This window comes from Homarus americanus, unplaced genomic scaffold (assembly GCF_018991925.1).
Source record: "Homarus americanus isolate GMGI-L3 unplaced genomic scaffold, GMGI_Hamer_2.0 scaffold21314, whole genome shotgun sequence".
Lineage (NCBI taxonomy): Eukaryota > Metazoa > Arthropoda > Malacostraca > Decapoda > Nephropidae > Homarus > Homarus americanus.
The window spans coordinates 2550663-2611610 of record NW_024720811.1 but is presented as its reverse complement, the minus strand read 5'-3'; the positions used below and the strand labels follow the sequence as shown (position 1 = coordinate 2611610).

General features: G+C 40.3%; 4 protein-coding genes across 4 annotated transcripts; all 4 read left to right on the top strand.

Annotated features, from left to right (window-relative positions):
• The first annotated feature begins 8385 nt into the window (after positions 1 to 8385).
• Positions 8386 to 12758, top strand: LOC121861229 (mitochondrial import inner membrane translocase subunit Tim10B-like). The gene is made up of 3 exons (XM_042358878.1): positions 8386 to 8568; positions 12041 to 12136; positions 12517 to 12758. The coding sequence occupies exons 1-3, from the start codon at positions 8536 to 8538 to the stop codon at positions 12703 to 12705; spliced, it is 318 nt and encodes a 105-aa protein (XP_042214812.1). The 5' UTR covers positions 8386 to 8535; the 3' UTR covers positions 12706 to 12758.
• Positions 12759 to 12791: 33 nt separating this feature from the next.
• On the top strand, positions 12792 to 13443 carry LOC121861228 (DNL-type zinc finger protein-like). Its single transcript, XM_042358876.1, has one exon. It carries the CDS (start codon positions 12792 to 12794, stop codon positions 13428 to 13430), a length of 639 nt encoding a protein of 212 aa, XP_042214810.1. The 3' UTR covers positions 13431 to 13443.
• A 12-nt stretch (positions 13444 to 13455) lies between these two features.
• LOC121861227 (L-seryl-tRNA(Sec) kinase-like) lies at positions 13456 to 15203 on the top strand. Its single transcript, XM_042358875.1, has one exon. It carries the CDS (start codon positions 13456 to 13458, stop codon positions 14476 to 14478), a length of 1023 nt encoding a protein of 340 aa, XP_042214809.1. The 3' UTR covers positions 14479 to 15203.
• A 7827-nt stretch (positions 15204 to 23030) lies between these two features.
• On the top strand, positions 23031 to 33821 carry LOC121861260 (putative defense protein). Its single transcript, XM_042358907.1, has 5 exons — positions 23031 to 23085; positions 26811 to 27019; positions 30045 to 30175; positions 32866 to 32957; positions 33494 to 33821. Exons 2-5 carry the CDS (start codon positions 26821 to 26823, stop codon positions 33561 to 33563), a joined length of 492 nt encoding a protein of 163 aa, XP_042214841.1. The 5' UTR covers positions 23031 to 23085; positions 26811 to 26820; the 3' UTR covers positions 33564 to 33821.
• Positions 33822 to 60948: the final 27127 nt, after the last annotated feature.

Below are 60948 nucleotides of genomic sequence, written 5' to 3'. Positions count from 1 at the left end.
TTTTACTGTATTGACGGTTAAACCACGGCTTGTGAACAACTTTAAAAGTGCAGTACTCTAATACTGTACTGTATTATGGTGAACGGGCTGTACAGTTCCGTTATAATTTCTATTGATAAGGATTTGGGATCATTACTGTTATCAGTCCATAAGCAATCACATTCTGAAAGGTCTCAATGAATTTCTTTCTTATTTGTCTTTGAGTTAAGCAAAGCAAAACATTGAATCTTTATCCCTTAAAGGAAAATTTTATTTTGTTACTTCTCCGGTGATCTATAGGAGAAGTATGAACACAAGTCCCACTGGTGACAAAATGTGACTAAAAGTTGAATTGGATGCAATGGAATTTTCGGGGTTTTTATACTGTAGACCCGGTATATATATAGTTTTTGTAACCAGTACAGAACCCCATTTACATTGTAGAAAAAGGAATTGCAACTTTGGGCTTTCATGTGTATCACATCCATTGCTTTCCAGTCTCATAATGTGACTTTCACTGAGTATTTTTATTTATTTTTTAATGCACATATCTTCATTGATTGTTTAGAATGAAACAGTCTATAAAAGAATATGAATTTACTAAGAATGTAATTATTCATACATAAGCATATAATGAAATGTTCTCTTAATACAAGATCACATTATGGTGCCATTTTTCCCCTAGATTCTCACTATACAGTACAGTACTGTATATTATACAGTAATCTATACTGTGTTTACTCTAAGCTTGCAACTGGACCAAATCAAAGAAAGTTTGTGATTGGTTGTGTTACATCAGGTGAATATGTGCGTGTTGGGATGATATAGTTGGGTAATGTTTTTTTTTAACTTTTTCATTTTCGTTTTATGATGTCTTATGTTATCAGTGTGTTTCATATGCTAATTTTTATTCCCGGCTACAGATATTATTCTAGACCAACACTTAATTGCTTATATTACATGCAGTTGAAGAATATAAAGAAAAGATTTTAAATATAGTACCCAGTACTGTAATTAAGAGATGCACCTCATTCTCCAGCCAATCACCTGCATTGATAAAATCTGTTTTAGGCCCTGTTTGCAAAGCTCCTGTGAACTAAGTATAGTACTGTACTTTAATTACTGTTTTTGTAAGGGCAGTGCTCCACAAAGGAACCTCTTGTGTTTTGTTCTCATGTCTTACAATATCTTGGAATCTAGCTCTTGCATTTAGTTGATTCCAGTCTTTTATATATATACAGGTAGTTCTGCTATAACGCGATAATTGTGTTCTTGTAAAATATCGTGTTATAGAAAATCGCGTAATAGAAATAACAGGGCTTATGGAGAAAATAGGGTTAGGTGCAGATTACTCAAAATCGAGAAAATTTAGTAGTTAGCCTAACACAAAGGATAGCACAGTCTAAATAAATGTTACATTCATATCTAATAATGAAATCATACAGTAAATGTAACACTTTACTTGATGGGGGAGAAGGGTGATTTTGAGGTTGATAAAATCGAGCTTCTCTTCAAGTGTTATATCCTTTCTTTTACGATCATCACCAGGAATTCTATCACCAGAACGCTTCTTGTTGATATTCTTCTTTACTATATTCACAGTTAATACAGTGGGGTATGCTATAACGAACGGATTCTACTACGAATATTCCTATAACGAACGGTTTTACCTATAAAATTGAGAATGCTATAACGAACGAAACTCCTACAACGAACATTATTTAATTTTTTTTTTTTCTAATTTATTGTTTTTTTATTACAAATATTAATGATATTCTTTATTTCAGGGGTTTAGATGCATCTTTATGCACTTTTTTACAATTTTTACAATTTTATATTATATTTTTCAGTGTTAAGTGGTTGTATTTGGGGGCCTGGAACGGATTAATCCTATAACGAACGAATGCTATAACGAACAAGGTTCTAGAACCAATTAGATTCGTTATAGCATACCCCACTGTACCACAAAATTGGAGAAATAGTAAGCAAAAATCGCGTTATAGCAAACAAGCGTTCGCGTTATACAAATATCGTTCCTAATTCATAAATCGCGTTAGAGCAAATTCGCGTTATCAAAACACGCGTTATAGCAGAACTCACTGTATATATATATATATATATATATATATATATATATATATATATATATATATATATATATATATATATATATATATATATATATATATATATATATATATATATATATACATATATACATATATACACAGTCGACCCTCGTTAATTCGGACCCCTTTAATCCGGATTTCGGATAATTCGGACAAAATCTGAACTTCTTTTTGTTAGATTTGTAGGAATATTACCTATGCGGACCTTAAGCTAAAATGCTGGTCCACCCACTGCTGGGATAAAACACCAGCGTCTTTTTGGTTAAATGTAACATCTCCACCACTAGTGTGGGGGGGGGGGGATGCAACTTTTAGCTTAAGACATGAAAAATATTTCCCATTTACTGCCAGTAAACAATGGAAACGTAAAATATGTACCAATTAGTAATGAAAAGTTGTGCAGTTCCTTCAGCAAATAAAGCTCACCAACTTAAAATAGGCTAAATTACCTGTGTTTTTAGTAGTCTATGCTGAAGTTCTTAGCACAGGCTAACTTATCATATCATATACGGTATCACAGTTCTCATTGATCTACAAAAAATACCGGTAATAAAAACCTTTTCGATATTTCACACTTAATATAATACACTGTAATCTACTTCAACCTCCTACTGTTTACAATGACGCATGACGCACCACCAGTTGTTGAGTATCAGTTAGACGGTACATGTGTTTTTCGAATCGTTTTCAGTTAAAAAACTGTTACATCACACGTATATTTTACCTTAACTGTACCTGAATGAATATATTCTTGGAAATAAATAGTAGTTTTGCTGAAACGTGATGTATTTTAATGTAAAATAGGATAAAATACATGACGAAAACAAAAGATTTTACCTAACCTTCCGATGTTCAAGAGAAGTTACTCGTTTTTTTAATAGTTTTTGGTTAAAATACTGTTATATAACAATGGTATTCTATTCATACTGTGGTTGATATAATGCATTCACGGAAATGTAATATTTTTGCTGAAATGACGTACGTATTACAGTGGAAAGTGGGATAAAATCGTGACGAAAACAATGACTTTGAAATATAATGCAATATTAACCCCTAAATCGGTTAATTCGGACAATCGGCTAAAATGGACACCCTTCCCCCCTATTAGTCCGAATTAACGAGTCTATATATATATATATATATATATATATATATATATATATATATATATATATATATATATATATATATATATATATATATATATATATATATATTATTTTATTATAATATATATATATAATTTTTTTTTTTTTTTGCCTATGAACATGTCTATGAGCTATGTGTGATCATTGCTTAGCTCCGAGACTTAGCAGACATGTCCATGTTTAGTTAAAAAATGGGATTTCAGAATCATTCCATCATTTTTAGTGCATTTTTTTAATGTGTAAGTTACAGTGCATGTGAAATAAGAGTATTGTACTGTAAATCAATACTTACCTTTGCATTTTGAATACAGTACTGTACTGTATATAGAAAAGTACTCCTTCAGTAACTAACCTTTATTGTTCTAAGATGTTGAATAATCAGGGGCTTTGTGTCTGGAATAACATGGGCAGACTGCAGGTTTAAAGGGTTCCTATGACTCTAATATCCTTAATTTGTGATATTATTGAACTAAATGTTTAACAGTGAACAAGAAATATGTGTCACAATGTAGTGAGAAGATTTATGCATCTCATGTCTTCAATGTAAGAATTATTTTACTTGCAAATAAAAAAATTAAGATAGATACTCTTATTTCATTATTTTAACCTGACCTAGCTCAAATTTCAGTTTTCTCTTGAACTTTATGTATTCAGAGAATGGAACACTAGTGGTAATGTTCACCCAGTTAATGTTGGTACTGGCAAGAAGTGAATTTGGAAGCTCATACACAATTATCATAGTTATCAGGGGAAAGGGCAGTAGTTCAAAACTCAAACTACAGTACTGTATCTTTGATTGTAAAATTTGTTGCTAATGGTTGATTGGTTGTTTTGTTTTGCTGGCCGTCAATATCATAGGTCATTAGGGCCGTATTCTTGTTGTTCTTAGGTTCTCGTTCCCTTCTATTTGTTCTTTTTCTTCTTCTTCGGGACGGTCCACATTTGATCTTGTTGCTCAAAAAAAATATGTTTTTGATCTTGTTCTATTACTTCCTTGTTTTCTTTGTCTTCAAGTTTTTTCTCTTTTTCTATTTCTTTGTCCTCTTGTTTCTTCTCTTCTTCTATTTCTTTGTCCTCTTGTTTCTTCTCTTCTTCAACTTCTTCTTTCTCTTGTTTCTTTTCTTCAAATTTTTTTCTTGTTTCTTAACTTTGAGGATAGTGTGGGGTATAATATGTTTGGTTCACACTCAGGATGGAATGGAGAAAGGAAACTCACAATGTGCTCTCTATATACATGTTGTATTGGATGTACAATGCAGCTTGGTGCTGGGAAGGCAGCATGGTTATAAGCGTGATGTAGAGAGAGCTGGTTGGTGAGGACGCTCAGAGAAGGACAGCTTGTGGGTCGCCATGCTCGCCAGCGAGAGAGAGGACCGCCAGGCAGGCGGAGGAGGAGCGAGGGAAGGCCACCAGGCAGCGGCGGAGGAGGAGGTGTTGCTGGCTGCGGCTGTAGGTGGAAAGAGGGTGATCACCACGAGGTCAGGTCTTAAATAGCGGGGGTAGGTGTGGCTTAGCAGTTGACCCCTGCTCCGTGGTGTATGGCGGCGCTGGTTGACCCAGACCACGAGGCATACACTGGGGAATTGATGGGGTCGGCTACTCAGCGACAAACAGCGTTTGTAGGGGAGAATTCCACTACAATAGCCTATTTGTAGCTCAGTTTTTTCTCGCATCGCAGCTTGGCTATCCTACACTCTTCCCTCCACCTGGGACACACCTGGTCGGAGGAGGAGTGTGAGCCCCCACAAGCTGTATATGTCTTTGTCTTGCTGGAACATGTGGTGTGCTGGTGCCCAGTGATTCTGCACTGTGTGCATGCCTCCCGAGCCCGGCACTTCTTGGCTGGGTGTCCGTATCATTGACATTTGTAGCACCCTGTAGGCTTAGCAACATACAGTTTAACTGGGATGGTTTCCCTTCCCATTCATACTAATTTGGGTAGGATTTTGGAGTCGCTGGCCAGGGCCACTATACTGGTCAGCTTCTTGATAACGTGGAGCTGGTTACTGAGTAATTCGGCCAGCACGTCTTGTTCTAGATGTTCAATTTCGATGTAGGAGATCACTCCCATCACCAGATTGTCCTCTTCATGGACTTCGATTATAATTTGGATGTCGTTGATGAAGTCGATGTCTGCCACTTGCTCGGCCTGTCCTCATTCAGAGAAGGTGACCATGAGGCCACTGCTCACAGGTCTGCTGACGGCCTTCGTAACGTAACCCCCTTTATCCCTGAGGAGTCAAAAAACTTCCTCAGGACAAAGAGGTTTAGTTTCTTGGGGGGGGGGGGTGCCCTTGGACGGGTTCAGCCGTACCACTATAGTGGAATTCTCCCCTACAAACGCTGTTTATCGCTGCCTAGCCGACCCCACCAATTCCCCAGTGTATGCATCGTGGTCTAGGTCAACCAGCGCCGCCATACATCACGGAGCGGGGGTCAACTGCTAAGCCACGCCTACCCCCCGCTATTTAAGACCTGACCTCGTGGTGATCACTCTTTTTCTACCTACAGCCGCAGCCAGCAACACCACCTCCTCCGCCGCTGCCTGGCGGCCTTCCCTCGCTCCTCCGCCTGCCTGGCGGTCGTCTCTCTCGCTGGCTTTTAGTTTAACAAATTTATTGGCAGAGCTTGTAGTACAGTTTGCCTATTCTGAGTAATTCAGTCAGGTCTTGACACTGAGGGTGGTATCACTTCTCACTGTCACGCAGGACAGAGGTTCACACACAAAGAAATACATCATATTCATTAACAACTATAAATGTATAGAGGTCAGATTCATATGGATAATGTCACTGTTCACTGCCATGCAGGACAGAGGTTCGTACACAAAGAGTTGCATCATATTCATTGACAGTACATATACATATATGTAAACACACACACACACACATATACATACATATACGTATATACATACACATATACATGTACACGTACATATACATGCACACACGCACACATACATACATATACGTCGGTCAGATTCATGTGGGTAATGTCACTTTTCACTGCCATACAGGACAGAGGTTCGTACACAAAGAATGCATCATATTCATTGACACTATATATAGGTCAGATTCATGTGGGTAATGCCACTGTTCACTGCCACGCAGGACAGAGGTTCGTACACAAAGAAGGAAATACATCACATTCACCAGCAGCATATATGGGTCAGTGGATCACATACATTGGAGTCATATTCTAATTGAAGACTAATCAGTGTGGGCTAGCAAATTTGGGATAAACAGCAAGAATGTCCTCAAGCACACCTGATTCAATGAAGTAATTACATAGTTCAAGATACAGTAAGTCAGGTGGCCTGAAGTCTTTGACAGTGTCACATTCAATAATATAGTGTTCAAGTGTATGCTTTAAAGGTTTATCACAAAGTTTACATGCTGAGTGTTCCGGTATGGGTACAGCGTTACTAACTTGCCAGATGTGTCTGTATCCTAGCCTAATTCTGGCCACGACTACATCACATTGTCTGGTTCTGTCCTTATGCTGGCCATACCGGTACCTCTTGTTACAAAATTTGTCATATTTACTAATGCTACAACTGTCAGGTCTCTCTGCATTTCTCACTTCTTCTAGATCAGAGTTCATGATTCTGACTTGAATGTTTTTAATTACGGCATTGGACAGACCAAGGTCGCGGTCAACATTTTCTTTCTTACATGCCTCATTGGCCAGTCTATCAGCACGGTCATGATACCTGATTCCAACATGGGACAGAATCCACACAAATTCGATACGAAAGTTGTTCTCATTGGCAGTTATCACATTCCTTTTAATATCACATGCAACTTTAGACATAGAACCTGACGGGCTGTTCATTGATTTCAAAGCACTTTGAGAGTCACAGAATATCACCCCACCTCCATTTTCTTTGAGGTAGTCTGTGGCTAAGTAGATTCCAGTTAGTTCAGTTTGTGTTGTGCTGGCCCAGTTGTTCAGCCTTTGTTTGTTTGACACTATCATCTCTTTTTCTTTATATATTACAATTGCACAGCCTGTTCTACCTGTGTTTGTCTGCACAGAACCATCAGTAAAAACATAACATTCACTTGATTTAATACTCTCTATGTGTCTGTTAATAGTTTCTAGTGTGACACATCTCACCACATCGGTGTTTAACATTTGCTTACTACCAACAGGAGTGTAATTAATAGGAACTGATATGTCCAGCCAAGGAGGAATGGCATTAATAGGTTCGTCTGGGGTGATAGGGACATTCAGTTTCAGGAGATCTGCAACACTTTTATGAAGCCACGCCCCAAAGAGAGTCTTTTGTGAAAGGTTGGCGAGATGGCGAGCATGGCGACCCACAAGCTGTCCTCCTCTGAGCATCCTCACCAACCAGCTCTCTCTACATCACGCTTGTAACCACGCTGCCTTCCCAGCACCAAGCTGCATTGTACATCCAATACAACATGTATATAGAGAGCACATTGTGAGTTTCCTTTCTCCATTCCATCCTGAGTGTGAACCAAACATCTCATACCCCACACCAACTTGGTTTGTTCCCATGGCAAGGTCATGTCCAAGTGGTACCTTCGGGGGCAGAGATGCAGGTCTCGGCGTGCTTCCAGTTGTTTCTCAAGTGCTGCTGCTGTTGCTAAATGTAATGAATAAATCTCAATGTTTCAGACTGATGGCGGATCTGGGGTCAGAAAGTTGTAATTTTAGTACAGTAAATGTGTTTAAGACCTTGAAATTAATTTTCGCTCATTCAAGCACTACCTACAGTACTGTCTTGCCCTTTCTGTACATTAAGTTTTGGGTGCTGCTTTTTCATTGTTTTTGCTGTTACTATGTTAGTCTGCATCTACTTCACTAGAAGAGAACAATAATTTCCAATTCACAGAAAATAAGTGTTTTTGGTCACTTACCAAACTGGCAATGGATATAAGAAAATCAGAAAAAAAGAATGTAACAAAAATGTTTAAAACAAATATTGAGGTCGCATATATGCAGTAGCTGCTAACAACACTATCAACCACAGTTCTGGCTTTGTGTATTTAGCCAAAGCTACATGAAAATATAAAATAAAAAGGAAGGTAGGTGTTATTTTGTTGAATTTAGTAATTCCTTTCGTTGTATATCTTTAACATGTGCTATGGCTTTATCTAACACCTGGGGGTTAACTCCGGCTTACCGACCTCAGCTGATCCATCGTCTGCCACACTGGGAGGAGTGAGAGACGTGCTACATAACATAATTCTCATCCCAGGTTACCAAATGTGTGAGGAATTATTACCCCTGATTACTCTACTATAATGGATATTGACGTTACCTCCAATGTACGACAGGTGAGAGTGATAAGATGGTGTGGTGTGTTGAATAACTTATTAGGTAGAGGCAGCAGTGTTAGGCTCATCCGGTGGTCATTTTCCAATTAATGCTTGAAAAGTTCTGGTTAAGGGTATTAATGAAATACATTGATATATTATTCTACGTACTCTGCTTTGCTGTACACGTTTCTTTGGTTAATACTGTACTACAACTATTGTGTCTTACCAGTACCTTAAGAATAGGCAGTGGATATTTTGCCGTGACCGGTAAGTTCCTACTAATGCTATTTTACCGTGAGTGCGCTCTGGTCGGCTAATTGTCCATTACCGGAGAACAACGTGAGTATTTTATTTGACCGTGACTCTGGCATTTACTAGAACCTGACCTAACCAACCAAAGAAACCTACCTTACCTTACCTAACTTCCTAGCCGGGTGGCAGCCCCCCCCATCATATTAAACAAAAAGTACTTAGCCAATCAAAGCCCACTAACGGTAAAATAGCGTTAGTAGGAACTTAACGGTCACAGCAAAATATCCACTACGTAAGATATCCCAAACCAAGTGGAGGAATTCAGACTTACTTTAATTTTGTTTTGGCATTTTTTTTTTCATCCTAAACACAAATCCACGTCCAAAAATTAGGTACTAGTGACACCACATTGAGTTGTTTTTATTAAACTATGCTGTATGATTTGTTGTAGATAAGATGAAATGGTCAATTTAGGATAGTAGCCAGGTTTCGGTTAGGTTAAGTTAGGTTAGTACCAGAAATGAAGGTCAGATTTGTTCGAATCACAACAAGAACCATAGGAAAAACTTATTTTTTATGGAAAAATCAAAACCTGGCTACTACCTAGGAATGAAGTATATTATTGTGAGTTTTACCTTATTTACAGTACCTAATGGCCACCCAAACTAGAAGTGTTCGTTGTCGAGGGAAGAAGGCCAGTGGCCTGTGTAGGATTCCTCCATTGTTCTTGATAGTTTTGTCTAGGGCTGTTTTGATGCCCAATACTGTTTTCTATTCTGCACCTGTTTGAAGAAGTATTTCCTCATATTCATCCTGCATGGCATCATGTTGAGCTTGATGAGTAATGGTGGAGCAGACGATTAGCACCACAAGGACTTACGGAATTGTACCAAATTGTCAGGAGATGTCATTTGGATGATATTAAGTAAGAAAATGGAACCTTACCTAGCCTACCTAACTTATTAGAACTTTACCTAACTCACCTAATTTCCTAACATGTGCATTGTCATTTTGATCTTCTTACTATCATTCATACAAAATCTCTAGAAAGAATGAACGAATTCAATCCAATATAAATCGTAATACTGTACACACTCGATGAGATCGCCGTTCCTTTCTTGACATGTAAACAAAGACAGTGGACACTCCTGTATAGCAGATGATGTGAACCAAAACAGACTGTATCAACCAAAGGAATTGTAATTTACCATTTTGGAAAAGCTATAGCTCCCCCTAGCAGGCTCTATGAGAGTTTTCTGGGGGTCCAGATGGCTTGCTTAGTTCATTTAGTTCAGCTTTAAACAATGAAAATTTAAAATAAACATTGCTAATTTTTTTTTGCAGTCCACTCTCTTGTGTCTCTCTTTTTTAATCCACATATTGTGTACTGTGTACAGTCAGGAAGTATGTACTTATGTGTAGTGTGTGAGCACTTGTTAAGAGACCACAGAATGCACATACGCTGAACTATGGCTGGGAAAACATCTGTTACTGAACGTTTACTGTTATTTAATAGTAGTGTTAGTATTGTACAGTATTATGCTCTACTCTACTTTTGTACAATGATATATATTTAGGATATGAGCATATCAGTCAGTGCTTGGACGTGATTGTTTATAATATTCCTATGTATCATTGTATCATTAAATACGAGAAAAGAAGCATGTTAAAATGTCCAGGAAAGATTTAAAAAAATATAGGAAATGTTTGGGCAAAATTTTCTTAACCAATTACAGTAATCTCCCCTTCAGCCAGAACAATTGGTGCAGAGCATTTCCTGGTTTGAGAGATTTGTGGGTACAGGACAGTATTGAAACTAATTTTCTTATCCCCCCAAAAAATCACACTTCTATGGAATTTTTCCAGGCACAGGTGAATGTTTCAGCGTCTAAACTACGCATCTGGCACAGAGCACCGTTGCTACGGAGGCTTAACTGCAGTCGGATATACACAGTGTGGTATTTATTTATGCAAACACTGCTGTACACATACAGTATGTTGTAAATAAACAAAACACATATCACTTACAGTATATACTATACTGTACTCACCAGCAGATGCAGTTGTCTTGAGCTTGTGAAACAGGCAGGCCAAGTGGTGATACCCAGTATGTACCATCTGCTGTAGCAGGTGTTGCTAACTCACTCTTCTCCCTCCATGAAGGAGTGAGTGTACATGCAGTGTATACTGTACATACACCCTCTACACACAAGCCTATAGTAGGCATACACTGTCTGTTCCGCTATGTACAGTACTATACATATGGTACTTTCACGCGTATTGAATGTACAAGTACAGTATACGTAACTGTAATAATTTATTGCATCTTAACACTGCTTTAATGATAATCTTGGCTGATTGTATCCTGGTACAATAATGTAGCGTATTATACAACACAGATCGTATGTGAAAACAGTAGTGAGTGAGTGGACAAGTTTGTATAATGGCAGCAGACAATGAACTAAGAGTGTCATGATGCTAGAATTTGAGGAGATAGGCTACAAGATAGATCAACCAATCATAGGCATCCCATGCAGTCACATGGCAGTAGTAATAAATCGTAGCTCATGGGCACTATGAGCCTACCAACCCATGCGCTCAGTACGTGTTGGCACACGTATGCCTGGAACAGAGAGATTTTTCTCAGAGTGCTCAAATTTTTCTTCTGAGTAATGGAAAATTCTGGCAAATATTCCAGCTAATGGGGAGATTACTATACAGTGCTGGGCATCCTGCTATAAACAGTTCTCAACAAGGCCTTTAATTTTAATTTCATCACTTCACCACTTAACAGCTTACTATACATTCAAGAGGTTGGTTTGTTCTTTGTTACTTTATTATTATGTTCATTGTTTAGTGTTTGTGATGTTTGGAAGGGTCAGAACTTTTTTACATCTGACCTGGGCTGGGACTTTAATATAGGTCATAGTATAGTGAAAGGCACATACAGTACTGTACATTACCAATGTCCTATCAACACCTCCCTTTTGATTTAGAAACTGCAGAAAATTCAGAGGAAGTCCTACCATAATCACTACTGTATCTAGTAGACTGCTGATCCAGTATTTTGATAATTTCAGCAATGTTTTCCAAATTTGTATGGTTATGTGTTGTAATGTAAGTTGATTAAAATTACAGTACTGTACATTGAAAACACATTTTCTGAAAATATCAAAATTAACCCAATACATTTTCTCAGTTACAGTTTGTAAGTGTAATAATGTCTTTCCTTTTTCAGTTCAAAGATTTTCTGGTCCTATACAATCAAATATCAGAACGCTGTTTCAATTTGTGTGTGACCGGATTTAACAACCGTGAATTGTCCGAAATAGAAGTGAGTATGGTAAATTTCTATTACGTAATGGGTTTGACTCCTGAGAAGAGGCAATTTCAGTTGCATTTATAAACGGTATACGGTATGCAGACTTATTATTATTAGTTCATCTACTGTAAATATTCTGAGTAAGCTGCTACTTACAGACCATTTATCTTCCTACCATTTGTGAGTAAGATCTTTATGAAATTATTAACCAACAGAGCTTAAAGAAATTATTTTAATGGCTTGAGAGTAAAACAAGTTTATAAGCAGTGTCATTGACCATTACATATTGTTCAAGAAGTACTTAGACCCCATTATGCCATGTAGAAGTTAACCGTATAACCTATTATTTATACATGTATGTTATGTTTTCATCATTTTATATGCTGTTTCAGACTGCTTGTGTGGATCGGTGTGTTGGGAAGCACATCAGCGTCAATCACAAGATTATGTCTGTTTATACAGAAGTACAACCCATTTACCTTCAGAAACGTATTGATGAGATGAACAAGCAGGTTGAACAGGCTCAACAACAAAACCTTGTTCAGGCTCAAGAACAGCAACAAGCAGGTCAAGAAATTTAACTTCAGGTACAACATATTGCCACTTCCAAAGAAAGTGTAAAGACATTTTGTGACATGTGTTTTTAACTTTTATATTCCTGTTAAATATGGCACACATTGTAAGATTGTCTGCAAGATTGGCAGGACTGAACTTACGTAAGACACCTTTCTCACTAAGACCAAGACCAACTTTGTTGGTAAGAAAGTTTCAGCCCAAATCCATTTCTTACCACATAAATCAGCATTTCCACTGTTGTACAGTCAATAAATTTTGTAGCCAAAGTGCTGGTGAGTGTGGAGAGGGAATTGATCAGCCAATAGGAAAAATTGAACCTAAATTTCAGTTGGTGTATACATGTAAAGTATGTAACACAAGACAATCAAAGACTATCTCACAGCTAGCTTATAAAAAAGGTGTGGTAATAGTCACATGTGATGGCTGTGCAAAGCATCATCTTGTGGCAGATAATCTTGGTTGGTTTTCAGACCTAGATGGTAAAAAGAATATTGAAGACATCTTAGCAGCCAGGGGTGAAGTAGTCAAAAGAGGTATTAATATCTCAAATCTTGATCTTGATAATGTAGGTAATGTTAATAATCCTACTGAGCAGAAGGACTGGGAAAAAGAAGAAGCCACTGCACAAGCAGCTTGGAGTACAGTCCAAGACACACTTAAAATGATGGCTGATGATGAATTAGAACCAAAAGAGTCTCAAGTTTCAAGTGTAAAAACAAAAAAGAATTGAAGTGTTATTATATGCTGTGTGTTTAATGAAACCTGTTATTTTTATGAACACAGAAAATCTTTTTAAAATGGAAACAAGTGTAGTACTTGTTGTGCTAATAGGCTTACCAGGAGTTGGTAAGTCATCAGTGTGTGAAAAACTTCCATTATATTTAAAGAAAAGATGTAAAACACAGACAATTAATATAATTCATGTTTGTTATGATCATCTGATTCCTTTATCAGTTCAAGTGAAATTTGCTCAGCTTAGACAGAATGGTGAGGAAGATGAAAATGAAGGTGAAAACTGGAAAAGTGCAAGACGTGCTGTGTACTCCAGAGTTGACCAGCTCATTGAATGCTTAACAACAAAAAATCTGAATTTATTTGTTTTGAATTTCTTTAGCTTATCAAGTACAGTAATAGAAAATGATGCTCTGTTTGTGATCCTATTAGATGATAACTTTTATTATAGGAGTATGAGATATGAATATTTCCAGTTAGCAAGGAAGTACACAATTGGATTTTGTCAGTTATATATAGAATGCACTACAGAAGTGGCTGTCAGTCAAAATATGCAGAGGGAAATTCGTGTACCTACTATTGTGGTTAAGATGATGGGAACAAAATTACAACCTCCTCTGCCAAGTGAGCACAAGTGGGAGTCTACCACATTTGTTCTTCAGTCAGATAATTTTGAGGGATCAGATGACATATGGAATATGATTCACCAGTGTTATATGTCACCTGTACCTCCATTAGAGGACCGGGAATTAGAAATTGCAGAAGCACGCTTACAATGTTCCCGCAGTGTTGCTCATCAAGCAGACATATATTTGCGATCACTTGTAGGGCAGGTAATCAAGGAAGCACAGCTGAAGGGTAAAGTAGTGTCCGGTGACTTGTCAGCCTTGTCTCGGGGTATAAATGCTGGTCGTCAGTCTGTCTTGGCTGCTGTGAGGGATGGTACACTCTGTTTTCCTTATAATGTAGCAGAGGCTGTAAATGATGATAATAGAGAAGAATTTCAATCCTTTCTAGAGTGTGAACTAAGAAAGAAGTTGCCATAAGAGATGATATTTGTTACTGGTACTGTAATGAAAATATTTATCATGGAAAGGACTTGGTAGATAACATTTGAAGAGATATGTATTATTTTTCCACTAAGTGTTTTAGGACCAAGTGTACTGAACCAATTATATTTGCCCTTTTCTCTTTCTCTCTCACACACACACACACACACACACACACACATCCTTGACCACCGTAGGGTCAAGACCTATTCAGGCGCTGCTCTTGCTGAGCAGCGACTCCCCTTGGCCATGTCGGCTCATTCCTGAAGTCCCTCTCCCTGATCCATCCTTAGCACCGGGATATCAACGTAATAAAAAATGACAATTTCGTTTCGGAATGAAGTGGGATCAGTGTTGAACAGTGTATAAGCCAGTGAATTCAGCACTAGACAGTACCAGTGAGAGCCATGACCCATTAGTGAGATAAGCACCCATGGGAAACATTCTAGAAGGACTCCCAACAATTAAACTTATTTTATGATTTTTTTAATGGTTTTAGGATCTTATAGTTCATGAAGTTTACTTAGTTTTAAAGGTAAAAATTTTCATTTTCCATGGATTCAGCTTCTTGCTTCCAATTTTACAAAATTACTGTACAGGTAATTTGAAAAGAATTGTATTGATTTGTCACTTCATTAAGAAACTTCATAAACAGTTACATTTGTTATTGTACAGTACTTGGGAACAGCATGTAATAAAAAAGTTTAATAGACAAACAAATTTATTGCTTCCTGTATATCAACAGGTATGTACAAAAACTTGTATTCTGGCTTGAGAAAAGTTTTTTTAATACATAATCAACTTTGAGCATAACAGTATCTAATTCTATAATGTATGTTACAGGTAGGACAGTACTTGTGATAATTAACATACTGTAAGTGAAGGTATAATTTTTTGAAAGATGCCAAAGTTCTGAAAAAACATTGGATATACTGTACAATACTAGGTTAGATTAGGTGTGGTTAGGTGACACTATAGGTAGAGCCAGGGGGTGATCGCCCCCTCGTTAAGACTTGGAAAGGATTTTGTTGGGAAAACTTCAACCTCTGATATGTTGATTAAAGGCCTATTGCATGTAATGAACCAGTTTATCAATCCTGTGATGTAGAATGGTATAAAAATTGCCAGGTTGGCATGCCTTTACTACACACAGTGGTTGAGCATGTCACTCATCAAATATGAGATTTGAGGGCTTTGTTATACTGCTAGAGAATGTGTTAACCTTGTCATCTTTTTCTGCTTATGATGAGAGATTCGAAGTCTGTGTGTGGAGTACAATGACTGAAAAGTGACTTGAGTTTTCCTGAAGGAAAAACAGGAGAATTCTTCAATAAAGGATTTTTTAAAAAGTAGTACTGTACGTACTATACAATATTATGAACATTGAACAATGAACAGTAAGTTACCAATTATGTATACTGTATAGTAATATCTCCGTTAGTCGGAATCCCTCAAACCCGGAACTCTCCGATATCCGGAATTTAAATTTTCTCAGAAAATTGATCCCAAAGCTGGAAAATTCCGGCTTTGGGAACGATTTTCCGAAGGGCACATTTTCCGGAAAATTCTGATAAAACTTTCTCAATACCCATTCCTTAGACAACCCTCCCATCATGCCCAGTCCCTGTGGTGTAATAATCAACAGGCACGCTTCGCAAGTGAGTTGACCCGGGTTCGATCCCCAGGCAGGGTGAAACTACAGTATGGGCAAGTTCCTTTACGCCATTTGCCTCTCTCTACCCAGCAGTAATTGGGAACCCGGATGTTAATCGGTTTGCGAATCGTGTTCTGGGGTAATGGTTAGCCAGTGCAGTTGGCGAGTTGTCCAGTCTTCTCGGACTACAGTGGTCCCTCGGTTAAAGAGATTTCGGTTAACGATTTACCTTCCATAAGATTCTTAACTTCGGTTAACGAGCAATCCCTCGATTAACGAGTTTTTTACGAGCCGACTTCAACATGTTTTCGCTTACATTTGGCGGTCCACCAGCTGTAGTATTAGTCCGCCAATACAGTAATCGGTTTTAGGGCTTAAATTCCTTACTATTTTAGTAAATATCAAGAAGTTTATACTATTCAATAATTTTAAAAGTTTAATATTAAAATTTTTAGTCATTTTAACAATTATTGAACATAATTGAAGGTAAAGAAACTAGTTTCTGGCGTGCCATCCAGCCTGTTAACACACCAGACAGGCGTTAGTCTCTCTGTTTTCAGTGGAGGTAACATCTTGCTTGAGACACTCTTCAACTAAACGCTTTTTTTCTGTGTTCCAAGGAAATTATTGGTCATTTTGAAATATATTTTACATATTGACAATATGTAATGCAGTGCAGTGTTGATTTAAAGAAAATAATCTTGAAATACATCAAGAGAACTAAAATTTTTTGGGTGAAATGGCACCATGGGGTGACTTCTCTTCCACCCCAATGCCTTCTCTTCTTCCTTCTCCTCCACCCCCATTCTAATTCCCATCATCATCATCATCATCATCATCATCATCATCATCATCATCCAGGAGCCTTCTACATACACACCTCAAAGTAAGTGTACTTTTCCACCTTTTTTGTTGAATTTAGGCAATTTTCGGTGAGCTGGAACCAATTACCCAAAAACCCATTGAAACAATGGTTTTGTTTAACGAGTTTTCGGTTAACGAGCAACCTGCTGGAACGGATTGTGCTCGTTAACCGAGGGACCACTGTATTCCTTGACACTGGGGCATGCAACTCGTTAACTTAGGGTGCGGTTTTTGTTTTGGCGACAGCTTCTACACCTTAACCAAATTCACGCCTACAGTAGGTGGCCCTTGGGCCGGCCATCCTTGTTACCCGAGGGCCGCGAGGGGCAACCATTATTAGTATTAGTATACAGTATTCCTAATTTTATGAGAACATCATCTAAATCAGTATCAGTTGCCAGGTTTTTATAGACAGAAACTGCCAAAGCCCAGACTTACTGGTGCCAGATGGCTGAAATGCACTTGCCTGCAGTTTTGAGGTGCACACAACACAGTGGAATTGAAATATGAACCCCACTAAACAACAAATATATTGTATTCAGGAGGGGGGCCCCCTAAGTGATAAGGGTCCTGTGCAGCTGCACAGACCTCACATTTAAAAGTCCTTTTATGTTTGCTTGGGGAACACTTCTGCATCTCTTGTGCAGACCTCTATACAGTTCTATTGTGGGGTACGTTATGTTTGGGTTCACACTCAGGATGGTTGGAGAAAGGAAACTCACAATGTGCTCTCTGTATACATGTATTGGATGTACAGTGCGGCTTGGTGCTGGGAAGTGGCAGCGTGGTTACAAGCGTGATGTAGAGCTGGTTGGTGAAGATGCTCAGAGAAGGACAGTTTGTGGGTCACCATGCTCGCCGGCGGGAGCGAGGACCGCCAGGCAGGCGGAGGAGGAGGAGGTGTATACTTGCTGCGGCTGTAGCTAGAAGAAGAGAGTTGGTTGGTGATGATGCTCAGAGGAGGACCAGCCTGTAGGTCGCCATGCTCGCCGGCGGGAGCGAGGACCGCCAGGCAGGCGGAGGAGGAGGAGGTGTTGCTGGCTGGTTGGTGTAGGTAGAAAAGAGAGAGATCACCATGAGGTCAGGTCTTAAATAGCGGGGGGTAGGCGTGGCTTAGTAGTTGACCTCCGTGATGTATGGCGGCGCTGGTTGACCCAGGCCACGAGGCATACACTGGGGAATTCGCGGGGTCGGCTACGCAGCGAGAAACGGCGTTTGTAGGAGAGAAATCCACTACACTATAATGTAGTAGGTAAAGTGTTACTGTATTGTACTGTACTGTACTGTACTTTTTGTGGACTTACACACAGTATATTAAGAAATGAGCACAATCAGGAGTGGTCAAAGTAAAATATGCAGATAAATAGGATAGATATGAAGGGATTATAACACCGGTCAACAAAATTTTTCTGGCACAAGGTTTTTAAACGGATTTTAAGTAAATTTGGGGTACAGAATCCAAATATGACTTTGGTTTTTGTCTATCACATCAGGTTTTTGAGATATACCATATTGCACTTTTGCTGGGAAACGTAAACTTTTGGATCAAAATTGACGGTTTAAACATGTATACATAAATTTTTTCAGCATTATAATTTGTATATTTCTATAACCAAAAATTGTTAATATCAAATTGGAAAGTTAATGCACATATAATATTTAAATGTAACATTGAAGGGTGAAAAAAAACAATTAATATACGGTAGAAATAGTGCAAGTATTAAGATCAAGTTACAGTTACATAAACTTCCTCTTTTTGGCCGATCTCTTATGTACAGCTTCTGGAATGTCTCTCATCAAACTCCAGCAGTAGTCCGCCATCATGTTCGAGTCCCATCGACCTTGGTAACGTTCTTCCATTACTTTAATGTCTTGATGAAAGCGCTCCCCTTGCTCCTCGCTCACTTCTCCCAGATTTTCTGGAAACTCGTCCAAGTGACTGTGTAAGTAGTGAACCTTGATACTCATTCTGCATTCAAGTGCTTGTAAACTCAAGAGCAGCTCTTCCACAATTTCTTGACAGTTGTCCGCTTTCTTGTTCCCTAAGAAGTTCCGCACTACATTAGAGAAAGCATTCCAAGTTCTTGCCTGTGCCTCAGTCATTGTTGCAAGGAAGTGTGGATCTCTGAGTAGTGTTCTTATTTGAGGTCCATCAAAAATCCCTGCCTTTTTCTTTTCGTCGCTAAGACTTGGAAAGGTTGAGCATATATATCTGAAACACACTCCACTATGATCAAGAGCCTTGACGAATTGCTTCATGATACCAAGTTTTATGTGCAGAGAAGGAAGGACAATGTTTTTCCTGTCAACCAGAGGATCGTTAAGGATATTCTTGTCACCAGGCGTCAAACTATGTCTTGGTGGCCAATTCTTTTTCACCCAATGGTCTGCTGTAGCCCTGCTGCCCCAGTAGCACAGAAAACAGGGGTATTTTGTGTACCCTCCTTGCTGGCCCAATAGAAAGTTTACCATTTTCAAGTCCACACAAATTAACCATTCATGAGCATGGTATTGCAACCTCTCTAGAACAGTCTTAATGTTTTCATACTCTTCTTTAATTTGTACAGAATGTCCGATTGGAATTGAACCATACTTGTTTCCGTTATGAAGAAGAACACATTTCAAGCTCCTTTTAGAACTGTCAATAAAAAGTCTCCAATCCTTACTATCATATGCTGGTAGTCCCATGGAGAGAAGAAGTCCTTCTACATCATTACAAAAAACAAGCTGGTCATATGAATGAAAGTACTTCCGCAGTTGCTCTTCTCTGTTGCGATAAAAGGAGACACTCGTGCCAGGTTTTAAGAGTCGTTTCTCTTGAAGCCTGGAAGCTAACAATTCAGCAGACTGTTTTGGCAAATTTAGATCTCGGACCAGATCATTCAATTCTGACTGAGTAAACAACGTTGGCTTTTCACAATCTTCATCAGATGGCTTGAAAAGATCAGTCTCTTCATCTTCATCAGTAGAAACAGGTGAATTCCGGTCTATATCCTCAATCTCTGGTAGCTCAGTAAATTCTGGCACGTTACGTGATGGAGCAAATCTGAGATCAGATTTGGATTCAGCACCTTAAAGTTAGTAAAAAACAGTTAAAAGGTTTCATGCCAGAAAAAAAAAATATGTTTTTGTAGACCAGTGTAATGCAAGGCAAATGATAATGTAGGTTGTACACACAATGAACACTGAAGAACGGCTGTAGTAACTTTTATGAGACTGTTGACAAATGACTGGCAAGTATTGTATACAGTACACGGGATGACCACAGAAAGGGTGGAAGGGCAAAGTAAATGTATTTTTAGAAAAGACAACCTGTGATGACTATATAAAAGTACAGTTCTATTCGAACCTCCCAAGTATGCAATACCTGTATGATACAGTCTCTGCACAGCAATCTGTACTATTGTGTTATACTGAGGGTATTACTTCAGTGCATGGGCAACTTTATAATTATAGTATCGTACTACTGTACTCCTTGGGGGCTTATAATGATTTTTTTTTATGTTTTTCTGTATTGTTGAACTATTCATGTTTGAATAAGTTAAGTTTTCAATTCCAGGAGAATTTATTTTTTTGCAAAACAAAAAACCTAGTTTTTATTTCTTTCAAAATATCAGTAATGTACAGTACAGTGCAGTGCAGTACAGGTATTGTACTCTCCTCAACATGCTAGATATTGGGTAAAAAAAAATCGTGGAAGAGTTGTGCTTATGACCCTTGAAATAATTTCACACATTCCCCTTTACTAGCTACTCGCTCATCTGATGTTATTAAGGTCTATTCAATAATTTTTTTTTTCAATGTCACCTTCCTAAATAGGAATAGATTAGGCTAGTGACTTGGTGTAAATCTGTGCTTCAAATATAGTACTGTACTATATTGTTAAATTTAGTGGGAGCCTGAAAACAATCTCGTAACATAATATCCTACAACCAGAAATAAGTACTGTAGAAATAATGGGACCAGGTTAAGATAATCATTATTATTTCGTTGAGATGATCAGATAAGATTTGTCTGAGTGACAATTTGTATCGCAGTTGACCAGGTTTATTCATTTAGGGAAGAGATGAGGATGGCGACCTCCTGTTAAGGTTAGCGCCGACTTTCACTGTGTGGAACTTGGAAGCTAGTGACTCGCTATTGTGGCTTCTTCACCACTACTAATTATTTCTCCTTGTTTGTGTAGTTTACTTTATCTGTGGGTTAATTGTTGCTCACTTTCTCCCACTGCTTATGTTTTTCCATTTTACGTTCTATTTGTATATACATTACTCTATCAGTCTCGCTTAATTGTTAACTAAATGAATCAGGTAACAAACTCAAGGGGAGATTATAAAGCTCGGTGTCATGCGAATAAAATAACTGGTGTAAAACAAACCAGACCTGAATTAGATAGAGTAAAAATGGAAAGGGAAATGATACATTTATATTTTACTTTAATTTGCAATATAATGATTCTTATCATTCCTTATGTACAAGGCATTATTTTTTTCCTTTTAAGCCTCTAGTATGTACAGTCTACTTCATTTGAAGAAAAATTGGATCGCTTTTTATCTCTATGATTTACTATATCTATTTGTATTTGTTCTTTGCATTTTCATCTAATTTATTTATATTTTTAACATGTTGGGGGGAACTGGGCAACTGTCCTGTTTAGCCTGCCTTTAATTCGGCTGAGCCGGGGACGGCCTAGCTTGCCTAGCTTATACTACAGACGGGCAAGGGGGGACCTAGTTGAGGTTTATAAGCATCTCAGGGGGCACTACTCAGTTGAGTGTCCTTACTTGGAGCTGGCGGACGCTCGCCCCACAAGGGGTCACAGCTCAAGATTGAAGAAGCCAAAGTCCAAAAACCGTGAGGGCAAACTTTTTCGGAGTGAGGGTTGTAAACTCTTGGAACAATCTACCAGAGAGTTGTGACGGCACCGAGTGTGAGCTCTTTCAAGAGAAGACTTGACCAACACTGGAGCGGGTTCAGGTACATTCAGGAGCCGGTGCATGCCCAGTATTTGCCAACAGTGCGTGACAGAGACGTGACCGATCGCCCGGGCGGCTAGCGAGCCGACCTTTTGGTGAAGAATATAAAGGAAAAGAGACGTGACCGATCGCCCAAGCGGCTAACAAGCCGATCAGTGGCGAAGAGGATAAAAGTAAAAAAGTAAAAAAATAAACCTTCACAAGACAATTTTCCGCCACGAAAATAATTCCATAACAATTTCACATATTCAAGTTTATTTTTAGTCTAAATTCTCTTTCAGGCATAGTTCAGTTCGTTAACAGTGTTGGGAGGCTTTGAAAGCAGTTTACTTAAATCTGTCATGATAAAATTTTACACAAGAAGAACATAATACTTCCTTGAGATAAATATACAGTATATATCAGGTGCCTACAAAAGAGCTCGGGCTCTCAACTGGCTCAGCCATGTTATTATTATGATTCTGAATCGACTGTACCTGTGTTCTTTTGGCTAAATAAATTGTTTCAATATCAATATTTTAATATCAGGACTCTTGACTAGGGTACGCTACTGAAGGCTGGATAGTAACAGCCAAGGTATAAGCGGTGATTGAATATTTGCACTAATGATAGGTACTGTGATTTGCGTGTTAGCTGTAGTGCTGGCGGCTGAGTGATGATGATGATGATAGCGTTGTTAAAATTAGAGATGGTTATGTTTATGATGATGGTGATTGCTGATCCTCATGCTGGCGGTTAGTTGACGGTGCTAATAATATATTTTACCGGTGTGTAGATTTTAATTGCGAGATTTTGTTCACCTTTTGATGGTGGTACTTTTTCTAATGGGAAATTACTGAAATTTTGTCCGAGTGGCTTATTTCCGTATACAGCGATGTAGATGTTTACCAGTGTCTTATTTTCCTTAATTCATGGTCTCTCCTCTCACCTTTATCCACCATTTCTCTCTAACCTTTCTCCGTCTTCACTCTTCAGCTCATCGACCAATCAGAAGCCAGCATCAAGGTGAGATGGGCGGAGCACTGGTAAGGTATATAAACAAAGGTCGGCTTTGAACAGCTCGTACCTCCCTTGTGTGGCGAGGCGTCTGAAGGCACTTTATCCGTGCAGGTAATGTTGTGTTGGCCGGTGTTGTGTTTAACAAGCTTTGCATTAAACAAAAAACGTAATTCCTATTACAGTATATGCAGTATATGTACGTAGTGTAGACAATACTTGGGGAAAATGCACAAGTAGATATCTGTAGTTAACAGTTTTCCGATCATATTTCCCTCCAATTTTATTATTCAAGACTGTTTCATTTATTAAACCATTGAATGGTGGGGGTTTATATCAGCTGAATTAGATCGTCTGGCGTTAACCAGAATAAAATACCCAAGGGCGACACTGCTTGAAGGGTTAATGTATGATATTGATGCTGTTAAAGTCACGCTTAAAGTTATGCAAAGTGGCTCTTGTGCAATAAGTGTTTGATGACATTAATGAAAAAAAAACAATGTTATTAATTTTTTATAACCACAAGAGAAGTGGATCACCCCGTCCTCACGGAGATGTGCACATACCACGCTGTCTTTAAAGTACATTATTATGTGTCTGCGGCACTGACCTGTGTGTACATTAATAAGTACGTATACAAAGGAAAACATACGAGCTTTAAGTTATGTCCTCTCGTGTTGGTGATGCACATCACAAAGAAATGTCCCGGGTTCACATTTTCCATCCCTTTCAGGATTTGGAATGTCTCTTTGAAATGTGCCCTATTATATCTTGTTTGAAGAGTTGTTTACCTAAATCCTTCAATCCATATTTAGCTTTGCCAACGCTGAAACAAACTTCATTGGTGACGACACGGATATTACCTCGTTGGGATCTATTTCATTGGTGGGTAAATGGAAATAATCTAAAAACAAATTTTAATTGACGAACACAGAAGTATTTCGGCAAAGCAACAATTTATTGGCGTATTATAATCATATGCGAAAAAAATTTACATTGATGATAACTACAGTATCAACCTAAAACAAATAAACGATATCACGTTAATATATTGTCCAGATAATTCTTAAATGATTAATACATAACACTGATCCCCTAGAATAAATAACACTCTAAATAACCAAATCATTGCTGGAACAGATGTCACGGATGATGATACATACAGCTACGGTAAAGTTTGGTGTGAGGGCGACTGGGTGGATTGGGGTTGACAGTGCTGGTGTTGTAGTGTACCGACGTATAGGGTTCAACCAAGACCTTGACTTTAACGATGTAGAAAAAAGCCGTAGGAGGGCCTAGTCCGTGGCCCACCAGTTGAAGACCACTGCAGGCCTATACTTATTGTACAGGGGCCCTTATGGTTGTGAATATATTATATAATGAAATACTCGGTGTATACACTTGAAACAAGGTTATACGCTGGCACGCTGCGCGACAAATTAGTTTCAGTGGGCCCCCAGATACCGGTGGGCTCTAGGCTAATGGCCTACTTGGCTTATTGGTAAATCCGGCCCTGACCACATGACTATGAGCTACTGGAGGTGAAACAGGTAACATCAGGGTTCAGTTTTTCCTAAATCCGAGGTCAGTTTCGACACACTGAGGGGGCCACCGGACTTAAGCAATTATTGTGGGTAGCTGTCCATATATGCTTCGGTCAAGGGTGAACAAATGTGGACTATTTGTGTACAAAGGACTTGATCAAAGCATAGGAATCGAAGTGGCTGTTTGACCGGCAAGTCCAGAAAGGTTAATATTATCTGGAGTCGGTGTCCGTCTCTTTAAGCCGGCGGGCAGATTTGACTCCACTGAAGCTGGCCGGTACAAGACTGGCGGTGTAAGGTCGGGTGAAATCTGTATTTTGAATTGAAGATGTTTATACAGATTAGTACACTGCGGATTGTTACGTCAGTGTGTTATTTGTTGTAAGATCAGTTTTTTATGTTTACTTGTATTACATCAACAACTTTTCAATTTAAGGATCGTGTTCAAATGAATGCGAACTGTCCTGGGAACTTATTTCACGTTCTGAACTTTCCATTAGCCGTGAGCCATTTGTTTCTTCTGTCTAGACATTTATAGCTGTGAAATAGTCTTCTCTCTGTACTCCGGACAAAGAGAAGACGGTCATGCAATTGCAGTCTTAAAAAAAATTACCTCAGATATCTTGGCTCTTTAGTACATCTCCAGTGTTCTGCTCCTCTGTACTATCTGTATTACAACTTCTTGACTGACTCTTTTTATGAGTTATACCGTAATCCTCGAGGCTCCCAAGATCATGCTGCCTTATTGATCACGCGAAACTCTTGTGAATCTGTTCTTTGTACGATGACTCCCACCATCAACCAGAGTGTCTCATATTTTGATGAATATATTTGTCAAGGTACAAAGTATATTGTTACCATACGTGTCCTTACGATCAACATTATATTACATTGTACTATTTGGTCACCCGTCACTGATCATAACTCCTACATCTTACAACTTCTACAACCAGTGTCTCAATGCCGCGGGTGACAATAAGTTGTAATTTTAACTAGTGACAGCCGGGTGAATGTATAGGAGCGAACGGGAGTATGCCAAGGTTATGTTGAACCGCCAAAGGCCTCATCTCTCCTTGGCTACCACCACGAGAGTTTTTACTCCTTGTAGTCTACACTGGGGAACACCTGTGGTTAGTCTTGATGTGTACCTGGAAGAAATTTAATAACAAGGAAGAATGGAAGCCCATTTTTTTTGGTTTAGTTAAAGTTTAGCTGCACGTGGTTATCACTCTCAATGATATTTATGAACAAAATACCCAACTGGAAATAAAGATATGGTAGCTTTGTTGGCTCTCCCTGGTTGAGTCGAGTCACTGTTTGCTATTGTTTGTATACCCGCACTCTCTGTGGATATTGTGTGTACACCTGGTTTGCTTATATACATGCTGAATCAATGTAAACTTGTATGACGCTTTTACTGAATATATATGTATGTATGTATGTATGTATGTACGTATGTATGTATGTATGTAATGTTTTATGTGTGTATCTAACAACTATTTTTGTGAATCTACCTAACCTAACCTAACCTAACCACCCTAAAATACCTAACTAACCTACCCTTACCAAACTAACTTTACCTAACTACTGTAACCTAACTATCCTACCCTAAAACTACCTTAATGTGGACATATAAGGTATTGATGGTTGGTACTTTCCCTCACATTCACCAAAACCTCAAACGAAATATGTGATACGTAACAACATCGTGATGAAGTAAATAAAATAAAAAATACTGAAAGAAATATATATATATGGTCTCGTTGGTGAAGGAATTAGGTTATGTTGACAGGTAAATAAAAAGTGGTCAATAACAGAGGCTCCGTCACACTACTAACACGACCTAACTGTAGTCGTGTTTGCTGACCTAGTTTGTTGCTTCATGGTAAACGATGACTTTTAAGGGTTGATGACTTTGCTAAATATTATGTTAACTCGTTAAATATTAAGTTAATTCTTCACTCAAACCTCATTAAGTGATGCGGTTAAGGGTGTTTAAAATGGTGTTGTGAGGTGTGGGGGAGTCGAGGTCTAGTAGTGTGTACAGTATTGCATATCTAACTAGACATTATTATGAGAATATAAATAAATAATTGATAGCTCTCAGGGGATTTTATCAGTGTGACCATCCTTCAGTAAATACACGTACAGGTCCCCTTCCGCTTACTTGGCAACTGAACGACTATCATTCTGCCCACGATATTCACACGGCATATAAATCACACACGTGTAAATATAATGTAGTGGAAATTCAGTGTCCAGTGTGAGAGTAAGGTATGTGTGTGTTGTTGGCAGGTTCAGTACCATGGCAGGAGCAACAGCAGAGGGGGTGTTGGTGGCGGTGCTGTGTCTGGTAGCAGGGGTGGCAGGGAGGAGTACCACGGTGCCTGCTGAAGCCTGCCAGTCAATGATGCCGAGCCACGGTCATAATGCCCAGTTATCCCAGCCTCCCTACAACCTGATTGTGAGAGGCAATACCCAGGCTATCAACTCTCCAGTCAATGGTGAGTATAACACATGTTTTAGTGCATGTCTACCTCCTTTCCATCCCAGTCTCTCCCCCTCCCCTCCCCTCCCCTCCCATCCCCTCCCCCTTTCTCCTGTGCATATCTCCCCTCCTCCCTATCTCTCCGCCACCTTCCCACACCACTCTTCTCCCTTTCCCTCCCCTCCCCTCCCTACTACCCCTTTCTCCTGTGCATGTGACTCCCCCCCTTCCCACTCTGGACGTGGGGAGGAGGACCACTACCCATCGGATGTGAGTTTCGTGATCAAATATTTACTCCCTAATAATACTGTTGAAAACTTCCGTCCGTCAACACAACCTCTATCACCCTCTCCCCTTTACCCCTCCCATCACTTCCTCCTCCCTCTCCATACTTCCCTCCCTTACGATGTCAGTCTTCCCTCCCTATACTTCCCCATTTCCTCCCTCCGTCCTTTATTAGTTCCCCCCTCTCCCACCCCCTCCCTCCCTCCCTCCTAACTCCCTTCCCCCCTCCTCTCTCGGCCAGTCCCCCTTCCCTTTCATTGTCAAGTCGTCAAAGGATTCAACACATTCATTCATCTCTTGTTAATTTATTCCTTTGTTTATCTAAGAATTTATTAACTATTATTACCAGTTTATTTCCTATAATTTCTTCCTTTGATTTTATTTTACGTTTGTTTACATAATTTGTCATGGTAGTAATCTTAAACTACCATTATCACCCTACCATTATCAGCCTGTCTGTCTGTCTGTTTGTCTGTCTGCCTGGCGGATTCTCTGAATGTCTGTCTGTCTGTCGGTCTGTCTATCTGAATGTCTGCCATATTCTTATACTTTTTTTTTAATTTACTTCACTTTATTTAGTTTACTTTATTCTATATTATCTTACTTAGCTTTACTTGTTTTTAATTTATTCTTTCTAGTTTACTTTACTCTATTTTATTTTACTTTACTTTACTCTATCTTACTTTACTTAATTTATTTTACTCTATATTACTTTACTTTACTTTACTCTATTTTATTTTGCTTTACTTTACTTTACTTTACTCTATCTTACTTTACTTTACTTTACTTTACCTTACCTTACTTTGCTTTACTTTACTTAACTTTACCTTTACTCTACCCTACTTTACTTTACTTTACTTTACTCTACTTTACTTTACTCTATCTTACTTTGCTTAATTTATTTTTACTCTATATTACTTTACTTTACTTTACTTTACCTTTACTCTACCTTACTTTACTTTACTTTACTTTACTCTACTTTACTTTACTCTATCTTACTTTACTTAATTTAATTTTACTCTATATTACTTTACTTTACTTTACCTTTACTTTACCTTACCTTACTTTGCTTTACTTTACTTTACTTTACCTTTACTCTACCTTACTTTACTTTACTTAATTTTACTTTACCTTTACTCTACCTTACTTTACTTTACTTTACTTTACTTTACCTTTACTCTACTTTACTTTACTTTACTTTACTTTACTTTACTTTACTCTATCTTACTTTACTTAATTTATTTTTACTCTATATTACTTTACTTTACTTTACCTTACCTTACTTTGATTTACTTTACTTTACTTTACCTTTACTCTACCTTACTTTACTTTACTTTACTTTACTTTACTTTACCTTTACTCTACCTTACTTTACTTTACTTTACTTTACCTTTACTCTACCTTACTTTACTTTACTTTACTTTACTCTGTCATACTTTACTTAATTTATTTTTACTCTATATTACTTTACTTTAATTTACTTTACCTTACCTTACTTTGCTTTACTTTACTTTACTTTACTTTACCTTTACTCTACCTTACTTTACTTTACTTTACTTTACTTTACTTTACTTTATCTTACTTTACTTAATTTATATTTACTCTATATTTCTTTACTTTACTTTACTTTACTTTACCTTTACTCTACCTTACTTTACTTTACTTTACTTTACTTTACTTTACTGTACCTTACTTTACTTTACTTTACTTTACCTTTACTCTACCTTACTTTACTTTTTACTTTACTTTACCTTTACTCTACCTTACTTTACTTTACTTTACTTTACTCTATCTTACTTTACTTAATTTATTTTTACTCTATAATACTTTACTTTACCTTTACTCTACCTTACTTTACTTTACTTTACTTTACTTTACTCTATCTTACTTTACTTTACTTTACCTTACTTCATCCTCATCGCCACAGGTCGGTCATCTAGCCTGTACCTCTGACCTATAAAACACTATGTGACCTGATACCCAAAGTACTGTTGAATAAAGTATTGTGTATCTCAACCCCTCTTAGTACCTTACATGTCTGTATTTACCTCTTTCACTGTTATTTTGTTATTTCTGAATGATTGACAGTGTGTGTATGTGTGTGTGTGTGTGTGTGTGTGTGTGTGTGTGTGTGTGGATGTTTGATTTTGTGTGTTTGTGTTTGTGTGCTGTGCGTAAGTGTACGTGGTGGTGAGGGTGGCGCGGTGGGGTGGTGGTGAGGGTGGCGCGGTGGGGTGGTGGTGAGGGTGGCGCGGTGGGGTGGTGGTGAGGGTGGTGAAGGTTGGGTGGTAGTGAAGGTTGGGTCCTGAGCGGCCATGACCACCCCACCATCTCTACTTTCACAGTTGTACGGCTCTTCTTCCTACGCCCTCCCTCCTCCTTCCACTTACCCCATTTCCTCTCTCCCCCCCTTCTTCTGCCTCCCCTTTTCCTCCTCCCTCTACCTTCCCCTTCCTTCTGTTTCCTACTTCCTCCTCTCTCTACCTCCCCAATCATCCTGCTATGTTATCATCCTGCCATACAATCATCCTGCTATACTAATATCCTACCACACAATCCTCTTGCTATACTATCATCCTACTATATTATGTACAATACTATCATCCTTGCTATACTGTACTATCATCCTGTTATACTATTATCCTGCTATACTATAATCCTGCTCTACTACCATCTTAGCATATTATGTACTATACTATTATCCTGGTACGTTATCATCTATACTATCATACTATCTCACCCTCTCGTCATTTCAGTGGTGCTCGCGGGTGCAGGTCCAAGAGACATGTTCAGAGGCTTCTTCGTGAAAGCCTTTGACGACGCCACCGGGAGAGCCATTGGATCCTTCACCAACGCTCCCAAGACAATTGACTGTGGTGGTGTGGCGGTGAGTGGCCCAGGTGGTTGTTGTGGCCCAGGTGGTTGTTTTGGTCCAAGTGGTTGTTGTGGTCCAGGTGGATGTTGTGGTCCAGGTGGATGTTGTGGTCCAGGTGGATGTTGTGGTCCAGGTGGATGTTGTGGTCCAGGTGGTTGTTGTGGTCCAGGTGGTTGTTGTGGTCCAGGTGGTATTGTGGCCCAGGTGGTTGTTGTGGTCCAGGTGGTTGTTGTGGCCCAGGTGGTTGTTTTGGTCCAAGTGGTTGTTGTGGTCCAGGTGGATGTTGTGGTCCAGGTGGATGTTGTGGTCCAGGTGGATGTTGTGGTCCAGGTGGATGTTGTGGTCCAGGTGGTTGTTGTGGTCCAGGTGGTTGTTGTGGTCCAGGTGGTATTGTGGCCCAGGTGGTTGTTGTGGTCCAGGTGGTATTGTGGTCCAGGTGGTATTATGGCCCTGATGGTGTTGTACTCACTGGAACATCAAATTTGTCACTGTATTTTTACAATGGAAACTCATGTGTTTATGATCAGCATATAAAGGTACAAGCGCAGATAGAACAGTGTATACAAATGGATAATGGCTGGTTGGTCTAGACAAACAGGGAACAGATATATGGAGAGAGGCACAAGCATCTAGAAAAGGCTCCCTGGCTGACTGTCAGACCGCCATGGATCATAAAACACGCCTTTACATATTCAGTTTCATTCGCTCTCAACCTTGTAAAGATATAGGGGCAATGGTTCCCTTTGGGGAGTGGGAACATACTATTCAGATAATCTCATAAATATTTTTAGGTTATGTAAACTTTCTTTAGGTGTAAATATCGATTTTTTGTTAATGGCGGCATATTCATCTGAAGGCTTGTGGCAGGAATGCTGTGGTCCTGGGGAGGGGAATGTACACGAGCCTATGAGAATCTGAGACCCGTATTTAAGGGCCAGCTAGACTGTCCAGGGGCGGATCCAAGAATATCAAAAGGAGGGGGTCCCAGAAGTTGTGGTGGGGGAACATGGTGAGCATAGCGAGCCCACCCAGCTATTTTTTTTTTGAGAGGGGGGATGTAAGCGATCGGGCCTTTTTTAAATCTGACCAATATCATGGGCATTTTGAGGCCATGTGCACTTAATATTAGGAGATATTCTGAGGTCATTAGTAATTTCTTTTTACTATAGAAAAACACCTGAGTACAATACTGCATTGAAGAAAAAGTCTTGGAATTTCCTGATAAAAAGAGGGGGTCCGGACCACCAGGACCCCCCCCCCCTGGATCCACACCTGCTGTTTCTTCTTCCGTACTAGTAATAGTTTATCATGAAGTGTATAATAAATTGTTAACATTTTTGTCTGGACTTGTAGAATGTTCTTGTTAATGTTCGATATTCATTACAGATTTTTTTTTATTCAATGCTTTTTATCATATTTAATGTTGATATTTGTCTCAATATTTCTCCCCAAGCTCATGAAATATTCAAAACAATAATTAACTGATGATACAAAGTCTTACCCTTATCAATAAACCTTAGCTTATTAACTTAAATATTTTAGACATGAATTCCATTACGTCATTCTAAATACACGATGTTGGGTGCTGAGATTACAAGTGTTACGTAAAGTTTAGAGTTCCCAAGAGTTACTTTAAGCTTAAACTGAATCCCAAGTGTTACTTAGGGCTTGAACTGAATCTCAAGCGTCACTTAAAGCTTGAATTGAATCCCAAGAGTTAACTTAAAGCTTGAACAGAATCCCAAGAGTTAGCTTAAAGCTTGAACTGAATCCCAAGAGTTAGCTTAAAGCTTGAACTGAATCCCCAGAGTTAACTTAAAGCTTGAACAGAATCCCAAGAGTTAGCTTAAAGCTTGAACTGAATCCCAAGAGTTAACTTAAAGCTTGAACAGAATCCCAAGAGTTAGCTTAAAGCTTGAATTGAATCCCAAGAGTTAACTTAAAGCTTGAACAGAATCCCAAGAGTTAGCTTAAAGCTTGAATTGAATCCCAAGAGTTAACTTCAAGCTTGAACAGAATCCCAAGAGTTAGCTTAAAGCTTGAATTGAATCCCAAGAGTTAACTTAAAGCTTAAACAGAATCCCAAGAGTTAGCTTAAAGCTTGAACTGAATCCCAAGAGTTAACTTAAAGCTTGAACAGAATCCCAAGAGTTAGCTTAAAGCTTGAATTGAATCCCAAGAGTTAACTTTAAGCTTGAACAGAATCCCAAGAGTTAGCTTAAAGCTTGAATTGAATCCCAAGAGTTAACTTAAAGCTTAAACAGAATCCCAAGAGTTAGCTTAAAGCTTGAACTGAATCCCAAGAGTTAACTTAAAGCTTGAACTGAATCCCAAGAGTTAACTTAAAGCTTGAACAGAATCTCAAGAGTTAGCTTAAAGCTTGAACAGAATCTCAAGAGTTAGCTTAAAGCTTGAACTGAATCCCAAGAGTTAGCTTATAGCTTGAACTGAATCCCAAGAGTTAGCTTAAAGCTTGAACTGAATCCCAAGAGTTAACTTAAAGCTTGAACAGAATCCCAAGAGTTAGCTTATAGCTTGAACTGAATCCCAAGAGTTAGCTTATAGCTTGAACTGAATCCCAAGAGTTAGCTTAAAGCTTGAACTGAATCCCAAGAGTTAACTTAAAGCTTGAACTGAATTCCATAAATTAAGTATAACTTTACGATAAAGTCTTAAAGTTTATTTACTTTGTCATCTTAAAGACTGGGGCTCACCACGCCGGTCCCTCCGCTAAGAACTCTGTCACTCTCACCTGGCAGCCACCTGTGGGCTTTACAGGCTCCGTCAGCTTCATGTGAGTATGAGAACGTATACCTTACAAGGTCTGTCCTTTTCCTTGACTCTGTCCTTGTACTTGTCGTTGTACCTGTACCTATCCTTGTACTTATACTTGGCCTTGTAGACGTACCTGTCCTTGTACCGGTATCTGTCCTTGTACGTATATGTCGTATTAGTTAATATTAGAAAGATGATAAGTGTAGTAAGTAAGTCATTATTGAAGGGTGTCTTATATTGGGTATTAACTAAAAGGTGAATACAAGACCTTTCCTGTGTTGGTGTTAATGGGAAAGTCTGGCTGAAGCATTAACTAGACCTTCAAATAACCAGAAAGACATAAGCTCTGGACATGTATACAGTAATTGTACACTGTAGTTATGTAGTACAGTATCACAAAAATATCTTTATGAGGTTAAATGTGTATTAAAATGTGTGATATTAACCTTGATTCAGATTTTATATTTAATTTTAAAATAAGTTTAATTCTGAATCCATATTTAAATCTGATACTATTTGTGATTTTAATTCCATTCTTAATTCTCCATGTTGCAGGGCAACTGTGGTGCAGACTATGGACACGTTCTGGGTAGGTGTCGTATCCAAGAGTGTGAACTTTTCATAACTTCTGATGTAAATTAAATTTTTCTTCAACTTGTATTTGTCCACGTGTCCCCTGGTGAGTTAGCTGCCCTTAGGTTGTAAATTATAAAAGGAGATTCGCCTGACTTCTCGCCCTTAAGTATTTTCATCTTTTGATTTAAACAGTCAAATTACAAGAGCTTTTTATATGCTACATCATTTTGATATTTTATAAATACTTTTTATTCATCAATACACATTATTTAGTTATACTTTTGTATTTAATAAAACCCCAAACCAATAGTGTGTCTTTCAAACCAGCAGCTGACTCCTCTGTACTTAATGTTGATGTTATAATGTTATTAAAGTACTGCGTTTTAGCAACTAAGATTTTTACGTGCGAAGCAAGGTTACTAATAGACTAGTCCACCACCAACAACAACAAAAATGTGAAATAGAACTCCTATGTATACAGGTAGCAACTGAATATAAAAACGTTTCTTGCCGTTTCTTAGATGCAATCAAAATCGTTTTTCTCTGATCGCCCCCGGATGAAATAATAAATTTTATGCTAGAAGAGTACCCACGAAAGGCTGAAAATTAAACTGGAAGGGTACAGAATTCGGGGAAGTGTCCTCGGGTGGATCGGAGACTTTCTTCATAACCGCAAGCAGTGTGCGGTGATTAATGGCACGAAATCGTCATGTGCACTCGTCACAAACGGGGTACCGCAGGGCAGTGTATTGGGCACATTTTTGTTTGTTTGTTTCATAAATGACATGCCAGAAGCTATACACTCCTCCATGCAAATGTTTGCGGACGATGCCGAGTTATTTATGGAAATTAAGAACCAAACAGACTGTGAAGAGTTGCAGAAAGATTTCTGTAAGCTTCAAGAATGGTCGAAGAAATGGCTGCTAAGATTCAATGTAACGAAGTGTATTTTTTTATTTATTTTTTTACGAAGTGTAAGGAGGCGTATCATATGTCCCAACGAGACGAAGAAACTGCATTAATTGAGACTGAATGCGAAAAGGACCTACCCCCTGTAGGTGTGTATGTTGACAATGAATTGAATTTCTCGGGTCATTGTGAGAAGAAAACGAATCAAGCAACTAAATTATTTGGTCTTATAAGAAAGCCGTTCAGATATCTACACGTCCCTCGAAACGATCTTCAAGAGTGAGGTGCTTCCCCGTCTGGAGTACTGTCACTCCGTCTGGTCCCCTAGATATGCTATGGACTGTCAGTTGATTGAAAATGTCCAAAGGAGGGCCACCAAACTAGTGCCTGCACTTCGGCACCTCAGCTACCTTGAGAGATTAGAGCACCTGCAACTCCCTAGTTTATACTACACAAGGGCAAGGGGGGTCTAATTGAGGTATATAAACATCTCAGGGGGCACTACTCAGCCGAGTGTCCTTACCTGGAGCTGGCGGACGCTCTCCCCACAAGGGGTTACAGCTCAAGGTTGAAGAAGTCACTAGTTCAGAAAACTGTGAGGGCGAACTTTGTCGGAGTGAGAGTTGTGAACTCTTGGAACAACTTGCCAAAGAGTTTTGTGACGGCACCGAGTGTGAGCTGTTTCAAGACCAGACTTGACCAACACAGGAGCAGCTTCAGATACATTCAGGAGCCAGTGAATGCCCAATACTTGCCAACAGTGCGTAACAGAGACGTGACCGACCGCCCAAGTGGCAAACGAGTCGATCAGTGGCAAAGAGAATAAGGGTAATGTAAAGTCAAGTAACTCATCATGCAGAACAGAGGCAAAGTGCTATTTCACTCAGTGACGAATCAGTGGAGCACTATCTGCTTTTGCAGCTGAAGAAGACCACTAGGCACTGCCCGCTGAATAAGGCAACCAGGAAAAATAGGTGCATCTTTAAGAAGCTTATGCTTCCTTGATACTACTAAATATAGAGTATCCTCGCTGTAGAAGGTGCTCTGCTGTACGAAGTAAAATTAATCCTTTTCTTATAGTTATGCAATAAAATAATTCCTCCGTCTTCTGTTAAGATTTTAAAGAGAAAATTTTTGAGAGGGTAACTAAAGTAAATCTACATCACGGCAATTTGTTTGAATTTTTTGTACATTTACTTTTTACTTTTATCCTCTTCGCCACTGATCGGCTTATTAGCCGCTTGGGCGATCGGTCACGTCTCTGATTACTTTTCATTTTCATTTATCTTCTTCACCAAAAGATCGGCTCGCTAGCCACCCGGGCGATCGGTCACGTCTCTGTCACGCACTGTTGGCAAATACTGGGCATGCACCGGCTCCTGAATGTACCTGAACCCGCTCCAGTGTTGGTCAAGTCTTGTCTTGAAAGAGCTCACACTCGGTGCAGTCACAACACTCTCTGGTAGATTGGTTCAAGAGTTTACAACCCTCACTCCAAAAAAGTTTGCCCTCACGGTTTTCTGGACTTGCGGCTCTTTAATCTTGAGCTGTGACCCCTTGTGGGGCGAGCGTCCGCCAGCTCCAAGTAAGGACACGCAGCTGAGTAGTGCCCCCTGAGATGCTTATACACCTCAACTAGGATCCCCCCCCCTCCCCCTGCCCGTCTGTAGTATAAGCTAGGCAAGTTCAGGCGCTCCAATCTCTCAGGGTAGTTGAGGTGCCGAAGTGCAGGCACCAGTCTAGTGGCCCTCCTTTGAACATTTTCAACCAACTGACAGTCCCTAGCATATCTCGGGGACAAGATGGGGTGACAGTACTCCAGATAGGGAAGCACTTTACTCCTGAAGATCGTAACAAGGGACGGACCGTCTAGATATCTGAACGACCTTCTTATAAGACCCAATAATTTATTTGCCTGATTTACCTTCTTCTCACAATGGCCCGAGAACTTCAGCTCATTGTCAACATACACACCTAGGTCCTTCTCACACACAGTCTCAACTAGCGCAGTTTCTTAATCCCGTTGGGACATATGATACGCCTCCCTACCGTTGGTACGCCCCAGGTGCATCCTCTTACACTTCGTGACATTGAATCTCAGCAGCCATTTCTTCAACCATTCCTGGAGCCCACAGAGATCCTTCTGCAGCTCTTCACAGTCCGCTTGATTCTTAATTTCCCGAAATAACTTGGCGTCATCGGCAAACATTTGTATGGAGGAGTGTACAACGTCAGGCATGTCATTTATGAAACAAACAAACAACAGCGGGTCCAATACACTGCCCTGTGGTACCCCGCTTGTGACAGGTACAGATGACGATTTCGTACCATTAATCACCACACACTGCTTGCGGTCATGTAGAAAGTCTTCTATCCACGCTAGGACATTTCCCCGAATTCCGTACCCTTTCAGTTTGATTTTAAGCCTTTCGTGGGGTACACTGTCGAAAGCCTTGGCAAAATCTAGGTAAATATTGTCGATATTACCACCCCGTTCCAGAATATGGGTCCAAATATCCAATACCTTGAGCAATTGTGTTAAGTAGGAGTGCCCCGGCATAAAACCGTGTTGGCAATCTTTTACAAGGTTGTTTCGTATTAGATGTTCCATTGCGGCATCTCTGATAATACTCTCAAGTACTTTACATATTATGCTAGTCATGCTCACCGGTCTATAGTTGTTCGTGGAGTGACGATCGCCCTTCTTGAAGCTAGGACTCACATAAGCCACTTTCCATTCACTAGTGACCATTTGTTCGTCCAGGCATTTACAAAAACAGGATCTTCAGGGGCTCTGCAAGCTCGTTGCACAACTCTCTTAGCACTCTAGGATGCACCATTAGGGTGTGTCATACGGAGGCGAATTTTTTTTTTTTTAGTTTGAAAAATCGGCCCATGGTATTAATGATGTAGTTCTATGTGCAGAATCATGTGATATCTTCAGATTTGAAAAGTTTTCATTTTTTGCTAGGTAAATTTTAACTTGAAATCTTATGAAAATTCAGTATTCCCACCCTTTTACCAACACCACTAAATAGCTTATTTAAAGTAAAGTAAATGTATCAGGTTAATTTATTAGGATGAAAATGATCCAGAATAGTGAAACGAATGATCTTGACACATTTATTAAATTTAATATTCCTTTAGAAAACAAAATCATCAAATACAAAAACCGGTTTTACTACTACGACCCGGTGTTGCTGCACACCATAGAGAACATGTCTTTCTTGCTTCTGTTTCTACTCATCACCTCCCTGCTGACCACCTGAGCTTGGATGTAGCCTTTCTCCTCTCCTGGTTGTGGCTGACGTGACTGCTGGCCTCGGCCACTTGCTGTACACACAACGCCTATACTCTGGGTGTGAGGGCCAGGCAGGACATGCATGGGGTTGTCCAGGAAAGCTCTGACTTGAACATTGGTGGAGGCTGCAGGCAAGAGGGGCTCACTGCCAGCCTGATGTTATCCAGATCTATGAGATCAGTGAGGGTCTTGGCACCTAGATTGACTTCAGGAGTCTTCCCTGACCCCTGAAGGAATCGTCACCTCAAATTCGGATCTGTCATGCCCATGATCCCTCCCTTAAGGTCCTATATCCAAGATCTTTTTGACTGCCACTCTCCCCTCTCATCCTTACTTCAAGAGCATTGGTCTGCAGAAACTATCCTCTCTAAGCCGAGCATACCAGGAAGATCTCCCACAGTCTGCTCCACAATCTGGAACAACTCTTGGCTGACTCTCAGGAGCTCAAGCTGGAAGAGAACATACCTCGACCTTTCGGAGAACGATGACTTGATCCTGGTGCTGAACCACTTCGCAAGTAGACACTCTCACGATGAATTGGACAATAAGTCTCAGGTTGTGAAGCTGGTTCCTTTCAGCTTGGCGAGATGAGCGACCCAAATTCTGCAGAACCTGAGAGCTGCTGTGAGCCACCCAGAATGTAAGACTGGACCTATCTGCAGGTAAGCAAGCCCTATCAGGCATGACCCCAGTTTTGATGGTGGCACTGCAAATCATGTAACCATAGTACTGGTCAGTACTCAGGCCGTCAATGACAGTATGCAAGCTCAACGAGGAGGGCCAACTGCATTTTTTCAAAGCTCGGATTTATTTCTAACTCAGTGGTAAGTCTCAGCATCTTGCCAAGAGGACCCAGACCATCTGTTGCTTGAAAGTTATCTTGCCATCCAGCTCCTGGATCAGATGTCTGAGCGGCAACTCGTTGGTGTGGAGGTCACAAACAATCCAGACCTTCCTCCCAATCTTCCGCTCTATCCACTGTATGACCCCCCCTACACCCTTGGTGTTCAGGTGCTGGTGCTGTCCCTCCAATGGCCTGGGTAGGGTCTGGTTTGATGTTCCTCTCTCTGAGCCAGTTCACAATGTTATCTGCCACTATCTCAGCTGGTTTCCTGATATCTTTTCTCTGAGTGAAATGCCACAGCTCTCTCCCTGGTTCACTGCAGCAGGAGTAGTTCTCCTTCACCATGGTGCAGGAACAACTTTATCAGAGCTCCTCCAACTTTCATGAACACTTAGTGTCATCCCTTCTCCCATCAAAGAACAAAACAATTGATTCCATTTTCTTATCCCTTTATCAAACTCCTCTTCTAGGTTACTGACAAGTTTTCTCCTGAGCTCTCTCTCATTTTGTTATGACTCTTATCACCAGGTGAACATCATCAGGCAAGTTATCAAACCACCGTCAATCCAGGCAGCTGTTGCTATTCCCAGTTTCTCTTCTGAGACCAGTGTGGTGTTTCCATGCTGGCCAGAGCTATGCTCGACATTTTTCCTATTTCGAATGTTATGCCTGGAAGGTTTGGGATCATTATTTTCTGGGTTAGGGACAAAGTCACCATTCTTCCTGGTCAGCACTTCCGCTGGCCTCAGCCAAGGGGAAGTCATTAAACTCTGAATCAGCTTGACTCAATCATCGGCCTTTTTTACTCAATTCTGGGCCTTCTCAAGCTCCCTTTTTCTCCGGCAACTTTTCTCCTTTCTGTCTCTCAGTGTTCCCGTCTCTTGACTCCGGAATATCTTGGCAAGAAATCATGAGAGCCCTATACTGCCAGTCTTCTGTGCTTTGACAATGCCAGTCTGATCACAGGAATCTTCAGTTCACGCTTCTGCAAATATACAGGAGATGTGGGCCCTCGGATTACAGTCACGACTGCATCCAAACCAGGACAGAGAACAATTGGGCAAATTTCGGTAAAGCATCAGTCAATAACTGGTCCAGTTGTTTTGGCAAAGTTAAAGTCCTAACTGCAAAAGTTTTCTCTCCCAAGAGAGATATCTCTTGCCTTTTTTCCAACTGGCTAGCAGTCTTCTCACTAATCTTCTTCTGACTGTTGTTAAGTGACTGGAGGCTTGAACTGATGTTAGCCAGAGGTACTGTGCCAAGACAGCTTTGCGGTCATATCACTGGCAATGTCTTTTGTTTCGTGTAAGTCTTGGTTCTTTTTCACTGATTTGCCCGATTAAAACACTTCCTATCTCAAAGCATCTCTCAATGTAGTAAGGCAACTCCGACATGAGGAGCCTTCTCCGAGACCCAAGATAGTGACTGAGATGGCTGATTTTTGGTTCGTCCTGACACAAGCAGCCATCGCAAATATTATCAACTTATAAATGCATCAGAATTCAAAAGGTGATAAAAAATATTGTTGGAAGTGGGTTGTTAAAGAATGAAGTCAGAAAGCAATGTTCACTATTTAATTGTAATGCACTAATGCAGCTGTATTGCTAGATTTCGATAAATTTCATGCTAAAATTTCTACTTTCTGCCAAAGGTTGCAAAATATTGAACTGAAATTATTTTCGTTTATATACAATTTCAAAATTCAAATTTCAAAAAGTGATGGGCCATTAGTTTTAGCTGATCTTCCTCCTATGACATTAACACCCTAATGCACCATGTCAGGTCCGGGACTCTATGGACCTTTAGCCTGACAGCTTATTTTAAATAATAATTTCAGAACACAATAATAAAAGCTGGTGTGTGAACCGTCTGTCCTCAAACGCAGGAAGGTGTTAGTTGCATCCTTCAGAACACCGGAGAAAAGAAGCTGTTCAATGCCCTCGCTTTTATCCTGGTCAGAATCTGCGTAACTACCATCCACCAGCCTGGTGTTCTGATACTCCACTTGCGTTTTCAATTTCGACTTTGCATAGCGGTAAAACGCCTTTGGTTTGACTTGACCTCGCCATTACCAGCTTATTAGCCGCTCGGGGGTTAGTCTGTTGCTTATTACTTGTTTTGAACTTTATTGTCCTGTGTCAGCACAAAATAGGGAAGCCGGAGTACCTCGAAACTGTGATATTTATAGTGTCACACTGATAACACCCTTCCCATGTCTATCCTGGAGACAGGACTCTCAAATTCATAGGACACACGGTGAGATACATGTCACCGTTGTTCCACTAACACCTGTATGTTCAAATTCTCAAAACTAACAAATCTCTGCGGTGGTATTGGTGGTGCGTGACATCACAAAGAAATAGTCGGCCTATTGCTTTCCATTAGTCACTTTTTCAGGATTTTGAATATTTAAATGAGATCTGCCCCATTGTGCCTTTGTCTGAGAGGTTGTTGTCCTTATCTTTTTAAGGATTTGAGCCCTTAGGGCCCATACGTGAGGACGAGGTCTCATCCTTTTGACATTAGGAATGTGAAATTCTTGCCCTCGAGATTTCAGGGACCTAGAGGTCTTATTTAGAGCCCTGTGACATGAAGTTCTTTTGTCCAGGTAGTCCTTCGTGACCTGTAGATCTTTCCTAGGAGCCCTTAGAGATCTAGAGGTCTTCCTTGTGTCTCTTAGATCTAAGATCTTGTCTGGGACAAAATGATGATATACCCTGTACCAGAGAAATATTTTTTAGTATGAAGTTACACCGATTGTTGAAAGGAAACTATTTGTCTTTGTTTTATTATTTTCTCTCTTCATTGAATCTACTGTGTACAGATAATTTCGGTTTAACATTTTATGGACATAAATGTCTAAGCATTTTCATTCTCCAAATGATCAACTCTAAGAAAACATTATATCTTGGGACTCTTCATTTTGCATGAGTGTATAACTCTAGGGTCATCTTTAAGAACATATAACGAAAATAAATTGAGTGCTATTCTTAAGGTGACCCAATGGTAGTTATCTTAGGTTCTGTTGTTATCATGTTGTTAATGGTAAAACTCGGCAAATTCTAAGTTATTATGTACCTTCATGTAGAGACTTGTAACACGCTACAATAGATGATGGGAAGAAGTTTATTAAGTATTCAGACAAAACGTTTCCTTTATTACAGGAGACACGCCAACACGGAATACTCTGTGTCGTTCACTGAGGTCACAGCAGCGGGTGATTAAGGTGTCAACTTACACACACACACACAGAACCCATAATAGTGAGAGCATCAACACGTAACACTACATGACGATGATGGTATTAAATTACAAAAAATATCACAAGTGTTCACCTACATACAAACAACACAACACCACAGGATGACAAAACCCCTAACACATTAGTTTAGCTTTTACAAAAATAGTGCACCGAGCCTTCTGAGGCCTGGACCGGGGAATTAATGTGTCGGAGTCGATCGTTGCTATGGGAGTGGAGGAAAACATTGTGTTGGTCAGTACAGCACCAGTTATAACCTGACATGTGGCTTTATTATACATTATCCTCTTCATCACCGTGCGGCTCGTTGGCGGTCACACCCATTACGCACTGTTGGTGCACTGCGCATGATATTAACTCCAGGATGTATCATGTATCTGTACCTGCGCCAGTGTCTGAGTAAGCGGTTAAGTCTGGTCTTGATGAACCTGTGATATGGGTGTAAATATATTTTTTGTTATAGACTGGATATGTGATTTACGTTCATACAACACAAGAGCTTTTAAAATTATAACATTTAGGACGACGAGTTAAATGTTGTATAGAATGTAGTACAAGTATATTTAAAGTTGTTTACCTTTTCTGCTCTATGATCCGCTGACCTGATGGTGATGGTGAGGTCGAGTCGATGAGCAAGTCAGTACCCGTTTGCTCTAATAATAAAACAACAGGTATTTCTTTCTAGTTCTCATCCATTGCTGCCTCATCCAGAAGTGAGAGAGTGAGGTGGAATAGAAGGTCAGTAACTGTGTTTCGTAGATGAGTCAAACTTCCTATGTCTCTCTCTCTCCTTCATTACCTCCTCCCCCTCCTTCCTCTCTCACTGCTTCCCTCTTCCCTGCTCTCCATCGCTTCCTGTCTCCATCCTCACCTTCTTACTTTTCCTCCCTCCCATCTATTCACTACTTCCAGTTGCTTCCACCAATTCCACGCCTTACGCCCAATAGACTTCTGCCATGAGGTATATCACAGCCTTTTATGTCATCAATGGAATATGCTGATGCTGGAATTATGTCTACCAAAACAAGATGTGACGTCATAGGCTGTGTCCTGTGTATCCTGTGATTGGTGTGTGTGTGTGTGTGTGTGTGTGTGTGTGTGTGTGTGTGTGTGTGTGTGTGTGTGTGTGTGTGTGTGTGTGTGTGCCAATGAATGTCTAACTGCAGGTTAATAAAATATTTTGGTAGATGTTGTCGTAATTTTAACACTTAATGGCTGACAGACATAGATGTTATGGGCTGGGACATGAAGATTAGCAGGTGGGGCAGTTGACCGAAGCATCTTGGATGTGTGAATCAATGGGGGCCTGACAAATGGGGCGGGAGGCGGGTGAGGCGGGACTAGTCATGAGCTTACAAATAAGGGATGAAAAGTGCTGGATGAGGTGTAGAATGAAGTGCAGGGTGAGGTTTGATGAATGAAAATGGTGATGAGTATGGTGGATGAGTAAGGTGATGATTATGTTGGTTGAAGTGTGATGGATGAGGTTTGATGGATGAAATGTAGTGGATTTGCGAATGAATTAAAAAATTGAATTGCTTCAAGACAACAGCTAGTTTATTGTAGCATTCCATATTCATTCCGTGAGGGCAGCGAAAAAAATACAGAACAGAGGCCACAGTGTTTATCAGATCCCAGTGGTAAGTGATATTGTGGCGTTGGAGGTGTTACAGTAGCATTCTCCTGTACATTGTTTAGTCCTATATAAACGAGTTAACTTATTCACATCAACCTGAAGGTGCGTATTGCCAGAGGTAGAGTACGACATATATATTTCATTTATCTTTTTACTTTCTCTGTAATATCATGTTTACTTGATATATTTCATCATGGTGGTCTATTCTCTTGTTTACGCCTCTGTCTTCTTGCTTCAAATTCTCACCAGCAAGTGTTTTTCAGGATTATACACTGTCAGGTTTACCTTGAGTAAACATGCTTTTGTAACAGCTTGTTTACACGCGCTGCCAGACGTGGAGGATGCAGTGGTGAGGTATGCTGGATGAATAGTAACGATGAAGGTGTGATAAAAAGTGGTGGTAGATCCGGTGTGGTGGAGGAGAGTGTAGGATGAGGTATTCTTGGACTATGCAGAAGAGGGTGGTAAGGTGTAGTCGAACAGTGTGGTATAGGTCTTGTAGTGTGGCAGAATAGTGTGGTAGGGTGATGATGGCTGCTGGAGCAATGGTAAAACGGTGGTAATGTCGTAATGATGCTCTATGTGGTGGAGGTGTGGTAATATACGGAGAGTTTGAATATGGTGGGAGAATGGTAGTCTGGTAGAGTTCTGCGGTAGAGAGTATATGGTGGGAGGTGGTTGAGTAGCTTAATGGGAGTGTGTGTTAATTGTGTTAAGGCAGTGTGGTAGAAGTGTGGCTGTGGGGTGGAGGTGCGGTGGGAGATGTGGTGTAGTGTGTGGTGGAGATGTGGTAGTGTGGTGGAGATGTGGTGTAGTGTGTGTGAGATGGTGAAGTGTGGTGGAGATGTGGTAGTGTGTGTGATGGGTGAAGTGGTGGCTTGGTAGTGTGTAGTGATGCACTTACATACTTGTGTGGTGATGTGATTAATGAAGCGACATGGTGCTGTTGTTAAGATGTGGGTAGTGTGGTGAGATGAGGCTGACCGTGTGGTGGCTTGGTGGAGTGGGTGTGATGTGGTACGAGGCAGTGGAATGGTCTGGGTGGTGGAGGCGCATCACGCAAGGCAGGTGTGTGGGACGAGTCTCAGAGGCAACAGTCCGCCAGTGCCTCCTCACCACTGAGGTGGCGGTGGCTCAGCTTCCTGCTGGCTCACACACCACGCCGGGGCCTTCCACGCCCTCTTACGCTCATACCTCCTCAACACCTAGCCATTCCCTGACTGACACCTCAACACCTACCAAAGTTCCCTGTTTCTGTGAATATTATTGGTCGTTAATAACAGGGAGGCGGTCTTTTCGCCATTTATCATAAGTTGCTCTTTCTCCTGCGTCCAACAGGTGTAGCTGTGTTTAGTGAACAATACAACGCCACCATACACCTGTTCTGGGGCCAGGAGTCTTCAGTACTTCCTGTCATTATACCTGGTCTGGAGTCTTGAGGCTTGGACACCTGCTCATAAGGTAAATGGCATCCCTGGTTCAGTAACAGATGTTCAGGGTGTAAATAATGTGCAGAGGCAGTTCAGTGCTCCACTTGTCAAGTGTCACATTCTGGACAATACACCTTCGCTCTCTTGACACCTCTGACACTTCTGCCATCAGCATATGGCACATTCTGGATAGTGACACCTCCCGCCCCCCTTGAAACACCCCTGACTCTACACCTCGCCTCAGACACTCTTAGCACTACAACCTTGTTTCCCGTGGCACTTGAACTACACCCGATTCCCTTGATTACACTCTTAACTTCTTACATCTCAGCTCAAAATACACACCTGACACTTTCACCCATTCCATGTGACACCTGGAAACACCTCGCTCCATGACCAGCCCTTGACGCAATGCCCTGCCTCGTGGCACAGTTGATTCTCCACTGCTCCATGACACTTTTTCGACCTCACTCGGCCTGTGACACACCCCCCTGACATATTGGCAGGCCACCCCTGCCCCTATGACATCCAAAACACGCGCATCCGCCTCATGACACTCTCTTTAAACTACACCCCCACCCCTTGACACACCTTTGACACTTCACCTCCCCGTGACACTCTTGACACTACATCCTCGCCCCGTGACACATCTTTGACACTACACGTACCCGTGACATTCTTGACACTACATCCTGCCCCCGTGACACATCCTTGACACTACACCATCGCCTGTGACACATCCTGATGCCACACTGCCCCCAGACACATCCTGACACTACACCTCCTGCCCTGTGACACATCTCTATACTACGCTCTCACCTGTGACACACTCTGACACTACACCCCTTGACACCAAACCCTCGCCCCTGCAAGACAAGATCCTGACACACCTCCTGCCTCTATCACACACTACAATTGACTCCATGACACACCTTGACTTACACTGCCCCTGTGACACATGAGACAGGAAATAAGAATCACATGTCAGGAATTTCATATATGTCACGTCAGAAAATAATTATTAATGAAAATGAAATAACAGCAAACAGTCGAAAAACATAACCATTACCAGCACTTGTTTTAGTGCCTTTTATCCAGCTTCTCAGAACAACCAGAGAATCATATAAGTTTATAAGTCCTAAGAATATTTGTATTGTTGTATCCCTAAGTCTTATAACAATACCAATTTTGAATCAATCGGGTATATTATATATCTGTCAATAACACTTTGTTCTACTCCCAATCAACACCAAATTCTCCAATAAGCAGAATATTGTAATAGAACTTGAGAATTATTGTTCAATAGGAGTCTTATAATAAACATTGTATCTTTGCTTCCATAAGTACACACATGTATTTTCTTGTAATATGTCTTGCTTTTGAGCACGAGCCAATACTTCCGTTATGCATCAACACTAAGGTGAGGGCGACGCCATTATAGTTCAGGACAACATACAGCACACAGGTCATTTTCTGTGTTGTTGAGGGAATAAGAGCTTTATTGGTTGGGGCGATTATGGTATTATCTGAACTCTATTTTTATTTAGGAAGATAATTGTGTATTTTCTGTGTGCTTGTGTTAATTATTTATCCTATCTGCTTGTGTGTGTGTGTGTGTGTGTGTGTGTGTGTGTGTGTGTGTGTGTGTGTGTGTGTGTGTGTGTGCATAATAATACAACTAATAATAATAATCAACGAGGATCAGAGAGTTGGAAAGGGGACAGCTTGTGTGTAGTGCTGCCTCGTGGTGTGTGGTGTAGGAGAGAATAATTCCTTGTACTCTCTTTTGGATTCTTTCTGTGAGTCCTGTAAGAACATCTTTATTAGGGCGCAGTATAGAGTTTAGGAAGTATGAATGTCGTAAATATTCAAGTAGTCATGTGTAGGGCACTATCGGCTGGGATCATTGGAGCCCCTACTCTACCCACCTTACTTCACTCTGCTCCCCTTCCTCCTCCTTTCCTCCTCCTCCTCCCCCCTGCCCCCTCCCTTCCTCCCTCCCTCCTATCCACATGTCTTACACCCATCCATTACTCCTACACATATATCCAGTCATCTGGGTCATTCATACCCATTCCATCATTCCTCTCCCCATTCTGTCTTCACATTTAACCTACCCATCCATTACCTTCTATCCCCACCACCCCTAGCCTCGAACCTCTTAGCTCAATCAGCCCACCTCCAGCCCACCAACCTCCTCAAACCAACTAACCACCACATGCTTCCCCGTCTGGTTATACGTGTCTGAGGGCCAATTAGTGAGCCATAGACCGAATACTCTACCTATATTTCTCAACCCTCATACTTGGTGCACTGCCTTTCTCTGTCACACCTTTCAGAGACAGATAATCAAACGCATTCTCATTGCTTTACTCTCGAAAAGACAACATATCTCGAGAATGTTAGTCAATATGCGGTAGAACATTTGGGAGAGTGTTCTATTTGTTCTAGCTGTATAATACACGTGATCATATTTGTTCTTTTGACCTGTTGGATATTTGTTCTAGATTTGTGACCTGTTCGTGTGTAGTGTGTGTGTGTGTGTGTATGTGTGTGTGTATGTGTGTGTGTGTGTGTGTGTGTGTGTGTGTGTGTGTGTGTGTGTGTGTGTTAAGAACTTTTCCTTTGTACAATTTCGATTATCGGGTGTCGATTTTATTTGGATCACATGAAGGTTAGTTAGTTAGGTTAGGTTAGGTTAGGCTAGGTTAGGTTAGCTTTAGTTAGCATAGATATCCAGTAAGGTTAATGCAAAGATCGAACTGAAAGTTACAACGTCATTATATTGCTGTACTTCTTAATAATTACTGCAATGACTTTATTCCTGATAGCAGTGTACAGTATAATTAGGGGCGGTAAGTTCATCATGTTCTGCACAACAACAATGATTTAGTCATCAAAGAGAATAACACACACACACACACACACACACACACACACACACAATAATAATAATACGCCCCAGGCTGAAGGGTTCTAACGTTTTTACTGAAATGTTCAATGAACTTCCGCCTTTAGAATAAATCTGTCCTTTGGAACTTAAACCGTATTTTTCCTGAAGGAGAGAACGGCTACAGTTATGGTAGAGTACTGGTCTAATTTTCGAGGCTATTTTGAATATTTTTATGCCTAGTAAGCCAATTTTATGAGTTTTGTAATAATTCGAAAAATATAAATTCCCCTGATGCACTAGGAGCTTGATGAGGAATATTCATTAAATATAATAAATAATTTGAGATCTCAGCCGTAACAGACAGTACAGACAGACAGACAGACAGACATGACTACAAAAGACAGAAAAATGAGTAAATTAGGGAGATTCATTATTTGTGGGGGGTCATGGTGTCTGTATTTGTGTAGGGAAGATTGACTACCTTACTTTTTATGTAGAGGGGGGTGTTGGGTGGTCACAGGGGTAATACACTGTAGTTATTTTATATTATTTTATACCATTGACCTTGCTATTTTGATATATTAGAGAATAGGCTATATATTTTTTTTTATATTAGAGATTAGAGTTATATGAAATTCCATGTTAGTATGTATGCTAATTTCTTGATTATTTTGCCAATAGTATGAGTAAGCATACATGTCGCCATAAGCTGTGTTAGCACGGCCTTGTTAGAAAAGTTTATTCAGTCAGTCAGTCAGGTCACAAATGCCACACATGGAGATTTTGGTGACGCAGTTAACCACGACGCTCTGGTAACTATAAGAAGAAATATTGTGATAAAATCATGCCTGTCAGTTTACCATGCCAAGCTCATGACAGAAACGGGTAGATAAACACTTGGCAAGGGCCCCCTTGACACACCTTAGGGGACTCATGATCAGACTGATGATTACCTGAACCAGAAAACTCGCAACATATGTGACTAAAATTTGGCACGTGATTATGACTTCCAATATATACACATATGGATGTACATAGTTACATAGTCTTTTGATGGTTGTATTTACATAAACATTAATGGACTCTAAATACAATCACTAAAGGACTCTGTAAACACAATCATCAAGGGCCTTCTGTAAAACATAAACATTAAGGAATATAAAAACACAAACATTAACACTGTTTAAACATCCTTCTGCACTTGGTGTAACAACAAAACAACGTTGCTTTAAATAATTCTGTCTCATCTACACACTCTATGATCTTTCTGACACAAGACAAAACATATCCACAGACCACAACTATCAAAACACATTCCCAAATATATCCAATCTATAAAATGGCCTTTACAATAGAAATAAACGACTCTAGACAAAAAAAAAAAACATATTTACACATCTGACTCATAAAACTAAAAACAAAACAACAAAAAACAACACCTGACTGAAATTTTTACTCATCCAAACACAAATAGAAACCAAAGTTGACATTTGAACATGGAGCTGACATTTGTGATTCCCCCTAAGTCTCTCTCCTCACTTTTATATTATTTAAGTGAAGAAGAGAAGGTCAGGCGACGAATTTAGTACAGTCGCTGCTTGGGGTTGGGGGAGGGAGGTGATCACTGTAATCGCTCGTGCTGCGTCGCTCTGCCGCTGGTGTATGGTTAATGGTGGACAGGGTCGGCTCCAGGTTTCAAAGGTTTTACTCTCTCGTTAAGGTCGATTTAGGGCGACAGGGTGGATTTTTTTCGGGTGTGGGTGGATGTTGTTTTCCTGGCGTGGGTATGTGGGTTTTCTAGGCGTGGGTGGGTAAGATTTTCCTAGCGTGGATGGGCGGATTTTTCTGGCGTGCGTTTGAGGGCGGGTTTTCCTGGCGTGGATGAGGTTTCTTGGCCTGAGTGGGCGGATTTTCCTGGTGTGGATGGTGCTGGTTTTTCTGGTGTGGTTAGGTGGGTTTTCTTGGGCTTGATGGCGGTGTTGGCGAATTTGGCAGTACAGTAATTATAATTTACAAATTCCTAAAATGAGAATAGTTAGTTAAATATCAATCAATATTACTTTTTACCTTGTATGTATTGATTTATTTCAATTAAATATATTATCATCACATTGTTACTCGATGTTAAATTTAATCAAGAATACAAACAATATTCGTAATATAAGCTAATACATGACATTGTTAACAAATTCATTATAACTAGACGCTTTTACGTTATACACAATAAATCACCAACCGGGATAAGATATTGATATGAATAAATGAATAAATAATATCCAATCAATGACGCCGAGGCATTGATGGGGACATTTCAATGGTTGTTTTCACCGTTTTTTTTCAACCAATGAGCGGTTACCTGTGACGTAATTGGCAGGGTTATATATAGGCCCCTCTTGTAATATTTATTCAGTCATTCGACCTACAAATTGACGAAAATGTTCTCTGGTCAGTGGACTCTTGACTGGTAAATTCTCTTTCGATGTAACGCGATATAATAATATTTATTGTCATACACAGCGATGTAAATACTTAAGTAAGTGAATGAGGTAAAGTTCCCATTGAGATCAAACAACTTTCGACAAAATTTCATAGGAAAAAGTCTAATCGGTTAAGTTAGATTTGGTTAGGTTAAGTGAGATTGGGTTAATTTCATTTAGGTTAAGTTAGATTGGGATAGTTTTGGTTAGGTTAAGTTAAATTAGGTTAATTTTGGTAGAAGTCTCGTAAAATTCACAGGTGATATGGAGAGCTGTGAACACCTGGTAGGAGCCTGCCAAAACGCATGCGCTGAAGAAGCTGCAGTAAGCTAACGTAACAATAATAATAAAAAGCAGTGGTCTCATGCACACAATGAACTTGGTGCCACTTAAAGATAATCTATATTTATTGGACTCAAACTTAAACCATTTAAATGATTTTCGAGAGCCTTAAATTGAACATAAATATAGTTTTTTTTAGGGTGTGTTAACCAAGTGGCACTCCGTCACCTCTTGGTTTTACAGCACAATACTCACGCTGCTGCTGTTTGTCGCATCAAATGGATTCTTTCTCACGGTTGGAAAGATCGACAAAATCCTCTAATGCACGAATTCCTCTAAGTATTGCAGGCGTGTTTTGAGCGGTTACACACACGTTCACACAAAAAAAATAATAACGGGATATTGAATGAAAACTTTAAATATTAATAAAAATTCACTAGAGTGCATTATTTTCGTTTGAATTTAAAAAAAAGTCAACACCAAGAGTAGTTACGAGTGCATTAAGTAACCCCGACATTACGACAAACGGTCATATATTGACTGCATCTGAGAATGTCTTAATATGCACACACACACACACACACACACACACACACACACACACACACACACACACACACACACCACACACACTCACACATTACTGATAATTGCCAAACAAAATTTATATATAAAATCATTTACGACAAGGTTCACGATCAGTCATAGTGCCAAGAATTGAATACAAAGTACTCAGTATAGGAGATGTAAACAGGAAAACCAGATACCAGATGAACAACGATGCCATAGAGAAATCCGACTGCGAGAGAGATTTAGGAGTAATGATAAGTAGGAACCTTAAGCCAAGTAAACAATGTGTTTTTGTTCGTAACAAGGCTAATAAAGTACTTGGGTTCATACAAAGGAGTGTTAGTTACAAGACTAGCGAGGTCATCCTAAAACTGTATCTTGCTCTTGTGAGACCACACCCACATGCAGTTCGCCCCACAATGAATTACAGAATGGATATAGAATCCTTGGAAAGAATTCAGAGGAGAATGACAAGACTAATCCCGGGCATTAGGAACCTTGAGTATAGAGACAGGTTAAAGCATCTTAATTTGCACTCCCTCGAGAGACGTAGAGCGAGGGGCGACCTGATAGAGGTGTATAAATGGAAGTCAGGGCTAAACAAAGGGGACATTACAAAGGTACTCAAACTATCCAACCAGGAGCGAACTCGAAACAATGGTTTTAAATTAGACAAATCTCGATTTAGGCGCGAAATAGGTAAACATTGGTTTGGAAACAGAGTAGTGGATGAATGGAACAAGTTACCAAATATCATCATTAACTTTAATACGCTGAATTGCTTCAAACATAGGTTGGATGCTTATATGAGCAATAGGGGTTGGGTGTAAACGGGACTGCCCAGTATGGGCCAAAAGGCCCGCTGCAGTTTCCTCCATTCTTATGTTCTTATGATCTTATGTTCTTATAAGCTCCTTCAATTATAAAAATAAAATGCCTCACGTAACTTAAAACGTAACGTAACCTAACCTAGTTTAACTTGGCCTAACTTAACCTAACATAGCCTCCCTTCTAGGTGAAATAATCTGGGGTGTTTAATCTTCAGGTGACTCAAATAAATGAATAAATAAATTAATTAATTAATTCATTCATTAATAAATAAATAAATAAATATGACCTACAGAGGGAGAAGACAATGTCACAGGAGGATATTGTCACCTGTTCTCTGCTGTTCGATCTTATGGATTCACTATAATGAGCCATCCCGTGATTGTGACAGGTGTTAAGGTGAGGCAACAAGACAGGTGTTAATGATTCTAGCGGGTGATGGAAGGTTTTTTTGTACAGGTAGTGAGTCTTCTTTCCTGCAGTGAACAACAAATATGTTTAATGATGTTATTATAGATCTACCTTATCTTCCACTTCTTCTCTTTCCTCCTCTTCACACCTCTTCCTCTTCATCCCTTTCCTCCTCTTATTCTTCTTTTTCCTCCTCCTCTTCTCCTCCTACCCCTCTTCACGCCTCCTCCTCCTTCTCCTTTCCCTTCCAATTCCTCTTCTTATTCGTGGTCCTCGTTATTCTTATCTTCTTCTTCCTCCTTCTCTTCCCCCTCTACTTTCTCTTCCTCCTCCTGCCTCCCCTCATGATCAGCAGGAGGCAGAGGCCCAGACATACGCAGCGCTGCCGCCTCGTATCGCGTCACCCACGGGTCGTATCTCAGTAATAAATTAACCAATCGATTTCAAACCTCGTAGTTGTCAGGTGGTATTGTCTGACCTGCCCCCATCCTCTGTGTGGGGGATGGGGTGGGGGAGGGGGTGGGGGAGGCAGGCTTAGGGGAGAGGTGGTGTGTGGGGGGGTGGAGGAGGTGGTAGAGGGAGGTGTGTGGGGGCGAGGAGGATGTGTGTGTGTGTGGGGGTGCTAGTAGGAAGAATGCTATATACGAAGTTATTCAGTTGTGTGTATGCGATAGGCAGGTGTATGATTGTCTGTAAAGGCATAGGTGTTTGTGTGGAGCATGTGTATGGGGAGGCAAGTGTGGGGGGGAGTTAGACAGGTGCGGGTAGGAAGAGGTTGGACAGGTGGATATGGGTGACCGCATCAGGGGAGATGTACAAATTGGGTAGGTGTGTTAGGGAGGAGGAGGGTGGTTGGGAGGGTGGGTGGGCGTGTAATTAAATCTGACGAGGACTCCGCAAAACTATAGGAAGATCTAAAAAAAAAATTCGAATGGTCTGAAAAATGGCAGATGAAATTCAATGTGGACAAATGTAAAGTACTTAGTCTAGGAGATGTAAGCAGAGAAACCTTAAACCAGGTGAACAACGTTGTTATTGAGAAATCCGAATGTGAGAAAGATTTTGGAGTAATAATAAGTAGGAATCTTAAACCAAGTAAACAATGTGTATTTGCTCGAAACAAGGCAAACAAAGTACTTGGGTTCATACAAAGGAGTGCTAGTTACAAGACTAGCGAGGTTATTCTAAAATTATATCTTGCGCTTGTAAGATCTCGCTTGAATTACGCAGTTCAATTCTGGTCACCGTATTACAGAATGGATATAGAATCCTTGGAAAGAATTCAGAGGAGAATGACAAGACTAATCCCGGGTATTAGGAACCTTGAGTACAGAGACAGGTTAAAGCTTCTTCATTTGCACTCCCTCGAGAGACGTAGAGTGAGGGGCGATATGATCGAGGTGTATAAATGGAAGTCAGGGCTAAACAAAGGTGACATTACAAAGGTACTCAAACTATCCAACCAGTAGCGAACTCGTAACAATGGTTTTAAATTAGACAAATTTAGATTTAGGCGCGAGATAGGTAAACATTGGTTTCGAAATAGCGCAGTGGATGAGTGGAACAAGTTACCAAACATCATCATTAACTCGAACACACTGGATAGCTTCAAACATAGGTTGGGTGGATATATGAACTATAGGGGTTGGGTGTAAATGGGACTGCCCAGTATGGGCCGATAGGCCCGCTGCGGTTTCCTCCATTCTTATGTTCTTATGTGGGTCGGTGGGGAAGATAATTTGGGTAAATGGGCGAGTGGGTGTGTTTGGGGGCTAGGCCATACCAAGGTCGGGGCTAAACAAGCGTGTGTGGGTAGGAAAGTCAATTTGGGCAAGTGGAGGAATGGGTGTGTTTCAGGGGCAAGGCTAGACAAGTGTGTGTGTGTGTTACCCATTGTTTGTTATTTTCTTTCACTGTTCTTCCTCCAAGATCTCACACACACACACACACACACACACACACACACACACTTCCCTACTCCGGAATGTCACAGATAAAATATTAGTTCACATTAATATTTGCAGATCACGACATAACTCATCACTGAAGGTCATATAAGTCGTAATAAAAACTATATATTATAACGAGGGCATTTATCCATACGACACAGCATACAGACTCTGTACTATATCCTGAAGGAATACTGTACATACCTGGCTTGTGCACACCTGGCTTGTACACACCTGGCTTGTACACACCTGGCTTGTACACACCTGGCTTGTACACACCTGGCCTGTATACACCTGTCTTTTACACACGTGGCTTGTACTCACCTGGCTTTTACACACATGGCTCTTACACACCTGGATTTTACTGTCGAGTATATATGTAATAACGAGACAGGTAGATATTGTTTATAATGACCTTTATTCTCTCTCTCTCTCTCTCTCTCTCTCTCTCTCTCTTGCTTCTTCTTATTTGTTGATTAATTTGCTTGTTTGTGCGTGTGTCTATGCTTCTCTCCCCATCTATTAACCTACGCCTCCGTTTATCAAGAGAAAGAGAGAGACAGAGAGAGAGAGAGAGAGAGATGAGAGCGAGATTACAAGATAAATTAAATAAACCCAGAATTAACCGTCTAACCTAACCTAACCTAACCTAACCTAACCTAACCTAACCTAACCTAACCTAATCTAACCTAATCTAACCTAACCTAATCTAACCTAACCTCATCATCCTCTTCCCCCTCACCCCCCCTCCTCACCTTTTCGTTCCCCACCCTCTCTCTCCACCCCCTTCCCTTCCTCCCCCCTCTCTCTCCATCCCCTTCCCCTTTCCTCCTCTTCCTCCCCTTCCACCTCCCTTCCCCCCTTTAATTGAGGTACTGGGGAGGAAGTAGTTAGGGGTTGAATTATTTACTGTGGCACAACTATCGGTGCCATTTATCATGGCTAGACAAACTGCACAGTTGGCACTTTTGTGAATTTGCCACTTCCTTCTCTACGTCACCTTGATGACCTACGATGACCTATGATGAACTACAATGACCTATAATGAAATATAATGATCTATAAGGACCTATAATGATCTATAAGGACCTATAATGACCTATGATGACCTATAATATCGTATGGTGACCAATAATGACCAATGATGAACTGTAATGACTTATGAAGACCTATGATGACTTAAGATGACTTATGATGACCTATAATGACCTATGATGACTTACTAAGGCCAAGGTGAATATGCGTAGTATATTGATAATGATGAGGAGGACAACAACAACAACAACTCACTCACGAATAATTGTGCCGATATATATATTAGAGAGAAAAAAAGTATGGCTAACAATCCTTTCACGACAGTCTCTTATAACGAATCAATATGACGTAAACACTTAAGAAATTGAAAGATGAATTTTTTAGTGATCTTCTCGGAAATATCAATACATATTTATTTAGTTTTTATATTTTTTTATTTTATTTTATTTATTTTTTATTTTATTTTTTTTTCGGGGTGAAGATGAAATTTCAGTCCCGTCTGTTGGAAATTGTTTAAAAAAAAGTTCGTCATATTTATTCCTCCCTACTCCTTTCTCTCCTTCCCCACTCCTCTATTATTTCCCTTACCTTTCCATCCTCACCTTCAATCCTCCTTTATTCTTCCACCTCTCTACTCGCCCTCCTTCCTCTTTCCTCCTTCTACTCTTTCCTCTTCTTCTTCCTTATGAAATTTCCTGATGCCGCCTTTAGTACTGTAGCCTCAACACACACACACACACACACACATAAGAACATAAGAACATAAGAATGGAGGAAACTGCAGCGGGCCTATTGGCCCATACTGGGCAGTCCCGTTTACAGCCAACCCCTATTGCTCATATGAGCATCCAACCTATGTTTGAAGCAATTCAGCGTATTCGAGTTAATGATGATATTTGGTAACTTGTTCCATTCATCCACTACTCTGTTTCCAAACCAGTGTTTACCTATTTCACGCCTAAATCTAAATTTGTCTAATTTAAAACCATTGTTACGAGTTCGCTCCTGGTTGGATAATTTGAGTACCTTTGTAATGTCCCCTTTGTTTAGCCCTGTCTTCCACTTATACACCTTTATCAGGTCGCCCCTCGCTCTACGTCTCTCGAGGGAGTGCAAATTAAGATGCTTTAACCTGTCTCTATACTCAAGGTTCCTAATGCCCGGGATTAGTCTTGTCATTCTCCTCTGAATTCTTTCCAAGGATTCTATATCCATTCTGTAATACGGTGACCAGAACTGAACTGCGTAATCCAGGTGTGGTCTCACAAGAGCAAGATACAGTTTTAGGATGACCTCGCTAGTCTTGTAACTAACACTCCTTTGTATGAACCCAAGTACTTTATTAGCCTTGTTACGAGCAAAAACACATTGTTTACTTGGCTTAAGGTTCCTACTTATCATTACTCCTAAATCTCTCTCGCAGTCGGATTTTCTATGGCATCATTGTTCATCTGGTATCTGGTTTCCCTGTTTACATCTCCTATACTGAGTACTTTACATTTGTCCACGTTGAATTTCATCTGCCATTTTTCAGACCATTCGAAAAATTTGTTTAGATCTCTCTGTTTTGCCGAGTCCTCGTCGATTTGATAACACGTCCTATTTTAGTGTCATCAGCAAATCCTACTTGCTGTCTATGCCGATATCTATGTCGTTTATGTATATAATAAACAATAATGGTCCAAGTACTGAGCCTTGGGGAACTCCACTTGTGACGTTGCTCCAATGGGACTTAGTGCCGTTAATGCTCACCGCTGTTTCCTGTCCTGTAACCACACCTAATCCATTTAAGGATGTCACCTTTGATGCCATGAGCTTCTACCTTCTAATTAGTCTTTCGGGGACTCTGTCGAAGGCTTTGCTAAAGTCGAGATATACCACATCAAATTGTGCCCTCGTCCACCGATTCGAAAACTGATGAAAAGAATGTTAATAGATTAGTTAGGCAAGAACGTCCGCTTGTGAAGCCATGCTGGGAATCATTGATCAATAGGTGCTTCTCCAGGTGATTTCGAATAGAGTTTGAAATGATTGCTTCCAGTAATTTGCCTACTATTGATGTTAGACTGATTGGGCGGTAGTTAGAGGATAGTGATCTATCCCCTTCTTGAAAATCGGTATTACATTCGCTATCCTCCAGGATTCTGGTACTACACCTGTTTTTAAGGACATGTTAAACAACTTTGCTAAGGGCATACTAAGCTCTTCCTTACATTCCTTTAATACTCTGGCAAATATCTCATCGACCAGGTGACTTATTAGGCTTTAGTTTGTCTATTTGCTTACTAACATCGTTACTAGTCACTACTATCTCACTTAATTTGTTTTCTTCACTATCTCTGAATAGAGTCGGTGCCTCGGGTATCATGTTTAGATTTTCGGTGGTGAAAACTGTTGAAAAATATTTATTCAAATTATTGCTCATTTCTCCGTCGTTATCAGTGAGCTCGCCGGAGTCTGACCGTATTGGTCCAATCTTTTCTCGTGTTTTAGTTTGATACATTTGGTAGAATCCTTTGGGGTTTGTCTTCGCCTCCCTTGCTATCCTTACCTCATTATTCCTCTTTGCTTTCCTTATCTCGGTTTTAACTCTACTCGCCAATACCCTATAATAGTCCCGGAGGTGAATTTCGCCACGATTTATCCTTCTACCTATAGCCTTCCTTTGGCCAATGATGTTCTTTAAATAATTATTTATCCATTTAGGGTCATTGTTGTCTGATCTGAGTTTTTTGTATGGTATGTTCTGCCTTTGTGCATTAAGTAACTCACTATTTAAATTATCGTGGAACTCGGCAATCTCAGATCTCGTTATCAGGTCGGTGTCATCTGTCAGGTTCACGGCCAAGCGCGACACCCCCTCTCTCAGCTGCCTCTTTAAACTGTCAAAGTTTGCCCTTCTGAAATCTGGTACTTTAGTGGAATTTTCCTTACGTCTGCCCTGAAAATCTAACTGGAATCGAATTTCTTTGTGATCGCTGTTTGCAAGTTCGTTCCCTACCTCGACATTGCTAATGAGGTTTTCTCTGTTCGTCAGAACTAAATCCAGTATATTATTACCCCGTGTGGGTTCGGTTATATGTTGACTTAGGAAACAGTCCTGGATCGTCTCGAGAAAATCCTCTGATTCTGAGTTACCCGTAAGGACAGTCCAATCTATTTGGCCAAGGTTAAAGTCGCCTACTATACAGACTTTGTTGTGTATGGAAGCCCTGCGCATTTCATCCCAGATAAGTCGCTCATTGACGCTATCAAGATTGGGGGGTCTATATATTACCCCTGTGATTAATTTTTCCCGACCGTCGCTTAATTCTATCCAAATTGTTTCTGTATTCCTCTCAGTTTTTATTTCTTATTTATTTCACACTTCAGATTATCCCTAACATAGATTGCTACTCCGCCTCCTTTCCTGGTCTGCCTATCGGTATGGAACAGTTTGTAACCCGCAATTTGGTATTCGACTGGTAATTCACGTGTGTCTAGGTTGATCCATGTTTCAGTGAATGCAATTATATCGATTTCTTCGGTACATACCAAGGCCTTAATATCATCCATTTTGTTTCTCATACTTCTACTGTTCGCGTAGTATACATTTAAGTTAGTCGTGTTCTGAGTCCTTCCCTTACCGCGTTTAGTTTTAAACTCCCTGTCTAATTTAGTTTTGTCATCATTCCTAACACTATTTCCCTGTAATCTTTCGCCTTGTTTACCCGCTCCCACTGCAGTCTCCTCCACCCCCGTGCTCCTATGTTCTCTTAGCAGTTTAAAGACTTCGATATCTTTTGAACTGCCCCCTCTAGAGCCCCAGCCAGGGTTGCTACTCCATCCCTAGACAGGTGCACCCCATCCCTAGCATAAAGGTCCCTTCTGCCATAGAAGTTGTCCCAGTTGTCAATGAATGGGACTGATATTGACTTGCAATATCTGTCAAGACGGTCGTTAACACCAACTGCCCTTGACAACCATTCACTGCCAACTCTCCTTCTAGGCAGGACACCGCATATGATAGGGATCCCTCCCTTAGTCCTAATACGATCTATGGCTGCCTTGAACTTATCAAGAAGTTCCTCGCTCCTACACCGGCCAATATCATTGCCTCCTGCACTGAGGCAGATAATGGGTTTGTTCCCATTACCAGACAAGATATTGTCCATCCTGTCAACTATATCCCCCACCCCAGCTCCTGGCAAACACACCCTCATCCTATTTTTGTTTTTACCACAAAAGGCCCTGTCCATGTACCTTACCTGTGAGTCACCAACAATTAAAGTTTTTATACCTTCCTTGTCATCCCTGTCCCTGACTGTACTAACGTCCAATTCGTCTATCAAGGGACTGAACGGGTTGGTACACTTAGCTGTTGTTGTCGTTGTTGTCGTATCCTTCGAGCGCTTCTTGACCACCAGCTTGGTCCTCCCACTACTCACGACTTTCCACTCGTTTGATTTTTCGTCAGACACTGGCTTTACTCGTCCAGCCTCTCCTTTTAACTTCGCCAGCTCTTTCCTTAATTTCAGGTTCTCCAACGTGGCCCTCTCAATTTCTAACTTGGCCCTCGCCAATTCTTCAGTGGACCACTCCAGTTTGGTCAACAAACTCTCATACCCAAGACCGCACATATCACTGGCCATATCTGATAATTATCCCTCTGGAGCTAACCCTGCCGTGACCTTTCCCCTAGTGAGGTCAGAACACAACTATTAATTCTCAACCCACAACAAAAATATGTAAACAAAAACTACACCTGAAAAAATAAATGACATGTTCCTGCCTGTGTATATAACCTAACCTAACCTAACCTAACCAAGAAATTCGATACGACTAAATTATAGGTGCGACTTTGGCAATTATACCCCACCATCTTGTTAATAAATTGTTAAGTTGTATACCTTTGTAGTTATTGTATATTTTAACATAATATAACAGCACAAAACAGAGCGGTTAGTCGTGAGCTTTGTGTTAATAAAGTTTAGGAATGGAGATTAACTTTATTTATTTACGATTATTTAGCTATTCATTTACTATTATTTAGCTATTTATTTACTATTATCTAGCTATTTATTTACTATTATTTAGCTAATTACTAAGTATTATTTATCTATTTAATTACACAAAAGTTCTGTGGAAATGGGAAATGGGAAAGAGGAGGGGGAAGGGGAAGCGGGTATTGAAAGGATGGGTTTAAGGGATGGGAAGGGAAGAGGGAAGGGGAGATTGAAGGGATGGGAGTAGGGATGGGGGAAGGAAAGGGAGGATTGAAGGGGTGGGAGTATGGAAGGGAATTTTGAAGGGAAGGGGGGATTGAAGAGCTGGGTTGAGGGGTGGAATGGGAATCGAAGGAGGGAAGTAGGGATGGGGTCTGTCATAGGGGAGAGGGAAGGGATATATCGAGTAAGAACATACCATTAAGGCTACCACCCTCCCTCTCCCCCTCCTCCCACTTCCCTGTCCCCCTGCCTCTCCCCTGCCCACTCCCTCCCCTTCCCCTCCCCATTTATAAGGCCTTTGCTGTCTCCTAAACACGGCATGCTCTTCCCAGCTCCCATCCCCAACAAATGAAGGGGTGGAGGGAGTGAAGGGATGGAGGTAATGAGGTGTGGAGGGAGTGAA

Excerpts from the sequence above, each read along its gene's own strand:
- LOC121861229 (XM_042358878.1), top strand. The coding sequence starts at position 8,536 with ATGGATATTGACGTTACCTCCAATGTACGACAG. Across the intron at positions 8,569-12,040 it reads TTACCTCCAATGTACGACAG|TTCAAAGATTTTCTGGTCCT; the intron begins GTGAGAGTGATA and ends TTCCTTTTTCAG. Across the intron at positions 12,137-12,516 it reads GTGAATTGTCCGAAATAGAA|ACTGCTTGTGTGGATCGGTG; the intron begins GTGAGTATGGTA and ends ATGCTGTTTCAG.
- LOC121861228 (XM_042358876.1), top strand. The coding sequence starts at position 12,792 with ATGGCACACATTGTAAGATTGTCTGCAAGATTGGCAGGACTGAACTTA.
- LOC121861227 (XM_042358875.1), top strand. The coding sequence starts at position 13,456 with ATGAAACCTGTTATTTTTATGAACACAGAAAATCTTTTTAAAATGGAA.
- LOC121861260 (XM_042358907.1), top strand. The coding sequence starts at position 26,821 with ATGGCAGGAGCAACAGCAGAGGGGGTGTTGGTGGCGGTGCTGTGTCTG. Across the intron at positions 27,020-30,044 it reads TATCAACTCTCCAGTCAATG|TGGTGCTCGCGGGTGCAGGT; the intron begins GTGAGTATAACA and ends TCGTCATTTCAG. Across the intron at positions 32,958-33,493 it reads ACAGGCTCCGTCAGCTTCAT|GGCAACTGTGGTGCAGACTA; the intron begins GTGAGTATGAGA and ends TCCATGTTGCAG.